The sequence below is a fragment of the Crinia signifera genome, chromosome 1 (assembly GCF_055691185.1).
Source record: "Crinia signifera chromosome 1, ASM5569118v1, whole genome shotgun sequence".
In the NCBI taxonomy this organism is placed as follows: Eukaryota; Metazoa; Chordata; class Amphibia; order Anura; family Myobatrachidae; genus Crinia; species Crinia signifera.
The window spans coordinates 137128307-137197969 of record NC_139217.1 but is presented as its reverse complement, the minus strand read 5'-3'; the positions used below and the strand labels follow the sequence as shown (position 1 = coordinate 137197969).

Below are 69663 nucleotides of genomic sequence, written 5' to 3'. Positions count from 1 at the left end.
TAAAGGCCAGATGGCTGACTATGGGCCTGACTGAGATTCAGGTGGTGTATGTTGGTCCACTATCAGGAAACTGTGCATGGACATGACCACTGCGCATGTGCAGTATGGGTTCTGCGTCCCATCACAGTGAGGCTGCAGATGTCAGATGATAGTCATCATCATAAAAAAAAGCCATTACTTATAGGGCAGGCATGTCCAACCTTCGGCCCTCCAGCTGTTGTGAAACTACACATCCTGGCATGCCTTGCCATAGTTTTAGCATTCCTAATAGCAAAACTGGCAAGGATGATGGGACTTGTAGTTTCACACAGCTGGAGGGCTGCAGGTTGGACATGCCTGATCTGTCAGATCCTGCAGCCATGACTCGTATGCGGTCCTTTTGCATATGATGTATCATATGCGATCCAGATGCCTGGGAGTTGCCTGGGGTAACGCATGCGATACCGCACAATAGTGTATGGGGGCCTTAAGTTTTCTTCTGGAAATTTCCTGGCCTAATTCAAGGGTTACCCAGATGGTGTTGCAGAGTGATTTGATGCTGTGTCCTTGAATGCCTCCTGTTGCACTAGCATGTGTTAGCAGTCATTTTCCCAGCGGCCATACCTTTCTGCAGTCGACGAGTGTACTCAGGCAATGTAAGGGTTGCTTCTATTATAATGCCATGTCTTCAGTATGTGCCCCACATCTTATGCACCTGCCAACTCTAGCTTTGGTGACTCCAGCTTGGTCACTTTTTATTATGTTTTTTTTTCTACTTCATTTTCTTGAAGTAGGCTTATTTAGAATGAAAAGCAGAGTAAAAAGAATTGGCTGGTCACCTAGAAAGAGATACAAAATAATTACTCTTACAATGAAATTATGGGATACGGTCATATTGTCTACAGCATTTAGGTCTACACCACTAGGTCGACCTGCATTAAGGTTGACATGACTTAGGTCGACATGGTCATTAGGTCGACATGGGGAAGGTCGACAGGAAAAAGGTCGACAAGGGGTCATTTGACTGTTTTAGTAGTCGACATGTGCCGACAGGCGGTATTTCATGCCCTACCATCCACTAGGGTGTGGTGGGAGAATAAAATAATGTGCCGAGCGTAGCATGGCGAGCGCACGTGGTGCTATGTTGACTGTGTCAACGCTTGAAAAAACAACAACACCATGTCGACTTTTTCACTGTCGACCTAATGACCCTGTTGACCTAACACATGTCGACCTAATGACCCTGTCGACCTAACCCATGTTGACCTTCAGTCAGGGCGACCTAAATGCAAGTCGATCTATTGGTGTAGACCAAATGCTTGTAGACCTAAATGCAGTCTGACGAATGATCCCATTCCGAAATGATATGAAAAGTAGATGGAAACATAACCAAAAGAGGAATTTTCGAAACTGTGCAATAAGTATCCAAAGACACAGTTTATTCAAAACCAAACTGGTAAATGTAATAAAAAAAGATTGACAATACCATGCTGTGAATAAAGAATGAATCTGTAGTTAAGTGACAGAAGAAAATCATGTGAGGTACAGTAATTCAAAATGATTTTTGAGAATGTGGTGTAAACATCAGTGCCAGAACTGTTAAATGCAGATTTCACTATTTTGGATTCAAATCCAGAATTCCAGTTAAAAAGACACTTTGATCTCTCAAACAAACACAGAATATATTAAAATGGACTATAAGACAAATTAATTTTTTAGAAGAATGCTAAACCGGTAGTTTCACGGCGGCAGGCTACGCTACGTTGTCAGTTGCGCTCGCCACACTTTATAAAATCAACGCCACACCGACATGGATAGTGGGGGTATGAACAGGTCGGGAGGACGTGTAACGCGGGGCACGCTGGGCTTGCCATGCTTCAGGCTGGCATGGATAGTGGGGGTGTTTCAAGAAAAGATTCACACCTGGCATATCATACATCTGAAACAGTAATGACGACATGTTAACTGGTACTGTAACTGGATTTTAGTGAACAATAATAGTGTTCCTTCTAGGAACAGGGGCGGGCAGGGCGCCGCAGCATGGGGGCAGCGTCAAGGGAGCGGACCGGGCCTGCCGACGTCATTGTTCTGGGTGATCCCGGGCCGCCGACGGCACAAAAGGGACATGCCTGGACTGCGCCGTGGCAAAAAGGGGCGGGACGGCCGCCGTCGTCACTGAAGGGGGCGGGCCCGGCCGCACCGAAGGCTCTCCACTGCCGGGGAAGCGCCGGACCTCCCCGGTATCACCATAAGAGGAGGAGGTAGGCTGTTTTAGCTGGGCGCTGCCAGAGGGGCAGGGCGCATTTTGCCCTTAAAAAATCGGGCAGGGCGCAGCGCCCCGCTAAAACAGCCTAGTGGGAACACTAAATAAAGAAGGAAAAAAAGCAATGAACAATGTACAATAATATCAAATAAGTCTTCAAATGCAGCTGATGTTGACGCAGCTGTGTCAGCATTTGGGTTGGATAATTTATCGTCTGTTGGATTCAGAGTTAGCGCATATAAAATGCGCAGGAAAGTGTATTGCGCCAAATAAACTCCTGCAGGTAGGAGTCAAGGTATTAACGCGCAGTGCCCCTGTGTCTCTTGTTCCTCCATTTGCATGACCCCCAGAGCCTTTCAATGTTTTGTGTATGAACCCCAGTGTCTGGGTCCATGAAATTGTAGTGGTGGTTCACGCACGCATGATGGTACCCCGCCTGCTCAAGTTGTTGAGTGTTGTATGCACGCCAACAGTCAGTATATGGTGGTACCCAGTTCAATATGCGTGTTGATGGCGGACATCAGGGTGCTGGCGTCATGGCTGGCCACTGGCGTTTCGAAACATTCACCTGTGTCTCGCGATATGCCTCCAAACAGCCACTGCTGAGGCAGGATGCGTCCAACATAATTTTTTCACTGGACAAATAAACTTTCATCCACCTCCACAATTTTGCCTGGCCTGCCAATCCGGCGTTGGGGTGTGACAACAAATCCTGGGTGCAGGCCTCCCGCTTAAGGTTATTATAAGTCACTGCGTTTTTTTTCTAAATCAAGAGGTGCCGCTTACAAAATTTAATACTTGTTAGCTCCTCCGCCCAAGAAAATATGAAGTGTAGAAGCGTTATAAATGTCAGGTGGCATCCTTGAAACCACTGTGTGTCCCGGAGACTAACCTTCTTGCTGCAGCTTCTTATGTGGCAGCGCCACATCCGCTCCTTGACATTAAGTCTCATTGGATGCCCATTGACACATTTGTCTCTGGCAGCAAGTGGTGGCGTTGTAAAAAATTCACAGACTCCTCCTCCGTCTGCGGCAGGTTAAATATGGTTAACTTGTCAGCAGCCATAACTGACACAATTTAATAAGGTGCTGACAGAACGCTGACTGACTACGCTGGCTGTGGGAACACTATGTAACTGCCACCATGAAATACTGACTACGCTAACTACTTAAGCAGCCGTGGGAACACTACTCTGCTTCTGACCGGAAGGCTGACTACACTGATTCTGAGAGGGACGCTACGCTGACTACGTAACTGCCGCCATGAAACTACACAAGTACCGATTTGTGTGATCAATGGCACTTTCAATAGCAACAAATACATTTGTGATGTATTAGAGTAAAAATGAATACTGCTAGCACTTGACCTTTTCCATCATAAAGATAATTTGATATTTCAGCAGGACTCTGCGTCTTGTCATGTATCTATGCAGTGCAAAAAAACTGGTTTCAGGAAAAAGTTTTTGTATTGCTACAATAGTTACAATTTAGTATATATGTAGCACCCTCCACATTTATTATTACCTCTTACCTAGGTAAGTCTTATTACATTCCCCTATCCCTTTTACTATCACTTCAATTTCACACTAATGTGATGCCATGGGGTGGTTCTGCTGGGCTGGCCTGGGGGGTCCTGTGCCCTGGACCTGTCTCAGAGTAGTGTTAGGGACTTGTCCTATTGAGGTAACCTGGATGTGGTGGACAAGCCGATAATAATGGCCACCATTATGCTAATAACCTCAGAAATGCAATATAGCAATGATATTAAAAGGTCTAGCATTTATATTTAGTATGCACTTGCAAACTCCTCCTCCTGCTTGCTGCACTACAGGTCTCAGCAGGTAGCACCTCATAAATCCAGGGTGTGCAGTTTAGGGCCCCTCCCCCTATGTACTATATATTGTGTATTCATACACACTGGAAGGAACTCCAGACGCCTTCCTCCTTAACTAGCAACTCGACCACCTGTCCCAGATTGTTTTTAATTAGGTTGGAGTCCAACCTTCAAGACTGCACACTTCACCAGGCAGCAGTGCAGAGCAGACGTCACAGGCCCCCCCACAGGACGGGGCCTGTGACGTCCGCTCTGCACTGCTGCCCGGCTCTCTCCCCAACTGCTGTTCCCGTCCAGTCTCCTGACATGCTGCCTCATCTTTGGTGATTCCAGCGGGGGTTCGTGGTCTCCGGCGGTGCCCCGGCGTGGTGGTAGGAGTTATGCCTGGCTTTCAGTACCGAATATACCTTGTGGTACCCAGCCCACAGTGTTGAATTAAGTGGTACGGGTACTTTGTTGCCATAGGCGTGCGCAGCCCATTTTCTTAGGGGGTGCACCATGGGGGGGGGCGTGTCCATCACCCCCTATTGGGCGTGTCCATCACCGCCTATGGGTATCAATGCAAACTAAATAGGTGACTTAGTTATGTATATGCACTTCAGAATACTAAAAACAGGGACAATGCGTGCCGAAGGTGCGCTGCAAAAACACTGTAATGCCCATTACACATAATGCCACACACAGTAATGCCCATTACATATAATGCATTGCACAGTAGAGCCCATTCAACATAATGCCATCCAACAAAATGCTAATTCCACATAATGCCACACACCATAATGCTCATCACACAGTAATGCCCATTCCACATATTGCCACACATCGTAATGCCCATTCCACATGCCAGGGCTTGACAAATTTTTGTAAAATAGGTACCATAGAGACAGTGTGCGCGCCTAAAATTTACACCGTAATGCATATTACACATCACACAGACATTACATAGTATACCACATGCCATAATGCCCATTACATGTTGTGCCTCACACGGTTATGCCCATTACGTCTCAGACTATGATGCCCATTACACATTATGCCACACAGCATGATGCCCATTAAACATTATGCCACACACCGTGATGCCCATTACACATTATTTGACACAAGTGATGCCCATTACATATTATGCCACACACCATAAGGCCCATTACATGTTGCGCCTCACACCGTGATACCCATTACAAGTGCTCCTCACACCGTGATAACCATTAGACATTGTGCCTCACACTGTGATACCCATTACCAGTGCGCCTTGCACCATGATACCCATTAGCCGTTGTGCCTCACACCGTGATGCCCATTACATCTCAGACCGTCATGCCCATTACACATTAAGCCACACACCGTGTTGCCCATTACACATTATTACACATTATTACACATTATTTGACACACGTGATGCCCATTACACATTATGGGGGGGAGGGACATGACAGGGGTGGGCGGGGGAGAGGGGAGTGTAAGGAAGGAAAGAGCAAGGGAGGGATTATATATATGTAGTACAGTATGTGTGTGTGTGTGTATACATACATATATATATATATATAAGGGAACAAACGTAGGCGTCACTCCGGGACTGGTGATGAAAACAACTTTACTGTGTGGCGGTCAACGCCGTTTCGGGTTTCCCCGTCGTCAGGACCAAAATCACAAACAACCAGTGATACAACGTGCAGGTGTTTAAATACAAAAAAACTTACAGTTGGACGCCCCTCTGCGCCGCTCCATCACCCGACCGAGGCTACCGTCGTCACTCCTGGAACCACCCAGGAAGTGATTCGTCAGAACTCCGGGTGGGGAGGTCACAGGCAGCTGAGGGAAAAAGTGCAAAGTGCATATTCAGTACAAAACAGTAATATAAGGCATGATATAACAATATAAAAATAGAAGACATGCATCTGCAATGAAATAATGTGAAAATTAAATTGCTAGTGCAACGGAATAAAGTTAAAAAGGAATGTTCTCAGCTGACATCCTGGCTGGCCACTAGATGGCAATGTGGCCACATCCAGTCGAACCTCTTAGTATAAACATCAATCAAATATATATTGACAATACAATGAGGATAAAAGACAATATTTTAAATGTTATACAAGTTACGCTGGACAATGTCACTATCAACCCCGGAGAACCAGGACCTAATACCATCCATAATGGAAAAAATATGTATTAATTTATATTAATAATGGTAAATATATAGTTGTGGGTGACATTCATGATGCAGGGTCCCTTAATCGATACATGGGCACGAACATATAGAACTGATGAACATATTAAGGAAAAATGTATTACAAAAAAATGTAATAAAACATAAAAAACTGCCCAAATTCAGGGTCTCATTTAGACCGCCAGGTTTTAGGGTACCTAGCCTATGTATCCATCGGCTTGATAGTGACATTGTCCAGCGTAACTTGTATAACATTTAAAATATTGTCTTTTATCCTCATTGTATTGTCAATATATATTTGATTGATGTTTATACTAAGAGGTTCGACTGGATGTGGCCACATTGCCATCTAGTGGCCAGCCAGGATGTCAGCTGAGAACATTCCTTTTTAACTTTATTCCGTTGCACTAGCACTTTAATTTTCACATTATTTCATTGCAGATGCATGTCTTCTATTTTTATATTGTTATATCATGCCTTATATTACTGTTTTGTACTGAATATGCACTTTGCACTTTTTCCCTCAGCTGCCTGTGACCTCCCCGCCCGGAGTTCTGACGAATCACTTCCTGGGTGGTTCCAGGAGTGACGACGGTAGCCTCGGTCGGGTGATGGAGCGGCGCAGAGGGGCGTCCAACTGTAAGTTTTTTTGTATTTAAACACCTGCACGTTGTATCACTGGTTGTTTGTGATTTTGGTCCTGACGACGGGGAAACCCGAAACGGCGTTGACCGCCACACAGTAAAGTTGTTTTCATCACCAGTCCCGGAGTGACGCCTACGTTTGTTCCCTTGTATGCGGTAGAAATCCTCTACCTAGGAAGGCACCCGGGCAATTCCTCTCTGAGTGCGACGAGTGCCGGACAAAACCCTCCCTGACACTATATATATATATATATATATATATATATATATATATATATATAGTGTGTGTGTGTGTATATGTATATATATATATATATATATATATATATATATACACATATGTATACATATATATATATATATATATATATATATAATATGTATATAAACAAACTCATACTGTGCTTGTAAATGTGGAAGTGCTGCCTTACTTTCACTTATGTGGATTCCTGGTGGGGCAGACAGGCTGTGCACAACGTGACTTCTACACAGCACTGCAGGTCCTCCACACCTCCTTCCTTCTCCCGGCAGCCTGCGTGCTCAGCCAGTCACTGAGCTGCAGGCTGCTGTGTCAGATATGATTGGACAGCTGAGCCATCGCTCAGCTGTCCTGTCCTGACTCCTATACGGCGCCGGCACCCTATATGGTGCTGTCAATCAGCGTCAACTAGGTCCCGGGAGCGCAGCGCAGCGCGATTACTTAATTAAACACACAGCCTGTCCCTGGCAGGCATACGTTGGACGTCCACCGTAGACCCCGCTGGCGGGGTCTGCCTGGCTGCAATCGTGCGGGGGGGTGCACAGTCATTAGGAGGTGCCTGTGCACCCCTGGCACCCCCCGTGCGCACGCCTATGTTTGTTGCTCATACTTGGTATTGCTTTTTACCTGTAATAAAAATCATCTTTTACACACTATGGAGCGCCCCTCCTGTTCTTTCTTCCAATAGATACTTTGTTCCTCTTATGAGTCCCGGGAGTTTTGGAGGAAGCTGCAGTCCATTTTGGACTAAAGCAGCCCATACACGCTGCGATGTGGGCTGTGCGTTATGTGCTTTGAAGTGCGCGCTCCCGCGGCACCTTATCACACAGTACAAAAAGTATGTGCTTGCACATACTTTTTGTACTTAGTTTTCATCACATTGCATCGCATTGCATGCACAACGCATGCACAGGCAATGCGATGTGATGCGTGCTAGTTAAGCACCGAACGCACGCCCGTATCGCAGCGTGTATGGCCAGCATTTGTGCTACAAGCTTCAGTGTGGATCCTGTCTAGCCCTTTAGCAGCCCATACACGCTGCGATGTGGGCTGTGCGTTATGTGCTTTGAGGTGCGCGCTCCCGCGGCACCTCATCACACAGTACAAAAAGTATGTGCTTGCACATACTTTTTGTACTTAATTTTTATCACATTGCATCACATTGCATGCACAACGCATGCACAGGCAATGCGATGTGATGCGTGCTAGTTAAGCACCGAACGCACGCCCGTATCGCAGCGTGTATGGCCAGCATTAGTGCTACACGCTTCAGTGTGGATCCTGTCTAGCCCTTTCAGCTGGTGTGGAAACTTTTAATTAGCGCCGCACGTTCATCACCTGCCTTTGGTTTTCCATATATATATATATATATATATACTTGTAGACGGTCCGGCACTCCTGCTAATATTGCAGCTGCTTCCGTGCCTTCTATTGATGTGTAGATACAATCAGGTAGAGGTACAGCGGCACTGGAAGTCTGTTCAAATTTCTTTATTGCTGGTGCAAAAACATACACAATGTCCCGACGTTTCGGGGTTCAACTGTCCCCTTCTTCAAGGTGTGTGAACAAAAAGAAGGGGACAGTTGATCCCCGAAACGTCGGGACATTGTGTATGTTTTTGCACCAGCAATAAAGAAATTTGAACAGACTTCCAGTGCCGCTGTACCTCTACCTGATTGTATATATACAGGCCTTGAAACGTTGACGACCATGTATTGATTAACTTTGCACTATAAACGTGTCTACAAAATCCGGAGAGTGCCACTCATTTTTTCCTAGAGGCTCGCCCCAGGAGAATATTGCCACTATCATCCCTTTGTGTGGAGGCACCACGGTCCGTGACCATACATCAGCCGAGAGTGCCGATCAAACCCTCTTCCATATATATATATATATATATATATATACACACCATGGGTAACAAAACTATATAGTTTTTTCTGTTTATTACTGATATTATGATGATTAACTTAAAGGAAAAAAAAAAGTTGAGAGCCGTCCAAAAGAACCGACTCTTTTCGCGAGTTGCGCCGTCAAGGGTCGCTCACGGAAAAGAGCCGAGTTGCCCATCTCTCACAACACTACTACAGCTGAGCGCGGATACGCCGTACTTCATCGCGCATGCGTCTCCCTCAGCCGCCGGACGCGTTCATGTGAGTGGGCGGGGCCCGTTACGTGCACGGGCTCTAAGTAAATAGACGCTGTTGTGTCCATCTGCATCGTGAACGCGCTAGGAGTATTTAGGGGCACCGAGGGAGATTCGTCAACACATTGACAGTACCCCCTCCTGTATCCTGTCGGTGATGTTTGTGTGTGAGCGGCTGTACTCTCTGTGAGTGTGTGTGTCAGTGCCACTCCTCCCTAGCCTGCCTGTGCTCCTGTAGCAGCTGCTGGTCTCGCCCTGTACACAGCATATCACCCACTAGCCAGCCCTGTGTATAGCAGTCACCCCTGGCAGCCCCGTGACAGTGTGAGACGCCTCTCCCAGACCAAACTCGCTGTAACTTCTCTTGGTATTTGCGCAGCACCTTCCCTGGTGGTCGGGTAACACTTTGGCTCATCCTGCCATAGACGTCCTCCATTTGTGCATGAATCATTACTGCCCAGTATATAGAACATACAGAGGTCTTATAGATGTCCTCAAAGGTGTATAAGCAGCCCCCTGTACCCCCTGCCTGTAAGCAGCTGGAAGAGGGGGGTGCTGATGCCATGGTAGTGCCACGGGAGCAGGGCTGTAAAAAGAAGCATGCCCAGGAGACATCTGCTCAGCCTTCAGCACAATGCATTAATGACCAAAGTAACCCTACTGAAGCCCCAGTTCCAAGCCTGAACCCTTGGACCAAGAAAAACAATTTAACCTCAGTCAACAGTACCCATCCATTTGTTGGTCATGACCATACGGGTAAGAAATGTGTATGTGTGTCAACGCATATTGTTGTTTATCTTTGGTGTAGACCTTGGCAAAAGCAACACTTAAAAGTATGCAGTAGGTATCCAACAGTATAGCTTGTGATTTGGCATACAGAAATGCTATAACACATGGACAGCAGCTGTATTGTCAGTAAACAGCCTATTGATACATAACTGCACAATCTAGCTCCATGTAGGAAATCGGAAGCAAATGACATCTTTCCCCCAATGTTGCCAAAAACGTACATACGTTTATGCATCTTTTATGTTCTTGGTGGGTTTATAATGTAAACCATGTTGTGCTGGCTAAATAATAGGTTGTGCGACCCCCTCATTAGGGCAATGTCCAGTTAGCTGTTGGTTATATAGTATTTAAATGCTCATAGGGAAGTAACCAACTTCCACAGATAAAACTTCCTTTATGAAACCTGTGTATTTCCAGCCACAGAAGCCTTGTTTTACCGCAAAATCAGGGCTGCTTTTGAATGATTTTGCTTTGCATGCCGGAGGCAGGTGAAATGAATTACCTGATAAACAGGTACAGGACTAATTGGATAGCCACTGGCCAATATGACTGGACATCAGCCTAAAGCGCCATAAACACGGGCGATGGGTGCCACGTGCTGAGCGAGCTGCACAAGCACAGATCGCTCCGTACACATTGCTGCACACATGCAATGAACGTGCCACGTGTGCATGAGAGATATGTGCAGAGCAGTATTTATAAGCCTATGCATATATAAAAAAACACTGCAATCCAAGCAGGGTAGACTATCTATCTCTGAGGGCGATGGCGACGCGTGGGACCAATCATCGCCATAGGGTGTACACCTATCTGTGCTTCATTTCTAAGAGATCTAGTCAGATCGCTTAAATGGGGCTTAAATCAGCCCGTGTGTGCCCCAATAGTTATGTTCGAATTCATACACCTTGCTACATGTTTATTCTGCATTAGGGATCAGTCCAGTTAAATGCACACAATTTAGCCTTTTAAACCGGGTAGAGTTGCAGTGTAAAAGCTCCAGGGTGCTTTAACCGTTTAACAAATACCGGTATTTGTTAAACTGTTAAAAAGCAGAGTCCTACACGTTTCAGAGACTTTTTTTGGCAGTGTGAGCAGCTCTATTTCTATGGCTTGAAACGTGTCCCTTGGGGTTTAAACGCGTTGAATGTGTGAATGGTATTAAATGCTTTTTAAAATGGTTTTCACCTGCAATGTGTAAGGTCTTAAGGCTCAGACCCGTTTTTAAAGTCCCGTTTAAGAATACCGGGTCTTTACCCGTTTCTGCAGTGTGAAAGCAGCATTACTATGTGGAGTGAAATAACATACATTGGAACTAATTATAGGAATGTAATTTGATGTGCGCTGTCAGTTGTGAGTGATGTAAATCAGGTCTTATCTGTAGGCAGCAGATGAGCAAAGTTAATTACTGAGTTTTTATTTCTTGGTATAAATGTGCTAAATATAGTAAGTATTAAAGGACGAAAAAATGTATTTATTTGGTTTGCTGTATAAAATGTAGTAATATAGACTGCACTTTTTTTTTTTTTTAATACCTTACATTTTTTTTTAAACTTGTATTGTAAAGATCAATCTATTCTATAAAGTTACACACAATATTATAAGCTGTTTCTTCGTTTTGTCACATGTATAAAGGCTCAAGGACATGTTATGACTAATGCTGAACTGTAAGGAATGTTATGCCTTTGTTAAAGCTGTACACACTGTAAAATGTGGGGTTTTATTTAGCAATTTTGATCTATAAAAATAAATGATCTATTACACAGCCAACAGATGGGGGTGGGATCACACATCACTGCTGCTTCAGAGTAGGGGAAAAGTAGCTGCAGAAACGCTGATCAGTCTGAATGCCCCCACACAGTAGTACAATTTATTGCACGTGGTACCCCGGCAACTGACCTGGCGGCTTGATCGCATGCGATACATCATATGCTATTACTTTACACACAATGTTTCACATCCGATCACTGCTACAGGATACCATAAATCCTTATTGCAGCACTGACCATCTCCAGATCTGATCCGATGCGCACAGGACCGCACATCATATCAGAATTGTAAGAAAATGATATGCGATTTGACACTCTTCACCCGATTTATCTCGTTCCAATGCTTTGAAATTGTGTAGAAAAGGGCAAAATCGTATTACAGTAGCTTATGTCCACCTTGAGTGTGTGTGGAACATTTCTGAGCTTAGGCCTTAGGGAGAGTTATACGGCCTACACACATGCCGATATTAAGGCCAAAACTAAGCAAAATTGCTTAGAAAATACCCTCACATCGGTGTGTGTGTGTGTGTGTGGGGGGGGGCTATATCAACAGCAATGCATGTTCCCGCGCGTCTTTGTCGCTGGCCGAGATTGATGAACAGTGTCCATCAATATCGGCAGGGTTCTCCCACCGGAGAACACTGGCGCTGTCTGCTTGCTTAGCACACAGAGCTGACAGCTCGCTCTGTGTGTGGGCTGTCAGCTCTGTGTGCTGAGCGACTCGGAGCAGAGCGGCCCGACATAGTACAGCTAGGTCACCCTTCACACATCGGCATGTGTGTAGTGCCCATTACCCTTCTCTGGTTACTTGGGGGGGGGGGAGTTCTTAACTTGTTGATAGATTATCTTCTACCCGCCACGAGTGGGCTACCTAATGCTTACCATGTCGGGTAAAGCCCAGCCTGGCATGGTCACATCTGATGCAACTATACCAGGGAAGTGGTTAATAAATACTAAACAGGGCTGCCCTACCAGAAATCAAATGTTGACCTAAAGATCTCCTGAAAATAACACTATCTAGAAAGCCATAAACTCGCCCACATGGTTTTCTATTGTTTTAATAAAATTAGAACTTATTTTCTGTGGGAAATTATTTTTATTATCTTCCTTCTGCCTACACTCAGTTTAAACGTATGTATGTCCCATGTTGCATGTGTGTGCTTGTATGCTGGAGAGAGTAGCTTCCAGAGTTGTCATCTTGCCAGATCTATTACGTGGCAGTCTTTTATTTTTATTGTTACATTTGAAATCAGTTCCTCCTATTAAATGGATTTTACCCAATGACCAGTTCTGCAGCTCTGCGTTTATTTACAGACAGCAGCTGAATCCAACAAGTGACACAACAACAAAAGTTCTACCTAGAAGTCTGTTCTTTTAAATTGACTGAATTTTAATTTATTATGTAACCCTTTTTAAGTTATTTTTCTAATGGGAAAACACTATGAAATATTGAAAAGCTATTTTCTGGTGATTATTACTCTTTATTATTAGTGCTGTATTTTAATGAAGTCAAAACAACTTCCCATTACCCTTCACCCTGTATAACCTAACCCAAACGCAGGTTTACTTGGATCCCATAAAACTTTAACCACCCCCCACCCCCCGCCCCACACTGAACTATTGTAATCTAATAACACCCCCCCCCCCTAACAGTAATCCAAGTAAGGATAGTACTTATATGGACTAATTGAGGCAACTGGTGGCCTTTATCTAAGTCTAGACAACAATTACCAGCATTATTAGAGTATAGTGGTTAAATCTTTGTATCAGGGTAGTGACAATAAATGATAGAGAAGATACATAGATATGCATAGATTTCCTTTCACAAATAATGGGGCAGATGTATTAACCAGCGTTAAGTGCATTTCTGCACTTAACGCTAGTTAACTGGGGAATTACGGTTTTCCTAATGTATGTACAGCGCACCTAACGTGCGTTAGGGATAGCGGCGGGTTGTCCCCTGTTAACCCCCCAGAATTTAGCGTCTGTAATGCCAGCTCAGGGCTAGCATTGTCCTATCCCCACTGCGGGGCCAATTGCAGCCGGCCGGGGCTCTACCTCACTCTAACTCACCATGATTTAAGAAAGTTTGGGGAAACACTGTTTTAAACCAAAGTGGTTCACTTTTACATTTCATTGGAAGGGTCAGAGCTTGTTTTACAAGACATCTTGATTGCTCTCAGGAGCTAATCACACTATTTATATGTTGGGACTTAATAGATTAGTTAATGCCAATCAGTTTTGCATGGAATAGGTTAACAAACATCTGCCAACAAAATCTGGTTTCCTCCCATTCGTAACAGAGACCATTCCTGAGGTTATTTACAGTTCAATGCTGTAACTAGGGCTGTACTAGTGATACTGCTGCACAGGACTCGGGGAATCGCACTATCTCTGCCCTATGGCCCCTGCTTACTAGCAGGGTACCTGTAACACCATAACTTCGTGAGCCAAAACTGCAATGCCGCTCAGAGCATCCAAATGATGTTCCTGGCAGGCTACTTCCTCCTGGTCATGATGCCATAATGTTGCTAGTTAAGAGGGTGGGCTGGCACAGGATGCACTGCCACCCTGTTGCAGTGCCGGTCCAGTTTACTGCCTTATGGACTGGCAACATCTTTAGGAATGACATTGGAGGTGGAATTAACAATCCAGAAAAGATATTAAAAAAAAAAAAAAGATAGTACTCCAATGTGGCACAATCTAGCAGCACTTACTAATGGTGTTCCGTTTTATTAACATTTTTGGCAAAAGTAGATTTAAAAGTGTTCGGATTTATTAATATTTAATTAAAAAATGAGGTTCTGTTAATGTTTAGAAGCCAGACTTTTAAAATGTATAACTAAGCACGTGTGTGTGTGTGTGTGTATGTATGTATGTATGTCTTGATGTAGTCCTGCCCCACAGGACTGGATGGAAGAAGAAGGCTTGTTTTTGCTGTGTCATGAAGACATTAGCATATGAGGGTGCTACTGCGGACCCCATTGCATATCCCTCTTGTTGTAAATATAGGGAACCATCAAATAAAAAATAGTTCCTTGTATGGATTTTTTCCAGTAGTTGAAGAAACAAGGGTATGTCAAATGGGAACTGATCTCCCATGTTCTTGAAAAAGGATTTCATGGCTGGCTGCCAGAACCTGCACGTGGGGTATGGACGTATACAACGTGGTGACATCATTGTACATAAAATGGTGGAATCCTTGATGTTCATGGCGTCTTGTAGTAAATTTAAAAAGCTGGGGTATGTTTTAGATGTGAATGTAGGTGTCCTGTAGTGGGTATCTTACAGCTACAAATAGAGGTATGTGTTGCTCTGTACCCTTGTGTTCCCTGTTTGCATATTGATGGGGGTTTGCACCCTGAAAGGTTGAATTAAACTGACACCCTTTCACCAAGACCTGGAGTGCCTTGTGATGAGTTAACCCCTTGTGGGGCAGGACTACATCAAGACTAATTATCTACACTTATATCTGCACTACCAGGGCACGGAATTATTTATTTGGAGTGCTGGCTCGCTCTATTTATCACGTTATAGCATTTTGTACAGAATCAGGGCTGACGTCGAGCTATACACGAGCTGCGCCGATAGCCGATGTCGGTATTCAACCCTCCCCTCTTGCCATTTCCATTTTGCCTGCTCCCTGAGGTGAGGTGGAAATGGTGAGTGCAGCCATCAAAACGGCAAGGCTCGCCACTATATGCAGCGGGCTCCCTGCATTTGAAGCAAACTTTGCCTTTCCGGTGAATCCTCGCCTCCCTCTGATGGCGCGGATTTCCCCAGAACATAGAATATGGCGAGTGGCCAGTGAGGGGGCTGGATGGCGAGAATGGCTTTTTCTTGCTAAAAAAAACACCCTCACCATACAAACCCCCTCTCCCCCCCCCCCCCCCCCCCCCCCCCCACCCCTGCATTGAATACTGCCCATAGTGTTTGGCACATCAGGTAAAGATGCATCAATGTATAGCGGTACGGAAATGTGTGACATTTTTGAATGTTCTCTACTACAATAGGAGTAATTGTGCATGTGTTATCCTGCATCGACAATCTACAATTAAATTGTAAATGCCATCAGAAACATGCTTTTCTGCATCCCAAATTTGGGTTATCAAGAAACGCCAGAAGCGCTCTCTCCTCGGGAAAACAACTTAAATTGAAGACCCTAGCGTGCCTCTAAACTTAATGGCCTAATATTGAATATAGGGCCTGATTTCAGAGCCAATCGCAGTTCCCTGAAAATCTCAGATCGGAGTTGGAGTACAACTTTTGCAAAATTTAGCAAAAGTACAACTGGGTCTGAATCAGGCCCATAGCCTTGGTTCCATTTCCTCTCCTGTCTGGGTTTATTTACTAAGGGGCAATTCTCCCGGTGATGCAAAGGACTGTTACACACATTCAAATGACAGACTTCTCCAAAATACCCAGATTTAGTGGGTATTCAGTTATAGGTTAAGGCATTGCTACTAAGCAATTACGTTTTTCATATAACAATTTATCAGACAAGTTTTAAAAGGGGAAAAAAAAACTTAAAAGCCTGTGATGCACCCGACTCAGTAAATATTTTCTACCTTAACAGAATGTAATAAATCTGTGAAGTAGAAAAGGGTATATACTTGTAAAATGCATTTTCTATTTAAATATACTTCAGAGATTGCTTTGGGATAAAACTGAAGTAAATATTTTAACAACTGTATAATTGTGAGAATTTTAGAACCCAGATTTCAGGTTGAGATCTGGAAATATCAGATATTTGGTCGCCCCACATAATGGGCTAAAAGTACACCTGCACACTAAATGTATAATATTTCTTTCCCCTTTTAAGGTCTTGGGAGACATATAAGGAGGACCCCAGATTTCAATCATGCTATTTTTGGGGGTGCTGTTCCCAACAGTCATAGGTTGAACATATTTGTGTAGAAGAAGAAAAGGGACTGTTCTTTGGGACGCACACTTTAACAATATAAAACTTAACTTTTAATGCAGTTTATTCAAATTCCTTATTAATATATTCAGGGAAATAACAGTGAAATAAAGAAGTTAAAATCACAGACAAAAACAAAACATAGACACATTGGGCAGTATTCAATGAGAAAAATTCTCCGTGTTTTATGGCGAGTTTGTGCTTTTCTCGCGTTGGACGGAGACTTTTGCTCTCAAAAAGCGAGCAACCCTATTCAACGTGCACTTCTCGCCGTCTTTCTAAGTGATTTTCATGCTTATAGCACATGAATATATATTTTATATATATATATATATATATATATATATATATATATATATATATATATATATATATATATATATATATATATATACACACACACACACACAGGTTGAGTATCCCGTATCCAAAATGCTCGGGACCAGGAGAATTTTGGATAACGGATTATTCCGTATTTTGGAATATTTTAATATATCAATTATGTATTTTGAAGTATCTTGCATGTATGCTGTATAAACACATAAAATACACACAAATATATTTTATTACCACATAAAATACACACAAATATATTTTATTTGTTCAAAAAACAAGGTTTCAAAACATGAAACAAAATTTGTGTACTATCTCAGATATTGAATTTGAATGCCAAGCAATCATTTTCTTGCACATATATAGTGCCAGTTACATATCATGTCACCAGTAGTGCTGTTACAAATGTCCCCAGTGAGTTTTTAGCAAAAACAATATTTTTTTTTTCACTTTCTGGAATGTATGGTTTTCGGAATACTTCGGATAACGGATACTCAACCTGTACATATATATATATATATATATATATATATATATATATATATATATATATATATATATATATATATATATATATATATATATATATATATATATATATATATATATATACACACACACAACTTGGTGTGGAGGCACTCCAGATAAATAACACACCACACAGCGTGGACGGTAACGTTTCGAGGTTTATTACCTCTTCATCAGTAATAAACCTCGAAACGTTACCGTCCACGCTGTGTGGTGTGTTATTTATCTGGAGTGCCTCCACACCAAGTTGTATGTTGCGATCCTGACGTATTGGGATCCCTGGATGGCACCCTTGAAGTTTTACCATTATTGCCGGTAGTGCTGCTCCCACTGGAGATTATATATATATATATATATATATATATATATATATATATATATTTTTTTTTTAAAGAGCAGGGAGCCGAGCCGCTCATTAGATATTCAACTATTCACTGCACCCGATCATTACATATGCGCGATCGGGTGCAGTGAATACCCGGCCCCCTGTTGGCTCTCCCGGGGGGGGCAGCCTGTGCTGCCTGGCTCCCGGGGAGCCCACCTCCCCCCCACATACGTTCTGGGGCAGGCAGGGAGACTTCCATCTCCCTGCCTGCCACCGTCTTTGGGCTCCCTGTGGCGTCTCCTCATACGCTGGATTGGCTGATACTCGCCACGAGGGGCGGCGAGTATCAGTCACATTGAATAGTGTATAAAGTGCCGTCACAGAGAGTGTCCAAACATGGAGAATCTCCGCAAAAACACGGGGAGTGCATGGCGAGCGAAAAAAAATGCTCGCCATGCACGGAGAATAATCACATTGAATGCTGCCCACTGTGCTCGAATTTTATAAAGAAGTGAATTAAAACCACAATGATGTACTGTTGAAAAAATATTGTGTAAATTTTCGCATAACCTTTGTAAGCAGGCAGTTGTAGCAATGTCACTTATTAAGGGGATAATGGGGGTAATATATTGTTAGTCCAAATCTCTAAATATATTTCACAGTTATAAGTAGATTCTGATATGTGTATATGTGTAATCGATTAGGCTCTCTTCTGATATGTTCATATTAATTCATTTGATTTATATTCATTTTTATATGTATTTGATTGTTACACTTTATATGTTGCTTTCAGGTTTCTCTGCAAAGATTGTACGAGCTGGAAAACCTACGTCTAAAAAGGTAATTGTCTTTTTACTTTTGTGGTCTATATAGAATATATTTAAAAAAAAAAAAGTATAAGTGCATGGATTGAAAATACCATAAGACATTGGCGGTTTGTATTAACTGGAAATTAAATACTTAGAAAAGTAACAACAAATAGTTGCAAGTACAATCTCCATATTAATAGTGAATTACTGTAAACAGAAACTGGTTTCCTCTTGTGTACACGTTTTTTGGACTGCATGCTATTTATATGCTAACATTTGGGTAGCTATTTTGGGGTTTGTACACATGGTACTTGTCTGCATGTACGGTGAACAAATCTGAAGTGGTCTGGTTCTAGAGATCAACGATACTCTGGTGCCATTTAGCAGTTATGTCAATTTGTGAACATTGAATAAATAAGTTTAACCTTTTGCATTATTGTGTGCTAGTCATTTTAATCTAGACTAAAAGACAATGTTTTTAGTTTTAAAGCTGCACTCCCAAACAGACATGCAAATAATTTCTTCTTACTACTTTAAACTGATAGCACAGGAATGTGTGAGCATGAGCTGCAATAAGAAACCACAATGTCTGACAGTAGCAGAGCCCTGTACTTATTTACTGTATGGGCATCCCTGTCCGTGGCAAGGGTTGGTGGGGGCTAGACCTTCCCCTCTCATCTAGTTCCTCCTCTGCTGTTGCCAGCCACCGCTGTGCACTGGGCAGATGTGAATGTGTGTGACATCCTGTTTGGTCCCATGATCCGACCCAGCATGTAAAGCAGACTATAGTAGTTGGAGATGAGCCTGTCGCCCTGCCTCACGCTGTCAGAGTAGTAGTGAGTATCTACTGGGGAGTGGGCGGCACAGATGTGGAATGGGAAAGGAAAAGGAGGCATTAGACTATTGTAGCAGATGGAGAGGAAGGAAGCACAATGGAGGAAAGTGATCTCAATGTGGGATGGGATAAGCATAACATGATGTGCAGGGAGGGCACAATGTGGAACATAGAGGCATATGGGACAGATTTAATGTATTTTGTGATGGTAATAGTAATATTAGTATTATGTATGTATGTAAACCTCAAAATATTTCGGTACTTATGTAATATCTGGGCTCCCGGTTTTCTTATGAGACCGTGTCCCCTCGCGGGGCTCGCCACGCTTCGGGCACGGTGGCTCGCTGCGCTCGCCACACTATATAAAATCAACTCCATGCGTAGTTGGATAGTAGAGGTTTGAAAAAATGGGGTGCATTTAACATGGGAGTAATACATAAGTACCAATATTTCTAAAGACGATGAATGGGGACCAGCACTGGATTAAGGCTTTAGGAGGCGCTACAGGTAAAACATAGAAACATAGAATTTGACGGCAGATAAGAACCTTTTGGCCCATCTAGTCTGCCCCTTTATTTTACCCTTCAGGTAATCTAAACCCTTTTTAATCCTTATTTCTGTGTAAGGATATTCATATGCCTATCCCAAGCATGTTTAAATTGTTCTACTGTCTTAGCCTCTACCACCTCTGAAGGGAGGCTATTCCACTTATCCACTACCCTTTCTGTGTGTATGCAGAGCGATGATGAAGAAAATCGCTCAGTGCATACACCTACATACTGAGCGATTTTTGTCTGTCTTATCCGTTTTTTTCTTGGGGGTGGATGACACTATAGAAAGCCATCCACCCCGTTGCTTTCTGCTGGTAATACCAGTAGATGACCGGCTGTGGCCGATGATGATGCGGGAGCTCGCATTAACGCTCGCTGTTGATCGCCGGGCCATACACACACGGTCAGGGCACTAAAAGAATGGAGCTCTCTTCCAGAAAGAGTGTTGTTGGCAGACAGGATAAAACATCCAGGGGTGCATCAATTAACATAATTTAGCCCAAAGTGGAATCGAAAAGAAAATTCAAAAGGGATTTAAAATCTAGACAACACCCTCTAAGGCAGTGGTTCTCAACCTCAGTCCTCAAGACCCCCACACAGTTCATGTTTTCTAGTTAACCCAGCAGGTGCACATGTGCACCTACTACTCACTGACACATTTAAAAAAAATGTACAGGTGGAGCCAATTATTTCACTTGTGATTCTGTGTGGAGACATGGAAAACATGCACTATTGGAGGGTCCTGAGGACCAAGGTTAAGAACCACTGTTTTTAAGGGTCCTGTAAAAGGTTGAACTTTGATGGATGTAATTTTAAAGTAAATTAAGTGCTGCGCTCTGCCCCTTGGTGTCAGGTGTAAAATACATACAAATTTAATGTGGACAATAGTAATAAAGACAAGGGTTGCACGTCAGGTATGTGTCCTGCGTGATAGGGTGCTGGGGCGGGGGGGGAGGTATGTGGTCGGGTTTGCTGGTTAGGGGATTCCAAAGGCAGGGTAAGCTGGGTATGGGGTCCAGATTAGGAGTTGTAAGTCACCGGTGGGTACAGGTGCGGCGTCCCGCTTGCCTGTATTGAGGAACAGTCCTGTGGTGGCGTTCAGGGTCCGGATTGCGGCCTGGATGATGATAAGCGTTGGTTGGTGCGTCCTGGCCGGCGGTCTTTGGGTGCTGGACGGAGGTGGGCGGTGTGCTGGTGTGTGTAGAATAAGGCATCAGAACCCCAAACAGGCTTATCTGCTAGTTTTCCATATGTGGGAGTGCAGCTTTAATGTCCTGATTTTTTTTTTTGGTGCTTTTATCTGTTTAGAACTATTGTAGAGTACAACTATTTTGTTTCATGACATCCCACAGCTCACTTATACTTGTTTTGACTACACTATCCACTATTATTGATCACACATTTATTATTTTTTCAGCAAATTGAAAAGTTTCAAGCTGTTAAGTTATGAAGTTTACATGTACTGGTCACAGTAACGTTTATACCTCATTGTGTCCCTACGTGTTTGATGGTTGAACAGAGAAGCATATTCTGCAACAGGTTATGGGCCCAGGCATGTCCTAACAGAAGAATCTTCCAGTGAAATCTGCAGAGTGTATGTGAGTAAATCAACCCTGTATTTCAAAGGGAGTAAAGAAAGCAAGAAAATAATAACCACTTGTTGGATAAGAATGACAGGCATATACAGCCATACATGTGTTCCTTAAAGATCAAGCTAATTCCATAATGTATGATACTATCGCAAAGATCCTATACAATATATTACACAAGCTAAATGAAAGTTCCTATTCCGTAAACTTTTCCTACTGAGGAAACTATCCAAAAGTGGAAGTTATATGCAGTGTACCTTACACATATATGGTATATGGATTAGCACCCTGGAAAAAATGCATGAAAACCAGAGTTACAGAATACAGGGTTGAAATGAACTCCTACCTACCTACCTACCTAACAACAACATGGAAAGTGATTGGAGTGGCCCTTAAAGCTGCGTGTGTAATGTTGCATTATACGGTAATGAGAGAAACAAGGACAAATGAAGATTGCTCAGTATTCAAAGCACACAATTTTTTTTTTACGTTAAAACTGCACTCACTTACACACCAATGGAAGATCATATATCACAATACTGCTGGATATGTGAGTGCAACAAGTCCCGTGTTGAGTCACAGAACTACTTTACAAAACGACTTGCATCACCAAAAAAGGAATTAGTAACTAACTCAGAAGGTGGGTGCATGTCTGTAGGGCACATGACCGCTTAAGGACTTTAAGTGTACTATGATGAATGGAAGAAATATCAGATGAACACCTATTGTCTCAACACAGCGAAAAAACAAGAAAAAAACAAAGAGCACACATACACCATCATTCACCTGTGGCACGGGACAAGTATCTTATACTATCAGATTGCTCAGCAATTATGCAGTGTGATTGCTGCATAAGTTGCAAGTTCTGCAACAATTCCTACTGCAAACAATGAAGACCGCCTGATGTTTAACACTGTGATATTCATGCTATGAAATTGCACCAGGAGGCAAAGGATACAGTTTACAGATAAATTATATCACGAAGAGCAAAGATTACGTTTTGGACAAATGTAACATTTCATCATAGATGAAAAATTGGGTAATAGTGCACACTGCACAAGTGCAGCAGCAAAAGCAAACTGGACATGGTCATGCATTAAAAGGGGAATGGATTCAAGGGATGCCAATGTGATAGTGCCTCTTTACATGGCATTGGTGAAACCACACTTGGAATACTGTGTTCAGTTCTGGGCGTTCATGTCCTTTAAAAAGGACATGAATGAATTGGAACTGGTACAGAGAAGGCGACTAAGCTAGTAAAAGGACTCAAATTACTAGAATACAAAGCTAGACTGAATATGTTTTCACTGGAGAAACGGAGGTTGAGCGGTTATATGATTAATATGTTCAAATACAGGGTTTGGAATCATATGGAACTATAAGATGATTTGTTCACTAACAGGCCTATACTTCGGACACGCGGGCATGTACTGAGGCTTGAGGAAAATAAATTCTGTACTGAATTAAGAAGAGGATTCTTCACCATTAGAGCAGTAAAATTCTGGAACTCATTGCCGGTGGGGGTGATTGCAGCAACTACTGTTAATGAATTTAAATCAAAGCTGGATACTTTTTTGGCCACTAAGGGAATCCTATAGATATGACGTACTCAAGTCAGATAGGTTGAACTTGATGGACTAACCTCTTTTTTCAGCCTTAATTACTATGTTACTATGTATGTAACATTGAAAAGAATCATGTCCACGAAATATATTCTCCTAGTAATGAAGGTGAATTTATAGAACAACCATGACCTAGAACATCAAAAGTCCGTTCCACCAGAGCAAAATGGGGTAGCTGAAGGAGGAACCAATCCCTGAAGAAAATAATCAGATGCATGTTAACAAGCTCCAGATTATCTAAGTAATGACTGCTACTTGGTTACAAAGCTGAATATTCTTCATATGAATTTTGGCATGGCAAGAAATAAACTGTAAAATATATATAAAGACTTTGGAAGCAAAGCATTTGCTTTATATTCTTTAAAAGTAACAAAAGCGAGCAGTAAAGGGGTGATTCCTGTTGGTTACAGGAGTTCTAAAGAACACAGAATCATAGACCCAGGAACTGAAAATGTATCTGCCCACAACAGTGTTTCTGTTGTATACCAGTGTTTCTATAGTTACTGAAGCGGTTCTCATTAGCTGCTTTTCAATGAAGAATTGGATACCACTAATGATAGGACACGCAAATGAAGGCATCCACAAGGGTAAACGGCCTGTATGCCTCAAACAATGCAAATACAATCAGATTGCATGAAACCATATCCTGGAAAGACCTATATCCTTTTATAGAAGGGGAAACCAACAAATAGGGAAAAAGGCTGAAGTCATTGACTTGCATGTAAAAACCAAGGCTTCAAATGGAATATCGCCTACGGAAAGTCTACTCAAGCTATAAAGAACAAAGCAGATAGATTAAGTATTAGCTATTATTGAGAAGTGTTGGACTATTGCAAAATATTTAGTTTTCTCTATAGAAAAGTACTAGAAGATGTTTAGTTGGCTGTTTTGTTTTAAGTTGTCACTATTGTACACGCCTATGCTGGGTACCCACTAGACTGGTGGTTCCCAAACTGTGTGCCGTGGCACCAGGGATTACTCGGGACCCTTGCAGGGGTGCCTCGGGTTGGTGGGACCAATTTAAATTAATTATAATCAATGTATTGGTGTTGGCTGCCAATCCATAAAATATGTGGACAAACCAGAGTAAATGTTGTCCCTCACTACATCATTAAACCTAAAGATGACATGAACACAATTTATTTAATATATATTTTCTTAATTTCTCAATAAGAAACTTTTTGGCCTGGGGTTGCCGTGGCTAAAATTCTAATAGGGTGCCTTGATTCAGAAAAGTTTGGGAACCACTGTACTAGACGATTACAGATCGTGACCAACTGAAAGTTGGCCCTTTGCAATAAATGATTTTACTGCACAGCGATACAATATCATTCAGTGGCCACATCCAGGAGCATTGTGTCCCTGACTATGGGGCTGGTTCAGAGTTGATCGCTATTGCGTGAGTTCACAATCTTATCGAATGACTGTGCATGCTACCTGTTGTAGCACGCATCCGCGAGGCCAAATTACAACAAAAGTAGCCAATACCTAATTGCAATCCCTTCTCAATATGATGGATGGGAAGTTGCACTTTGGGGGGGGGGGTGGACACCTGTCAATTTCTTGGAGGGTAAGAAAAACAAAAGTAAGGCGTTTTCCAGAGAGGGTGTGTCGGCTTCTATCAGTCTGTGTCTGTTGCAGAGTTGTGGAAGGGTCAGACTTGCCCACATTTGCACAGACTTGGAAAATCATTAGATGGCGAGTGTTGCGTATGGATGTGCAACAAAATAGCAGATTGCAAATTATTCGTAATTCTACAATGTTTGTTTAAAAGGTTGCACTTGGGAAAGTAATATTAGCCCAAATCCCATATTCTTACATTAGAGTTAAATCTTTGTTAAAGGGACATAATTGCCAAAATAAGTGGTGATCAGCTCACTAATAAATATTGCTTTCATACATCTGTGTTGGACTGTTTGCATACATTTTTATTTAATTGATGTAATGCTGTGGTTCCCAAAAGTGGTCCTCAAGGCACCCCAACAGTCCAGGTTTCAAGGCTATCCATGCATAGGCACAGCTGACATGAGTACCTTAGTCAGTCTGATTATACCATCTGTGCTCAAGCAGAGCTATCCCTAAAACTTGGTCTGTTAGTGTTCCTTAAGGACCTTGTTTGGGAACCACTGATGTACTGTAACCATTGTAGAGATTTACATGTTAAAGGTGCGTGAGAGGCATAATCTATATCAATTGTGGCAATAAGAAATTAACAATGGCACCAAAAGGAGCCCATCCACACTATTTTTCCACTTCTTTATTGGGGACCTGCAAAGCATGTGCGGCCTGCTGACCATGCTTATGCAGAGCTCATTGCTGGGAAGGGTTCCGGGGGGACCTTTCTCTTGGTCATTTTTGCAGAGTACAGCCCATAGCCTACATCTGCTAACACCATCATTTCGTTCTAATGTTTTGTAAATCTGACCACTTTGCAACCCCCATAGAAAGAGATTTGATTGTACTGTTAGCAAAGACAAATCACTTTTGACAGCAGTTTGCCTCTATTTTAAATACATTAATACATGCACATGGTTAAAAACCCTAGTTTCTTGCCTTGCCCAAAATTCATATAGTGTTGGGTGCTTCATATTTGGAGTCCTGAGAAGGCTCTGCGGCTAATGTCCGTGACATTGACCTTCTCTAGATGATCCTCTACACATCTTTATAAGTTCCAAAATGTCATTCAGGTGGTAATGACAACAATTTGTGACTTATACGGGTGATTACGTGTAGCTAATAGTTTATTCTTATTTTGCAAGAGGGAGGGAGAGACTATAATAGTACATTTTTAGATTCTATCTTGGATCAATAGAAATCCTGACCCACCAGGTTATCTTGAACCAACTTAAAGCGGTGTGGTACTTGGGTAAATTCCATTTTCACACTGGAGATAGACCAGTCCATGATGGAAATTGTATCACAAGTCCAGGATCCAGAAGTGTATCTAGAATTGTTGCAGGGCAGAAAGAAGCGTGCCTACACTGTACACCCCACACAGTTTGGATAGACTTACATTACGTCCACTCACGCTACGTCTCTAAAAATATTTTGTATTTGCAGTAGACCCCAGCCCGGTGCCAGTGTCTTCAGTGCATGTGGTAGTGCAATTTCTGCCAAGGCAGACAGGGCGAACAAACATTGCACACATTCCCCATCCTGTGTCAAAATGAAACTGCAATTACCAGTAGAGTCCATAAAATTGCCCATGTGCCAGTATACTTACGTATGTAGGCTATGTGTGCATTATTATAATTTTTTTCTTTTCTGTATGTAATTTTAATGATGATCATAAACTTGTATTGTGTATTCTCTCTAGGCTAGTGACCTCACAAACTGGCCAACACCGAGTGAAACTGCCAACCATGCTGTAAGTTTGCCATCACAAGTCTCCCATCATTTTTAAATGAGGTTTATACTAAAATGACTTCAGGTTTATTCAGTCTGTAAAATCCACTGCATTCTCCTCTTTTATGTCCAAATATATAAACCCTGTAGAGCAGTGTTTTTCCACCACTGTGCTGTGGCACACTAGTGTGCCATGAGCAGTTCTCAAGTGTGCCACCAGAGCTGGAGATGCATTTCTAACTCAACACCCTGGGGCTCTCCACATTGAAAACAATTGACATTAGTGTAAGGTCTCTGCTGTGTTCTCCAAGCAGATAAGCCTGGCACAGACTCTGTAATGTACTTAACTGTGTTCATAGGGGGCCAGTGTGTTTTATTTTTGGGTTCTATGGGGGGCAGTGTGACTAAATAATTTTGTGTTTTTGTTTTTTTCCTGTTGGGGCCAGTGTCTGTGTGGGTTTTTGTTTTGTTTTTCCTGCGGGGGACATGTTGTGCCTTGACAATTGTAAAAACTTGGTGCCACGAGTTGCAAAAGGTTAAAAATCACTGCTGTAAAAGAACCTTTCTAAATTATCCTTTAAAATGGACTTCAACACCAGTTTAAATTATAAGGAAATAATTGTGGGACGTCTCGAGATTTTAGGTGGGAAATGATGAGCATTATGTGAACCATGTATTGTGTACAGGCACACTTGGCAAAGATTAATAACTCCAACCCAATGTAGGGTCTTGTAAGTCACATAAATACTTCATACCCCGTCAATACCTGCTTCCCCTAGTTATACATAGAACTGTAATGGTAATTCTTTGTGCAGCTACAGTGACCTGTGCTTATGTTTAAATGATTACTTAAAGTTTAGTTTATTGAGCAGTTCCTACCCTTTATTCTTATAAACCATGTGCAACATGAATAATAAATCACACATTTGAAAACAAAGAATCCTAGAATTTGACGTCCGATAAGAACCTCTAGTCCCATCTAGTTTGTCGTTATGCTGAATTACAGGAAGATACGCAAACTAGTTATATAGGACTACTCCTGACATTAACTGAGGCAACTATAAAGTATATTTTTAGAATTTGAATATTATAATGTTAAAACCTTTATTCTTACATATTATAGTGCCAACAGATATTATCCAATCTTCCACTTAAAACCTCACCAGCTATAAAGGAGAAAAGTAATGATAAGTCTGTCTGGAAAAATGACCAAGAAAGCAAAGAGAATCGTGAGGTGGATGTTCTTCCTGCTGCTGCAAAGAAAAGAGGTATATCGTATGGATCCTGGGTCACTCCTTTTTGTAAGATGCTTCCATGCACAAACCTAATCTATTACATATTACATTTGTAGTGTGTCAGTATTTAATACTGGGATTGTAGCTATTTAGGTAATAGTCAACTTTCTTTGAGGTGTTTATATTGTGGCTGTTTTGGGACTTTTTTGTTATACATTGACTGACTGTCTTCAGGTTTGCTACAGATTGGTCCAGTGATTACATTTTGTCTTTGCTTTACTAACCCTTAAGACGACCATGGATGGCTGCTAATTCCACACTACATTTGATGCTTTACATTTAGTCAGGTTAAAATGAGGAGTTAATGACAATAACACATACACTATAAATAACTGGTTTGCTATTTATTTTGTAGTTGCCAAACAAAAATGGGTTCCCCTCCACTTGGAGGACAAGAAAGCAGATACAACGGAAAATACCAGTTCTCCTATGGAATTGCAGGCGCCTGAAAGTAATACGTCTAATAACAGCAAACGAGGACGTTCTATGCATAGTGAGTACTGTACATTATTGTTAAAGTAGTGAGTAACCAAACTCATTAGGGGTATCCAGTTAGGGGCAAAAAAATGCCCAAAACTTTGTGAGAAGATCCATTTTCACTGACTAAAACACACAGGTTCATTAAAATTGGATAACCCTGGTGGAACCATTGAAAGGTTTTTGCAGTCTGTGCAAATGTCAGTAGCTCTAATCCTTCCACTGATCTGTGACTGAGACAGGCTAATCAAGGCCAGCGCTTATGTCACAGACTCTTTAAAACTCTTGGGCACGCCTACATTTTTTTTTTTTGAGCGCATCTGGAAAACTTCTGGTTACCATCCCCAACACCAGGTTACTTCCTGTCAGTCAACCTTTGGCCACTTTGGATTTTCTTTCGCTAATCACCCTTTGTTCATGGCCAATGCATACCGTACACATGCACAGTCATTCCATAATCGCTCAATTTGCTAATGTTTTGATAAGCGATGAACTCTGGATTGGGCCTTACCCTGCTATCTATAAATTTTATACAGTATAGTTGTGGCAATAACCAATTTGCATATGGTGATTACTTCAGCCTTCTACGATCTACCCGACCGTGACCGATATACTGTCCGTACGATATTGCCATTAACAATATTGAGTGTACAACAATAAAATATAAATGTATATGAAAAAATGTCTTGGAAAATTGGTAGCCATGTTTGTCGGCAAATTTCCATAATGGCAAATCACATATGATATGTAACTTTCCTCTAACCTCTAATTGCATGGATGGAAGAATTGTTTATACAAAACATATAAACATTTCATATTTTTGGGGAAGTTTGTCTGAAACGTGCACACTAGCCATACATTGAATCACTTGATTTTGCCAATGTGCACAATATTCAGTGATAAAACGCTGACCATTAAACTGATCAGCCATTCTTAGGCTAGATAACCACTGGCAAATGTACATCATAACCTAGGGGTGCCATGGTTTTGGGGGGCCCTAAGCACAAGATGAGTGCTTTAATGTCACTTTAGTGTTTTTATTCCTCCATATAGAGAAGCGGCTATAAATGTGCAGAATCTGCCAATTACCAGCATTGCCCATGGAAACCAATCACTTACTTGAACAGTCGCACTAGGTGCAGGCAGCCATAGGGGTAAATTGGCATCATGTATAAACACTGAAGGAAACCATTTGGTTTGCAGAGCAAGCAAGGGTTAGGTGCCGTTGTAGGGAGCATGAAGTAGATGATAGGGAAAGGGCTCGTGAGCAAGACAGACAGGGTTGACATTAATCAGTTGCTTGTTTAAAGTGTTTTTTATATGAAAAAGGTGGAGGTTAACGGTTCACTATGTATTCTGGTTTAAAACTCCAATGAACGCATAGTTTTTATGTTTGTGTTTTTTTAGCTTTTAGTCTCATGTTTTGAATAGGTTGGCGACAAGATGGCGATAGGGATGAAGTCTCAAGCACAAGAAGTGAGGCCACCGGTATAAGGGATTTCTCTAGAGGCCAATCCAGGGGCCGGGGCAGAGGAAGAGGAAGAGGACACTCTCACAGTATGATTATTTATCAAATAGCTTTTTGCAGAGCACTGCTATTACCTTTTTGCAGGTGGTTCCATTTGATCAACAGTGTCTGGATAGACAGTCAATAGGTCAACATGGTCGAAAAAGGTCAACACATGAAAAGGTTGGGATGAGTTTTTCACAATTTATTTGGACTTTTTCACACTTTACCTTCCACGTGAACTACAATTGAGAACAGTAAAGTGTGTCAAGCGAATCATGGTACATGAAACAGTAATTGGTGGTCCATGTCGACATTGACACCATAAATTGTAAAAACAAAACTCATGGCGACCTTTTGACTGTTGGCCTATTGCATGTCGTCATTTTGGTGTCGACCTATTGACTGTCTGTTTAGACATGGCCTATCTAATAATCCACACCCCTTGGAGACTTGCCAGTCTTTGAAGCAAATATAGGTGGTGATGGGAGAATTTAAGTTGGCCCTTAACATTGTCACAGCTCATACGTCGTTCTACAGTTCAAGTTAATTATTTCCATTTCATTGAACGAAATCTTAGGAAAATGCATTATCTGCAAATGCTCCAGCTCATGTGCTTGCGGACCCCTTTGGCTCTCTTATTTAGTAAGTGCTGAGCGCACCATGGTATAATGGGGTTCATCCAATAGGCTGGTGCATGTGTTCTGCCAAGGGAAACTATGAAATCTGAGGTTTTAGGGTTTATTTTCTTTCCCCTCATAAAATTTATAACTTCTCTTTTTTTTTTCTTTTATAAAAGATCAGTATGGTATTCGTGACTACAATACAAGCACTAAATCCTTCCAGGCTAAGCTTGCAGAAAGTAGTACCAATATGATGTATTATTATGACAATGGCACTGGGATGCAGGTGTATCCTGTGGAAGAGAAGCTACTGAAGGAATACCTTAAACGTCAGATGTAAGTACCTGTATGATCTGGCAATGTGAGCTACGTTATGGATTCTACAGCTGTGGCCTGCATACTATTTAGTATGCAGCCACTTAGTCTGTAGAGTATGTACAATGTAAAACCTCATTAGTCATATATTTCATTATTCTGTTGTAGTGAATATTACTTCAGCTTGGAAAATCTGGAAAGAGATTTCTTTCTCAGAAGGAAGATGGACGTGCATGGGTTTTTACCCCTTTCTCTGATCGCCAGCTTCCATCGAGTGCAGTCTCTGACTACCGATATCAGTCTGATTTGTGAGGTACTGGCTACAGGTCACTGATGTACACTACACTGATACTGTACACTATTCTTTATTTAGGATACTGTGTCGCACCAAAACAACAAACTCTTACTAATTAAGTGATGCATTGAGCGGTAATTAACCCTTCGGGTGCCAAAATCTGAGAGATGTTCAAATTATCCGCTAAAAATGCCAGTCACTCATGTTTGTTATATAAATTCAAATAATTTTTTTGTGTAAAAAAATAATTCTTTTTTTCTCCATAAGGTAAAAATAACAGGACATTTTGATGAATACAAATGTTTGCTTGCCATTTTTTGACAAATTCACTTGCCACTCAAAGGGGTAAAAAGTTGTAAGTGCCAGCTGACTTTAAAGGTACATACGCACTGGACGATATCGCTCATTGTGGCCCTTCTGAGCAATATCATTCATAAGATCACCCAGTTTGCATCGAACAACATACAATCCATGCTCTTGTGGGTTGTTTACTACCCCCTCCATCATCTGTGGGAGCACATCATTAACTCAGCATGGCTCCCCGCTCCACCCCCCACCGACTGGGTCCCCATGTGTATGCATTGGCCAGTGGCTGTACAAGGCATAAGACCTTTCTTGAGGGATGGAATACAGATTGTAACAAAAAAAAGTGTGGATATTGGTCATACAAATAAATCACGACGATCAAGAACACATTATACAGTATCTAGAAGACTAGGAATAAGGGGGCAGATGTATCAACTGGCATTAAGAGCATTACTCGGCGGGGCTGTCCCCTGCAATCCCACCACAGCAATAAGTGGCCGGGGCGATGTATTAACAGCCTTCAAGGCGTTAAATCGCCCTGGCCGCTTTGCCAGCCCAGGGCTATCGTTGTCCTATCCCCACTGCAGGGACAATGACAGCCCTGCTGCTGGCTACGGGCTGCGCTGGAGATCTCGCGATTATAGTGAGAACTCCCGTATGCTCAGAGAGCCGGGGTGGGGAGAAGGGTTATTTTGTGCATGCGCTGGGCCGCCGATAAGGAGAGCTGCTGAGACAGGAAATAACGACTCTCCTTATCGGCTGTCCCCTGCATAATACATTGCGTTGATACGGGTGCCTGCATCTCCACGTTATGCAGGAGAAGCAGAACCCATTATTTTTAAAACACAAAGGGATTTTAATACATCTGTCCCATGATCACTGAAATATGTACAGTATCTGAGAGTAAGGAAATTTTTACTATTATTTCCTTGTCGTGCATTGCTTATGCTTAGAAGAGATAGAGTGGGGGGAGTTTTCCACAAAAGAACGCCCATGGGAGCAGAAATCCCATAAATATAGCTTGTTGAGGGCCGGTCCGATACCTATGAGCCTTGAAAAAGCCTGGAGGGCGAAATGCGCATCGGCATTCTCTCCCTGTTAATCCGTTACTAATTGTAGCCCATGTGTTAAAATAAGTGTACTGTATTGCAAATTGTATCTATGTTCTATGTCCACTATAGCTCAATAAGTATATAAAGCCAACCGCACATTGATGCGCCGGCACACGCTGCCTGAAAGCAAACAGTTCCCTGACAGCGTGCTACTAGATCGGAGAGCAGAGTCCCCGTACTTGGCAGAGACCTGATTAAAAGACTATCGGATATATATGCTAACTAAAAGCAAAAGATTCCTAATCTAAGGATATCGATCATTGTATCTGCACTTGTGACCGGAGACCCTCAAGCTGAGGCTCAGGTCTTGAAACCTGAATATCACGCGCAAACAATTGCCCTGTGTGTATGCAGACAATAAGGGATCCAACCCTGTCAGCATAAAGTCTAAAGCGCTTACTCTAAGTGATATACCTGTACTTGTGATCGGAGATCCTTTGGTTGACAGCTCCGGATAACGTAACCCAAATGCTACACAAAAATTGCCCCATGTGTATGCAACCAATAAGGGATTTAATCCTACTAGCATAACGGTTACACGTACTAAATAAACTGCTGTTTCAAATAATTGCCCTGTGTGTATGTAGCTAATGAGGGATACAATCTGATTAGTATGAATTCCAAAGCGCCGATATAATATCCATAGGTATACCTGTACTTGCGACCGGAGACCCTGAGGCTGAGGCTCCGGTGTAAATAAATTGAATGTCACGGAGATAAATTGCCCCATGTGTATGCAGCCAATAGGGGACTCGATCCTGTCAGCATAAACTCTTTCTTTGTCCGCACATTTTATTTCCACTGTATCAAATATCGTGTACTGTGCATACAAATGAGTAGGAGAATGGTTACTCCAAGTTATTAAAATGCTACTGCACCAATACATTATGTGGTGTGTTTGAATATTCCTATAGGCACAGGATCCAATATAAGAGACTTTGGTAATTTAATATTATCACCTCAAAAAACCCCACGATTTTTCCCTAATAGAGCATTGAGGATACATGCTATTCACTGCGTGCCTATAAATAGCTAAGTGGGCACACGTCTACAAAATTGCCTAGTGTGCACTGAACTATTAATACATACTGTGAACCTATAAGGACCAGGCACAGAGGGGAGCGCGCCAGGCTTTGTGGCAAGCGCAGCGTCCGTCTGTGTTCTATACATCCCATGCTGATACTAACATTATTCATACCCAACTGATGCAGTCTGGATGCGATCTATGATCAACAACTCCTGAGATCAGATCTCAAAGGATATACACCAGTAATATTTGAAATAAATCAAGCGTTTAGGAATAGCATGCATACTCCTCTCATATGTTGGACACAGAAGCAGAACTACACATTTATTAAACCAAGTAGGGCACGAATTAGCCAATAAACTTTAATATAAGTGCGGACCAAGAAGTGCACGGCAAAGATATATGTGCATGATTCAGGATTGTATCCCTTGCATGCACGAGAAACCACAACACAGAGACAAGTGCAAATAACCATATGATACACCAACTATCAAAATAGATACAGATATGCAATAACTACAATGTATCCCTGCTGAGTATCTACACAGCGATACATATGTTGCAACTATTTAATACATACACGTGTATATAAAAAGCAATCTTTATTTAAAAGACACTGCGATAGCAGGACCAGGAATCATTACAAGACCTGGGAATTGATGGATGTATAATCCTTCTGTGACACATTAAGTGCTCAATAAAAGAGCAACCACATTGGCACCAATAATTTGATAGTGCATCACAAAAGCTTTATATAACATTAACTTAAATCACTAACGGATTACAGAGGACAATTTTAATCTTTCAATTTTCTTTTTCTCTATACCTTTTCTTTTTTTGGTACTTATGTATTATCTGGGCTCCCATGTTAAATGCACCCCATTTTTTCATACCCCTACTATCCAACTACGCATGGAGTTGATTTTATATAGTGTGGCGAGCGCAGCGAGCCACCGTGCCCGAAGCGTGGCGAGCGCACGCGGTCTTATAAGAAAAACGGGAGCCCAGATATTACAGTACCTTTTTTTTTTTTTTTTTTTTTAACAATTTGCCATTTCAATCCCTGTCACAGGGGACTAGATTACCGGGTCATATACAATTAATAAAATTATTCATTACTAAATAAAGTGATGGCCGGCCGGCTTTTAAATTGAATTAACACAAATAAAATATACACCATTATTGGTATTGTACACTGTTTTTTATAAATAAGGTGTGGAAGTCTAGGTACACACACGCCATTTTGTGATAGTATGGCCGCCATTTTGGTTCGCAGAGTTGCGCAAATAAAGTTTCCATACCCGAGTATGTGTGACAATGTGGACCAGAAGAGTAGACATACTATCACACATAAATTCATAATAACACACTTACACGAAAGGAAATATAGTTAAAAGGTTTAGAACGCCACACATAGCTTAGTTAGCCCTGCACACATCTGTCTGTATCGTGTTTAGTATCGTTCCGCTCAGCTCATCATGCAAAGTATTCCGGTCATTGCGAATATTTCGCAATGTACACTGTCCGATAGTTATGGACAAAAATCCATATTCCAGAGACAGTTTCTGTTGTAAGTAGTTAACAAAGGAAACTAGCTCAAACCGGTTCTTATCCTTGCTGAAGCCGAAACCACCAAACAAAGGACTCTTAAAGTTCCCTCCCCTGCACCTGGTCAGACCAGGTACAGCGTCTAACCTCCAATCACAGTGGACCGGACATATGATCTCTGGCCAATGAGAATGGCCTTTTGACCTCCCCCTTCTGACCCTATAAGATATGCGACCCAGAGCAGCCAGGGTCTCTTCGGCACAACTACTTTCCCTGGACCTTCCTACCGGACTATCGCTCATTCCTGAACGATAGTGAGCTCTGACCGGACTGCTTTTCACATACTAGATGACCACGGTAAACGGTTGCATTTTCACGGTATTTATTCTTAAAGTATTGTTGGCTGATTGTGTTTTGTATTTGTATTCTTTCCCCTTAGCAGAGTTTGTTTAGTATTCATTGTTATTGTATTGTATCACTTGTTATACCTGTTTATTCTTATGTCTGTAACCCCCTTTTGTCCATTAGGGACTTTAATACAATCTTTTTACGGAGTTCTAACCTCCTTACTTCTATTCAGTGGTCGTGTCTAGTTATTCGCATAATAGCGATAAGGTACATTAAGGACTCTGTCCTTACATTGCGGACTCTGTCCTTTAAGGTATATTCGCACAATTGGAGACAAAGTCCTGCGAAAGGATCTCTTATTAAGGTATCGGTTCTTGGTGTATAACATACAATAGACTGTACGCTGCGCTGCGCTACGTTTTGTTCGCACGCAGTTAGGTATAAAGGGTACGTTGGTTGCGGACTTATTACGTAACCAACGCTTTTCACTTATCGTCACTCTGGTTATATTTTAATCACCATTAACAATTGGGGTGCTCGCCCGGTCGTTTCACAGTCCGGAACTCAGTACCAGGCGTGCGACTCGACCTATACCAGCAAAAGGGTGGAAGTATTTATTTGTTTCCATTGCTGGATAGGCCGAGTCCGCGGCGGTGCGGGGTTCGGGAAGTGCTAGCACAATAAGTGAAAGCCACATGTTTTAAAGCATATCATACCTAAGTGTTTAGTAAACTGTACTTCTGCCTGCCACAAGTAGTTTAACGGGGTATAGTGTCTTGGGCTGCTTGTTTATTATAGTATATGTACCACGTGCGATAAGGTTCGCACACGTGGAATCTGTGTTTATTATAGTACATAGAGGATCCCCTCTGTGCAAAACTATAATTGTTTATTGTTAGCTACCGCAAAAACAGGGACTCCGCCACGTGGCGACAAGTCCTGGGCCTTTTGCAGTAACGTAAAGCGTCTATTGTGTATTACGCAAGGTGCGCGCGCACGTGCCCACATCGGGAAAGTTTCGCATCTTTGTACGTGGTTTACGGATTAAGTGCGGGATTTATTTCGCATCTTGATACGTAACTCTCGGACAGAGTTAAGGGATTTATTCCACATTTAGGCGCAATTACTGCGTATAGCGAAACCCGAGCGCAACCTTGCAAATACACTATAGAACACGTGGGTGGCCGATTCATCGGCGGCCTGTGAACAAGCGCACGTACACACGTGGCTGTTCATTGGTACTGCACACGCAGCACACATAGGAAGAAGTGAACAGTATTTAAACCACTAGCTTTATTTAAACAGTATAGTAATATACTGCGAATGAAGCGGTGATTTAAGAAAAGAAAATAAGGTTTTCTTTTTGTTCATTTTCTCATAAGCAAGCAACTCAAGCATTATTTTAATAGATTCCTATAGCTTATTATAAGGGATTTATACCTGCATAAGAATCTAGTGAAAAGCTACCGGCCTGGGAAAAATTTTCTGTACAGAAATATTTCAAAAATAAGCATAAGACCTAGGTGTAAATAGCGCCCAGTGTGAAAAAGAACTGAGGCGGACGGGTGTGGGACGGACACAACCCAAGCGCAGTGTAATAGGACAGGTCCAGTTAGGACAGGGTGTACGTGCCGACGTACACATAGGAACTGCCCCTTCAGTGGAATTAATTCCGCTAGGAGGGTACAAGAAGATATATCGGAACGCACTTGTTTCCGATTAGCTACTTTAGAAATCCGATTTTTGGGGGTATAGGAAAACAAGTTTGTTATACCCTGGAAAAATTGTGCCGCATCAAGCAAGTTGGCTAGAAGTTCGCTGCTAGTTGAGAGCTTGGTGATTGAGTATAATACCTCGTATCCTTCGCACCTGCTTGACTGTGGGATGTTCTAGGAAGCTGTAGAAGTGAGTGTTTGGGGAGCTCTCAGATAAGTAATAACCCACCGATATCTATTAAGCTGTGAACGGTTATTCCTGTAACTATGGGTAATAACGGGTCACGCTGTGATAACGTGCAAGATAGGGAGGAAGCAAGCCGGCCAAGAGGATCGGCTGCTTTTATTATGTGCAGGAAGCACGGTGAACTCGCAGTTGTTTACCAAAATAAATGGAGAAAAATGACACAAGGCAGCAAGTTAGAATTTCCCAGTGTTGGTAGCTTCGATCCAGAAATCTTATCGGCAGTAAAAGATGAAATATGCCTACTCTCCAGTCGTAAGGAGAGAGTGAAGCATATAAATATTCTTAAATTGTGGCAGAAGGAAGGACAGGAACAATGGGGAGCCAGAGGTCTGGCAATACCTGATGCAATCAGCCACAATAAAAATGCAAATGCAACCGCTGCCACACTAGAATCAGCTCCCCCACCCCCATATGTGCCGAAGGGGTTAATGTCTCATAAGAAAGACCTAAGTAATAATGTACCTGTTACTAACTTGTACCCTGTTTTATCCCCTTACAAGGAAACCCGAGAGGAAAACGAGCAGCTGTTGGCACTGGCCGTCTCTCATGCAATTAATATGATTGAGGGAAAAGCTCAACCCGCTGTTGAGGCCCCAGCACAGGAGGAGGAGACGGCTGATGCCAACAGCATAGTATTGGACTCAGGTAATGATGCACCACACAGCACAGACACAAATGACTCCCAAGCAGGTCCCAGTAATGCGAATGTGGTACAAACATACCCTGTACGCACACTGGAGGTTCCCTATGGTAAGGCAGACAGAGAGGGTGTGATACCTACCAGAAAGATGACCATGCTAAACCCATGGACACGGTTAGAGCTGCGGTCCATCATTACAGATTTCCCTGATCCTAGGAAAGATCTGGCAGTGTGCCGGAAATTTGTAAGGGATCTAGGAAACTCTGATGAGCCCACCAACAAGGATTGGAGAATCATGTTGAGGGCCTGTCTCCCCACTCACATTGACATCCCGAAATTCATTCAGGATAGTGGATTGAAAGTGGACAAGGAGATAAATGATGAGATCAACCAAGAGAATATACGCCTGATTAACTTACAGTTGGGAGTATATTTTCCTGCGGCAGTAGAATATAGCAAGATTTTCACCATCAAACAGAAAGATGGCGAAACTGCTGCTGATTATTTTACAAAAGCCTTACTGGAGGTATCAAAGTACACTGGTGTCTCCGAGCCTAAGGACGACCCCCACCTGAGGGAGATGATTGTCTCTGTGCTGGTGGAAGGGCTTAGGGAAAACCTGAGAGCCAGAGTCCAAACCTCTTTCCCAAATTGGCGTGGAATGACAGTGGATGCCCTACGGGAATCTGCTGTGGACCACGACCGCAACATTAAGAAGCACAGGGAACTGCAAACTGACAAACTGATGATGGTTAGCATCCAAGCCCTTACTAATGCCCCAAACAAAGCTGCATACCAACAACGAAACACCAGGGAAACAGGTAGAAAGCCAATTATCTGTTACAACTGCAATAAGGAGGGACACATTGCAGCTCAGTGTAGGTTCGGAAACCACAGGAGTTATCAGACACATAAGCGAGAATGGGAATCTCACAAAGGTGAGACACGGAGATACCCAGCACCTAGACAATGGGAGGAGACAGACAGGTCACGCAACATGCCTCCTCCCCATCTGATGGCTGACACTGTGCTAAGGGCAACCCAGGTCAGACCATAGGAAACAGGTCATACCTGTATCCTACAGCCAGTTAGACTAACACAACACCTTGGAGAGGAACCTCAGGTGAAGGTTGATATAGCTGGAGTAAGACAAACCTTTTTGGTTGATACAGGGGCGGCCAGATCTGTTCTCAACACTCCTCTTCACTTGGGTTTCACTAACCAATCAGTAGCGGCAATTGGGGTAACAGGAAAAATACAACATTACCCACTGACAAAACCAGCGGAGGTTACAATCGGGCCTCTGCATACCAAACACTCTTTTCTGTTGGCTGCAGCGGCCCCGACTAACCTCCTGGGTAGAGATTTACTATGCAAAATGGGATGTGTCATCTATTGCACCCCCGATGGGGTATTTCTGGACACTCCTAGAAATCTTACACAAGAAGTGCAAGATATGTTGGATAGTCCTCAGAGGCTAATGTTGTGTTCCACTGTTGTAGAATCAAATCCATCTAGGGTAGCTGAAATTACAGCACAAATACCGAGTTCCCTTTGGACTAAAGATGGACAGGATGCTGGGCTGATGGCAAATGTAGCTCCAGTAGAAATCCGCTTAAAAGAAGGCAGGATAGCCCCAAAAATACCGCAATACCCTTTAAAACCTGAAGTTGAGCTAGGAATATTTCCAGTGATCCAACGATTGCTCCAACAGGAAATCCTAGTTAGAACTTCCAGCACGGCCAATAGTCCCATCTTTCCTGTGAAAAAGAGCGGGGGGAGGGGCTACAGACTAGTGCAGGATTTGAGAGGGGTAAACAAGGTAGTCGAGAGCCAATTCCCCGTAGTGCCAAACCCAGCTGTCATCCTCATGCAAATCCCACCCCACTGTACACATTTCACAGTCATTGATTTGTGTTCAGCATTCTTCTCCGTCCCTTTGCATCCTGACAGCCAGTATCTGTTCGCCTTTACTTACAGAGGAGTACAGTATACCTGGACAAGACTCCCCCAGGGGTTCATAGACAGCCCCAGCATCTTCTCCCAGGCCTTGCATGATTGTTTGCAATCCTTTCAACCCATGAGGGGTTCGATACTGATACAATATGTGGATGACTTATTGTTGTGTTCTGAATCACTGGAGTCATCAGTGGATGACACTAGACAGCTACTGATGCATCTCTCAGAAACAGGACATAAAGTATCAAAGGATAAGCTGCAATTATGCCAGACCAGGGTTAAATATCTGGGCCACTGTCTTACCCAAGGGCTGAGACACCTCACCAACGACAGAATCCAAGCGATTCAGAACATGGTACTGCCACAGACCCAACATCAGATCCGTACGTTCCTAGGCATGTGTGGATACTGTCGCAATTGGATCCCAGGATTCTCTATTCTGGCATTACCACTGCAAGAGATGGTTTCCTCAACTAAGCCTGATCGGGTCTCTCATACTGAGGAATCTGAGCTGGCTTTCGAGGAACTAAAGGTGAGCCTAACCAAGGCCCCAGCACTAGGAATGCCAGATTATGGGAAACCCTTTGAACTGTACGGAACTGAATCAGGTGGGTGTGCGGCAGGAGTGCTTGTACAAAAACATGGTGATGCCAACCGACCAATAGCGTACTACAGTGGCCAGCTGGACACAGTAGCACGCTCACTCCCAACTTGCTTACGAAGTGTGGCTGCAATAGCACAACTAGTAAGTAAGAGTGAGGACGTAGTGCTGGGACACGATTTAACTGTTCATGCTCCCCATGCTGTCTCTGCTCTCCTAAATTCTGCCCAAACACGTCATGTGTCCTCAGCACGGTTCACTAAGTGGGAACTGGCGCTGATGGCCCCAGTAAATATTACCATCAAAAGATGCAACACATTAAACCCAGCCACATTTCTTCCTCATGTGCCCTCCAAGGCACAAAGGGTGGAGGGTGATGGAAATGTTGCTGAATATGGTAAAGCAGAGTTTAGTGAGAGTGAGGACAAACATGATTGCATGACCTACCTGAATCAGACCTTCACAGCACGTCCTGACATAAGCGACAGCCCATTAAGTGAGGTAGACATAACCTTATTCACAGATGGTAGCTGTCATAGACAGACGGAGACGGGAGAGCTTTGCACAGGCTACGCGGTAGTAGATGGAGAAGGTATTGTGGAAGCTGAACCCTTAGGACCACCTCACTCAGCGCAAGTAGCGGAACTGGTGGCACTGACCAGAGCATGTGAACTGGCTAAAGGGAAATCAGTGAACATATATACCGACTCCAGATATGCTTTCGGAGTAGTCCATGATTTTGGAGCCCTATGGCGCCTCCGAAATTTCATGACGGCGGCTGGCACACCAGTGGCGCATGCGACGTACATTAGGAGACTTCTGGGAGCTATCCAGCTTCCAGACAGAGTGGCTGTTATCAAGTGCAAAGCTCACACATCAGAGAAAGACCCGGTGTCACTTGGTAACAGCCGCGCTGATGAGGCAGCGAAAAGGGCCGCATGCCCTGTAAATATTTTTACCCATCCCACCAACCTTTGTACACTGAACATGGTATCCACATCCAAACTGATAGACATGCAGAATTTGTGTTCCCCACAGGAAAGAGCAGTATGGAAGTCGAAGGGATGTGGCCAAGAGTCCACCGGACTTTGGAGAGATGGACACGGGAAACCAGTGGCCCCCAGAGCATACCTTCCTAGTCTAGCCGAGGCGGCCCATGGGCTGACACATCTTGGGAAGGAAGGTATGTGCAAGCTGGTAAAGGCCTACTGGTGTGCACCAGGGTTCGCTTCTCAAGCAGGTAGAGTGGCAATGTCATGCCTCACCTGTTTGAGGAAGAACGTTGGAAAAGCCATCCCAACAGAGCCATCCCACATCCCTCCTACAGAAGGCCCTTTCCAGGTAATACAAATCGACTTCATACAGTTACCACCCTGTAGAAATTTGAAATATGTATTGGTTTGTGTTGACATGTTTTCCAGCTGGGTGGAGGCTTTCCCCGCTGCCTCCAACACTGCTACCTTTACAGCAAAGAAAATATGTCAGGAGTTTGTCTGTAGATATGGTATCCCAAAGGTCATTGAGAGTGACAGAGGCACTCATTTCACAGGAGAGGTCTTCCAAATCATGTGTAAACTCCTGGGGATTAATAGTAAACTTCATACTCCATATCGTCCCCAGGCGAGCGCCAAAGTTGAGAGAATGAATGGTACTATTAAGAACAAATTGGGTAAAGTTATGGCTGAAACAGGGTTGTTATGGCCAGAGGCACTGCCTATTGTGTTGTATAGCATTAGGACCACTCCCAGGACTCCGCTCAACCTGTCCCCCTTCGAAATACTGTTTGGTCGGCAGCCACACATCATGATAGACCCACAGGATGATCTAAAATGTAATAATGAGCTAACTGTACAGTATACCCTAAAGCTAAACAAACAGCTAAGGAAGCAACAAAAGCAGCTGAATTTACTGAACCCTGATATGCCTACCGAGAATTGTCATAATCTTAAACCAGGAGACTTTGTTATGATCCGAAATTTCTTACGCTCAGGTTGTTTGATAGACCGTTGGGAAGGACCGTACCAAGTTTTGTTGACCAGCACTACATCAATTAAAGTCGCAGAGAGAGAGACTTGGATACATTCGTCCCACTGCAAGAAAGCCAGTAACCCAGAATCCCAGTGTGCAGAGAGCGAGAGAGAAGAAGTGTCGCTAGAAGCATTGTTTCGGGAACACTGAGAAGCAGCCAAGGTCGAGCAACCTGAGCGAACAAAGGTCTAAGAAGCAGAGCAAAATACAAGTCCCCTGGTAGAGATGATGGAAGGACTCCAAGCAAAAGGTTCACAGTTATGCACATATGTCTTTGTTTTCTTTCTGTGTTCTTCTCTTCATCCTAAAATACTCGGTGGCTGCCACATTCTAGAGCGATCGGAGCGGAATCCTGACAGTGTAATAATGGACCCAGATATGGGTGAGGTAGAATCCCTAAACCAGCTTGACACTTTACCCATGACAGGAGAAGGTAAAAGGTATGAGGAAAACGTAGTTCAAGGGCTATGTGATGATTTATTGTCTGGTGAGTACTGTGTCTGTAGATATTGTCAACCTAAAATGGAAGAAGAATGCATCCAGCGATGTCAGTCGACCAGTAAGGCAACTACCGGCCAACATCCTTTGAGTGATTACCACTCATTAGTGGGTAAGGTTTTAAACCAAACAGAATGCTGGGTGTGTTCTCAAGTATTACATAAAAGGAGTAGTGTAGGCCTAGTCCCATACCCGCTTAGTATTTCAGAGATAAGCGTATTAAATAAGGGGAGGCCATTGGATAAGAGATACCTGTATACCAGGTCCCCTAGTCTTAGATTACACCCATACCAAGTGGATAAATCCCTGGTATGTATGAACTTCTCAAGTTCCAGAACAATTGGTACTTGGGAAGTGACATGGCAAAACCAGACAATAACTTACTCCCAGCGTCCAGATGGAGAGCCCATAGATAAAGAATTATTATTAAAAATCCGAACCAGTGGAAGACACTATAAATATGTTTACACGGTGAAGAAAAGTAAAATGATGGCCGGCAGAGTATCAGCCGGCTACTGTAATATGACCCTACAGCCAGAAACATGTGAGGAACGAGTCAGGGAGCAGGGGACGGGGATGTTCTTATGGATAATGTGTGACAAGATAATGAAATACTCTGTCCCTTATTTTCTCCCTGACGATGTTTATTATATTTGTGGTAGAAGGGCGTACAAATGGCTCTCCATGAACTACGTTGGTATTTGTTATCTAGGCAGAGTGTTACCGGAAGTGATGACCCTCACACACGATGAGATGATGAACGTACACAGAGGTATTTCTCCTCCTTACACTCATACCCATTATGACCAAATCCATAAAAGGGATTTAACAATAAGAAAAGACCCCCTAGCTTCTGAAATGATACACGAGTCGTTCGGTATCCAATTCCTCATTGCATTAGATATCACCCATACCGCCCGAGGAGTTATCAATTTTAAATACATACAAGCATTAGCCAGCTTGGTAGATAACATCACTGAGATTTATGATGACACCTTTAGATACACTGGGAAGGAGTTGCAAGCGTATAAAAGAGAGCTAGTCCAACATCGAATGGTGTTGAACTATCTGACAGCCATGACAGGAGGATATTGTGTCACCCTCTCTACACAGTTTGGGGTGAAATGCTGTACATATATCACCAACAATACTGAAGACCCAGAAGAAATCATCGATCACCGGATGGATGAGATTCTTCAGCTTAAATGGGAATTTAGAAGGGAACATAATATCAGCCTGGCAGAAATAGGTAACAAAGTTAGCGAATGGACCTCCTGGTTGAATCCAATGCACTGGTTCTCTGGTTTAGGAGAATGGGCGCAGGGGATCATAGCTAGCATAGGAAAACTCCTTCTCTGCATCGGTGGTGCCATCATAGTCTTTGTGCTATTGTTCAAATGTTTAAAGGTGGTGACCCGGGGAAAGGCAAAACGTACCGAAATCATGAGTGTAAGAACGAGGGATACAGAGGAAGACCAGGGTTTGGTATATGACCCAAAAATCGAAACCACCTCCCTTTAAAGAAACCATATTTGTGAACGTGTATATGTTGTAACCACCCCTGTTTTTATTTTTATCCCAAAATTGTACATTATCCTTCGTGACCCTGAGTAGATTGTTCGATAAATGCGGCCCATCGTTTATCCATGATCCTGGATCGGCCGAGAGCAGATGGTTTACTCCCCTTATATGTTTATTTCATGGATCCCAATTTCTTTGTTAGGATTATGAATTTCTGTTTTGTCGTGTGAAATATTTTGTAATGTAACAGTTTTATATTTACTGTTAAAGGGTGGACTGTGGAAGTCTAGGTACACACACGCCATTTTGTGATAGTATGGCCGCCATTTTGGTTCGCAGAGTTGCGCAAATAAAGTTTCCATACCCGAGTATGTGTGACAATGTGGACCAGAAGAGTAGACATACTATCACACATAAATTCATAATAACACACTTACACGAAAGGAAATATAGTTAAAAGGTTTAGAACGCCACACATAGCTTAGTTAGCCCTGCACACATCTGTCTGTATCGTGTTTAGTATCGTTCCGCTCAGCTCATCATGCAAAGTATTCCGGTCATTGCGAATATTTCGCAATGTACACTGTCCGATAGTTATGGACAAAAATCCATATTCCAGAGACAGTTTCTGTTGTAAGTAGTTAACAAAGGAAACTAGCTCAAACCGGTTCTTATCCTTGCTGACGCCGAAACCACCAAACAAAGGACTCTTAAAGTTCCCTCCCCTGCACCTGGTCAGACCAGGTACAGCGTCTAACCTCCAATCACAGTGGACCGGACATATGATCTCTGGCCAATGAGAATGGCCTTTTGACCTCCCCCTTCTGACCCTATAAGATATGCGACCCAGAGCAGCCAGGGTCTCTTCGGCACAACTACTTTCCCTGGACCTTCCTACCGGACTATCGCTCATTCCTGAACGATAGTGAGCTCTGACCGGACTGCTTTTCACATACTAGATGACCACGGTAAACGGTTGCATTTTCACGGTATTTATTCTTAAAGTATTGTTGGCTGATTGTGTTTTGTATTTGTATTCTTTCCCCTTAGCAGAGTTTGTTTAGTATTCATTGTTATTGTATTGTATCACTTGTTATACCTGTTTATTCTTATGTCTGTAACCCCCTTTTGTCCATTAGGGACTTTAATACAATCTTTTTACGGAGTTCTAACCTCCTTACTTCTATTCAGTGGTCGTGTCTAGTTATTCGCATAATAGCGATAAGGTACATTAAGGACTCTGTCCTTACATTGCGGACTCTGTCCTTTAAGGTATATTCGCACAATTGGAGACAAAGTCCTGCGAAAGGATCTCTTATTAAGGTATCGGTTCTTGGTGTATAACATACAATAGACTGTACGCTGCGCTGCGCTACGTTTTGTTCGCACGCAGTTAGGTATAAAGGGTACGTTGGTTGCGGACTTATTACGTAACCAACGCTTTTCACTTATCGTCACTCTGGTTATATTTTAATCACCATTAACAAAGGTCATTTAAGACTGTGTGGATGAGGAGTGCGTCATAATAAAACTGATTTCTTTTTTCTCCTTTTGCATTGCTTATGCTTCACTAAATTATATTTTCCTGTATTTTCAGGCTTTGAAGGACAGTACAGAAGTAGAACTAGTAGATCAAAAAATAAGAAGAAAAATTGATCCAGAAATATGGCCCATTGCCGCTGCCCCAGCTCAGGAGCTGAAGCGCACAGACTTTACTAGACTGATCAACTGTCCAGAATTCGTACCTGGGAAACTGAATGTGTATCACACTGGTACTGTGTTTTATATTTGGCTTTTCCCAGCATTCATGCATCTTTGGGATGCTTATTATGAATCCAGTCCAGTAACTGGAGATGACTATTATGTTGAAGATAATTTGTATAAATTAATGCTTGTGTTCATTGAAGAATAAAAGGGGTGACTATATAGTTATTGTGCAAGCCTAAACATCATTTGGTTCCATATATTTTTCTGTAATTTGTAATCTCTACATTCTTAGGGTCTGCTCCAAATTCTCCAAGGAAAGGAAGTTCTCTGTTTGAGGATGGTAGTAATGAGCCAAGCAATTTACAAACCATGTCCAGAGGCTTATCCGCAAGTTTACCGGCACTGGATTCTGAGCCATGGATAGAAGTTAAAAGAAGGCACAGAGCATCCCCTGTAAAACCAAAGGTAAATGAATTGCTATTGAGTGTTCTGCCATAGTTTGTTAAATTGTTGATTAGGGTCCAGTAATAAAAGTATACCGTAGTTTAACAATCGCATAGCAGGATCCCAGCCTCCGCAGGACGTCTCACATCTTTTTGAATGTTGTCCATGTGAGAAAAGGGCTTGATGCAGAGATAATAAAATGAATCCCTTGTATGGTGGCCTCAAGAAGGCGGTCTACCTTTTGGAAGAGGAATGAAACGCTGTCATACACTCTTACTTTCATTTATATTGTCATGACCTGTCCCATAAAATGCATTGTATGGTAGCACATGGTAATGGAGAAAGTCACTGGAAGAGACCGTATTGGAAAACTTCATCACAGTGCAGCAGACGTGAATGTGCTATGACTGATAAGGGAGCTGTAGATGTCAGTAGTCTCAGAGATTTTAGGTAAAGCAATTGGATTATTGCTAGTGGAGGAGTGCAGATCACATTCCTCCCAAAAGCTTGGGAGAAAGAACACCTTTAATGTAAAACAGTTGCACTCAAACTATCTGTAGGGATTCTAGGTAATTCTTTAAAGCAGTCAGTGTATGAACATCACCTACTGATTACATTTGAAGAGGGGCTACTTTCTGGTTCCAGGCACTTGATTCAATTACAGGTGCAGTGCTCCTACCTGGCTGTGGGCAGTTGGTGGGTACTGGTACGGGTCTAGTTCCAAGCTTCAGATAGTTACAGGTGATGCCCTAATTACTGGTACCAGTCAGTTGGTGATTACATGCACTCTGCTAGTTTCTGTGCTACATGAACGTCAGGCTGTTGGTGGGTCCTCGGTTGGAAAAGTCATTAGGATTATGTTCTTAAACTACTCCGATGAATTTTAAAATATTCCACTGACTAATGTTGTCAAACTTATTAACCTTTGCCAAGTGAATTTGTCAAGATAGGGGTGAAAATTGGCAAGCAAATCTTTTGTATTCATCATAATGACCTGTAATGTTTACCTTTTATATAGGAAATATGTTTTTTTTGGTACTTGTGTATTATCACGGCGCCCAGTTTTGCTACGTACGGCACTGTAGGGAAATCGCATTGCATGGGCCATTTAAGGGTCATGCGATTTTTTTTTTTTTTTTTTCTGTAATTTATTCACTGCTCTCTCAGCCCCGGGGCATCGCATTGCATCACATCGCATGTCCCGCAAAATTGCATGCAACTCGCATGCGATTTTATAGGGTGTGCGATGCCATGACATCAGCTGAACCATAATACAGGTTGAGTATCCCGTATCCGAGTATCCGTTATCCGAATTATTCCGAAAACCATACATTCCAGAAAGTGACAAAAAATTTTTTTTTTTTGCTAAAAACTCACTGGGGACATTTGTAACAGCACTACTGGTGACATGATATGTAACTGGCACTATATATGTGCAAGAAAATGATTGCTTGGCATTCAAATTCAATATCTGAGATAGTACACAAATTTTGTTTCATGTTTTGAAACCTTGTTTTTTGAACAAATAAAATATATTTGTGTGTATTTTATGTGGTAATAAAATATATTTGTGTTTATTTTATGTGTTTATACAGCATACATGCAAGATACTTCAAAATACATAATTGAAATATTAAAATATTCCGAAATACGGAATAATCCGTTATCCAAAATTCTCCTGGTCCCGAGCATTTTGGATACGGGATACTCAACCTGTATCATTTGTATGACATACAATGATGTTTTAGGGCCACCCTCCACTATCAACGCCACCCCGAAGCGTGGCGAGCAGCAGCGTAACGCGTCCTCCGACCTTTTCATTCCCCCACTATCCACGTCGGCATGGAGTTGTTTTTAAATAGTGTGTAGAGCCACCGAGCCCCGTGAGGGGACGCGGATTACTTTACATGTATTCCGCGTACCCTCGCTGCACTCGCCACACTATATATAATCAACTTCATTTCGCCGCCCCTCGCTGTGCTCGCCACGCTAGTGGGGGGGGCCCTAAAACATCATTGTATGTCATACAATCATTTTATGGTATAGCTAATGTCATGCCATCACACACCCTATAAAATCGCTTGCAATTTAAAATCGCATGCGATTGCGTGCGATTTTGCGGGAGGTGTGATGTGATCCCCCTGGGGCTGAGAGAGCAGTGAATAAATAACATAGGAAAATCGCATCGCTGCGCATATCGCATGGCACTAAAATGGCCCATGCGATGCGATGTGATTTTGCAACGCAGGATAGCCCACTAAGCAAATTGCTTAGTGGGCGACGTGATCATACACAAGTACCGTTTTTTTTTTTTTTAATTAAAATGTGAGAACAAATGTGAGCGTTGCTTGCATTTTTAGACAATATTTTTGCATATCTCATAGAGCTGTTGGTGCTCGTATTTTGTGCATATTTGAGGGATATGTTGGCATTTTTAGCCGATGTTTTTGTGCATCTCACAGATGTTGGCACTCAAAGGGTTAACATTACCTAGGAGTTTGCTTTCTGAGGACAATAAAACTTTTTAACATGTTTATAACAAATTTCTAATTTATAGTTAATGGAGCAATATTGAGATATATAAACTGCTATTAAAGTTCCTACGCCAGTGGTTCCTGAACTGTGTGCCGTGGCACGCTGGGGTGCCCTGGATTTTTGGTCCATGTCCATGGAAAAATTATTTATGAACAATGTAATAGGCAAAATATGGACAAACCGAAATAAATCCTCTCCCTTACACCTAACTGACACTGAGGGTGAGATAAACACAATTTACTTTATTTGATATTTTCTTCTGATTTTATCAATGAAACTTTTGCCCTAAGGGTGCCTTGAAAAAGTGTGATACTCGGGGGTGCCGTGATTCCAAAAAGCTTGGGAACCACTGACCTACGCCCTAGATGATTATTTTTTTATTTTTTATTGTTGTGGCCAATGATGATTATATCCTTGGGTCTTTTTGCAATATTGCACAGTGTGTACATGGTATATTGTGTATCCGGTAGTTCAAGGGGAATCATTGATTATATTGCATTGTTTGCCTTTCAACTAATGTATACCTAGCCCAATTGTCAAAAGGAAAGCTGGTACAAATTCCCAACACTAAACTAGATCATATTAATAATAATTAACAATACTAATAATGCTGTATGGATGTAAACAGTTAACTGACACCTTCTAAAGGTAAGCGAAAGAGAACTGCTGCAAGCCCCAAAGCAAACCCTGTGTATTGTTTGCAAATAACAAACCTGAGAACAAAACCAACAATAGGCAGTGCTGCTCAAATCCTTCTTCCTGTTCTAATTATAAACCAGTCAGGTGTGCTAAAAAGTAACCACTTTATACAAGACAGTGAAACAAAGAAGTTGTACAATGTAACAATGCACGGTATAAATGCTAGACAATGTCTAGGTCGACACTCACTAGGTTATCCACTAATGGTCAACTGTGACTAGGTCCACACCTTGAAATGGTTGACACACTCGACATTGACACAAACTTATGGTACAGATAGATCTTGTCTCTTGTCAAGATTAATTTTTCATTATTTTTTTGGTGTACCGCATCCCCTCGCTGTGCTCACCATGCTTCGGGCACTCTATACTCACTTGGATAGTAAAGTATGAAAAACCAACTCTTCTTTTTTTTTTTTTTTTTTTTAAACTCATATCAACCTTATTCATGTCGACCATTTCAAGGTGTCAACCTAGTAACTGTTGACCTAGACATTGTCTATCCAGTGATTTCATACCACTAAAAAAAACACTGATACAATATAGACACATACATACAGTAGCAATAGTTAAAATCTGACCAGCAGGAAAAACCTAATCAACCTCAACTTTGTCCAATTGGCACATTTAAAACTTGGCTAATTGCACTTAATACAGGTTTGTACATTTTTAATGCTTGTCCATTTACACACACACACACACACACACACACACACACACACACACTCTCTTTTATTTCTGTGTCAGGCCCTCATACACTACTGCAACTTCTCCGAGGGGAGGAGTCTCAGCCGTTCACCCTTAAACCGCCCAGCAGCTTTCTGGGTGGCAGGATCACATACGATCCTGCAAGTGTTGTCGGATCCTGCTGAATTAATTAGAACTATAGCACAGAACTTGTGATCTAGGGACTCCGATTCGATGCACATTGGACTGTGCAACGAATCTGATCTAAAATACATACCATTTGCCAATTATCTCTCAATTTCTTTGCCCGAAACAGCGGAATAAGGTGAAACCGGGCAAAATCGCATAAGTGCATGGCCAGTTTTCCAATGGTTTAGCAGAATGGTTATTCATGAACAAAATTTAGATATTTAGAGACAGTGATGTGTACCTACTAGGTGCTGGTGATGGGATATGGAAAGACCACATTTAACCAGCTTTCCCCCCCCATGTTTTGTGATCTTTATTTATTTATTTTAAATTGCCTTCAATTCTACACCTGCTTATAATGTATGAGTAATTGTCATTGAGGTGCTGATGTGTGTGTTATGAGATATACATCTGTACCACAAAATCAGTTCTGAAAAATGTCCTGGATGGTTGATGTTACTAAACAACTCTCAGCTTTTGCTCATGTTATTTGACACAATTAGAGTACATGACAACTGCAAACCTATTGACTTCTTGAAGAATCCAATACAGAATAATATATTTTTCTTGCAGGAAGTGGAACTTACTCCAGTTACAGCCAAGCCTGAAGCGGCACAAGAAGTTGAGCAAGAAGAGCTAGACTTCATGTTTGATGAAGAGATTCAGCATCTACAGGGCCGCAAAAACAACTTCACGGACTGGTCTGAGGATGACTCTGATTATGAAATAGATGATCAAGATCTTAACAAAATTCTTATTGTAATGCAGACCCCTCCTCAGCTGAAAAAACATCCTGGAGGTGACCGCACAGGAAATCATGAGTCTCGAGCCAAAATTACTTCTGAACTAGCCAAAGCCATCAATGATGGCTTATATTATTATGAGCAGGACCTCTGGATGGAAGAAGGTGAACCAGATCATATCATAACGAAGGTATGGAACGCTTATTTACTGTAAGAAGTGATGCAGATGATCTATAGTAATGGTCTAGTCGGAGCATCTCGCATTACACTGTATAGCTCACAATAAAAAGAAGTGTTTTTCACTTAAAAAGAAAAAAAGAACCTGCTCCCATTATGTAATATATTGCAGTTTATGCCTCCTGTGTACAGTTTTTTTTTCTAGAATACATAGTTTCATCGGTACTTATGTATTAGCTGGGCGCCCGGCTACGCTACGCTGACAACGTAGCTTTGTCGCGGGGCTCGCTGCGCTTGCCACACTTTCTAAAATTAACTCCACGCCCACGTGGAAACTGGGGGTATGACATGGATAGTGGGGATGTGACCCTTTATGTATTAGCACAGCTCCTTATGTAATTTGCGTAAGTTACGAAGCCAGCATAGTGATGTATTGGTATTTTCAATACACCACTACGTAAGGGGCGCCCATATAATACATAAGTACCGTTGCATCTCTAATTGATAGCACATTGCTCTGCCAAACATTGTAGGTAGGAGGGTGGCGAAATACATTTTAAACTATGGGTTGTGGATACTGCTGCTAGAAGCTGGGCATATTAAACTAAACCCTACCCTTTATATCTGATGAGCTGCCAATTTAATTCCTGGGTTGGCTTCTGCATTTCTGGCGTGAAATGGGCATTAGTCACTTAAGAATATCCTCACTAGGATGTGTCTGGTGCCTAATCACAGAATATTACGTACAAACGTGTTGCATTTTTCATTCTACTGCAAATAACAGGTAGATAGTTTACAATTTATTAGGTGATTGGGTACTTATGTATTATCTGGGCTCCCATGTTAAATGCATCCCATTTTTTTCATGACCCTACTATCCAACTACGCATGGAGTTGATTTTATATAGTGTGGCGAGCGCAGCGAGCCATCGTGCCCGAAGCGTGGCGAGGGGACACGGTCTCATAAGAAAACCGGGAGCCCAGATATTACATAAGTACCGGTGATTGTTCTTTAATCCTTAAGCTTAATGAAGACTGATTTTAGTGATACAGGCAATGTCCCAAAGTGAGACATAAGCTTAATATTTCTTATTTAAAGAATAGACCAAAACACAGGATTGGCAGTTTTCTATATACAGGTAGACCACCAATAATCCAACACCGTTTGTTCCATCACTGTGCCATAATAATCCATTTTGGGCGGATTGTCGGTGGTACTTACAGCAGCATCCTGACGGCTTATCCTCCCAATAAACCCCCCCCCCCCCCCCACCCTGATTACTTGATTTAATAATCCAAGTCTCTCACTTGTTTATTATCCTTGCTATCTATAAGAGGATTATTGTTTGAATTAGCATTATATGGGGTGCAGAGTGTAATTGTACATACAAATATGGTAACATTTGTGCCCCTTGAATTCAGCAAGAAATAGAAAACTTCAGGAAGCTGAATTTCATCAGTAAGGAAGAGTTTGACAACCTTGCACCAATGGAACCAAACCTTGGACAGTCCCCGCCAAATATCCCCAGTTTTCCTCAAGGTAATGAACCATTTATTCAGAGCGGTACACGGAATACTACTTGCTTGTATACTTATTTGTGTTTTACAGCTTGTGTGTTCTCCCATGGCCACTGTACTGTATTTCTAATAACTGTATGTGGTATTAAATAGAAAATTGGGGTTGGAAATTTATATACTGGCTAAAAATGTAATACTGTTACCTGTTGTAGGTTTGTAAAGTAAGTACTTAAATACATATAAAATGGTTATTTGGGAAGTTGGTTGACATTTTGTAGGTAATGGTCAGTATTACATTCATAGATGGACAAAACAATCATTAGATATCCATTCTTTGTCACCCTTTCGTGTCTACTAATAGAACTTATTATGAATGCTTTTTAATAATACCCACCGGGAGCTGAGAGTTTTTAGCCCCAACCTATAGCGTGCCAGAACACAACATTTGCTCAGGTTATAAACCTTGTATTAAGAGTGTGTTTTTTTTTTTTTTTATTGTTGTTTTTGGGGTATTTATCTTTTATGCAGTACTTTTACAAACCCTGATATCTAAATACAACTTCTTACTTACAGATGTTCCTGAGTCTCCAGTCTCCTGCCGTACTAGAATACCAAAAACGCCACGTACACCACGAATGCAAAATCCCAACAAAACGCCAAGGTTTTACCCTGTAGTGAAAGAAGCCCAATCTATTGATGCTCAGGTGAGTGTATGAGCACTGTTCATTTAATGTTACAATAGTATTTTGTACACAATATTACTCATTGCACTTTTACTTTACCTCATGATGTAAAGGATGATAATCAACCAAGACAAGTTTGTGTGATTTATTATTATCCGGGTTTGTCTAACTAAAGTGGCACATTGGGACATACCCCACGGCTAATTACTGGTATCTGAGGAATCCAATTAGCATTGAATACCACACTTGCAAGTGTTTGTGGAAAGACTAAACAAGCTGCGAGTTAAAGTCTGCATAAAGCCCCACAAAAATCAGGTTCGCGTGTAGGGAAAAAACATTGATTCTGCAGATTCCACAAAATCAGTGGGTTTCTGCAACTGAAGCTTGAAGAAATTAAATTTAATAGCCTTTCCCCATGTTGTGGACATTTTTTGCTGGTAATTAGTTGTTGGATAACCCTGCGGCTAATTGTATACCCCCCATGTGACTGTAATATATTGTATTGTATTGTAGACACCAAGAAAGAAAAAAACTCGGCACAGCACAAATCCACCTCTGGAATATCATGTTGGTTGGGTAATGGATTCTAGGGAGCACAGGCCGCGGACCTCCTCTGTTAGGTAAAATGTTACAACCATGACTGATATGTAGATTACCTATCTAAAAATATACGCTGAACGTAGTCCATTAGCTATTTTACTGGTTGAAATAGAGGAAGAGCGAGAAAAGCAGAAACACATTAGGAAAAAAGGGACGAAAACAAAAGAGAAAACATCACTAAAAGAATATTGACGCATACAGTCTATGAGGTAAAATTATAGAATGAAATATAGGAATTAACATGATAAAATAAACTAAAGTACGAAAGTCTCAGAGACTGTGAATCTGATAAAACCAATATCTAAATATAAAAGATCAAATAGATTCAGGGTCACTTTCGATTCAATTTGGACAGCATTCGATGCAGATTCAATCTCGATGCGCGGGCCCGTGGCATCGGGATCAAGAGCAGAAATAGACTGTGCAGGCAAGTCTATTTATGCTTCAGTCTGCTAGATCAAAATCTGCAATAGTAGATCTTCTATCCGATTATAAAATCAGAATCCGTTTTTGCTGTACTTCTAATAAGAGGGAGACAAGTGACTAGTCTAATGCATGAGAATCACCGTTTTTGCATCTGTAATAACAACCACTAATAGACGGATTAGAAGTTTCTTTTCTGGGCCTAAATCCCAATTTTTTAAATTCCTACATAAACATGCCAATGGGTCAGGGAGCAAACAAATGGAGAACATACAGTTAATAAATTGAATACATTTATGCCAACATCTTTTTAGATTTTCCACATTACCATACATAGTGTCTTCAAGCCATATTTAATAAGCACTTCATAAAGTATTCTTATAATGACAATGAAATTGCATGGCCTCTCTAGCTGGGATTGATTATAAACAGGGATATTTAATTCTCTATGTTCAGGAGGGTGGCACCACCTACCTGGATCCGGGTTCTATTTTAATATGTTTGTGTATTATTTTTGCACTGTTTTTTATAAGGTGTGTATGTTTGTGTCTGCTTCTTTCTTCTATACACTGCCAGGTCAGGTCATTTTGTATAGTAAAAAAACATTGAGCGTATGTAACGGAATAACGATATTCCTAAAACAATGCGCAGAATATTAAAAACTCACTGACATGTCGTAGGGTTATGTAATGTGGTTGCTTCTATTTCAGCAGTTCGAACGCTTCTCCTTCGGATGGTACCCCACTTGTAGGGAGCTCTGGATGTACCCCTCATTCTTTACCTAAATTTCAGCACCCTTCTCATGAGTTGTTAAAAGAAAATGGATTCACTCAGCAAGTGTACCATAAATATCGTCGAAGGTGCTTAAATGGTGAGTCCATAACACGACTTGGGCAGAGCATGGCCTATTAAAATAGTCTCTCTTTAATATAGACCTGAGAAATGATGATATGATCTGTTACTAAATAGTTCCACATTTCTCCCTAATTCAAAGATAAAAGTTGGAATCCTTTAAAGCTGCACTATCGCCTTTGGAAATATTTTACTAACTTTCCTCCTAGCTGTACCTCCAGGGACTATTACGTGAAGCCATATTTCTGTTTGCAATGTGTGTCTAGACCTAGGACAGGTGGTTCCCAACCCTGGTCCTCAAGTACCCCCAACAGTGCATGTTTTCCAGTCCACCCGGCAGGTGCACTCATTATTCAGACACCTTTTAAAAGATCCACAGGTGGAGCTAATTTTGTCACTTGTGTTTCTGTGTGGAGAAATGGAAAACGTGCACTGTTGGGGGTACTTGAGGACCAGGGTTGGGAACCACTGACCTAGGAGATAAGATTCTTTGTTGGGGCACTCTGGGAGTTATTTAACATCTGCCCCACCATGTGCACTGCAGGTGGGGCAGATGTTACTTGTGCAGAGAGAGTTAGATTTCGGTGGGGATATTTTCCCTACACAGAAACAAAATAAGTCACCCAAATCTAATTCTATCTGCACATTTTGCATCTGCCCTCCTGCAGTGCACATGGTTTTGTCCATCTAAGAAGGAATTTGTCAGAGAGTGAACCAAAATAACCCACTCTATTTCTTCATCTCTCATGTAGATGAAATCTAAAATATAACTTTTATTCAATTACTGTAGTTTAAAAATGTATATATTCGTATGCATCAGTGCATATACTTACCTGCTAATAACAATGTTACTCTGCCTGTCTCTGGTGAGTGTGGATAATATGGGTATACATGTAGATTGCCAAATTTTCTTTCTGTATTTTCTTTTGTCTGATGGATCCTAATATAACTTTTTTATTCCATTTGTTTAAAAATGTTTATATTTTATCTACATGATAAGACTCTTTGCTGGGTAATCTTTTGTGATTAAATCAATATTCTTTCTTCTATATCTAGCATTGTACATTACTGGCTCTGTGTTCACCACTAATGATATTGTTGACTATTCCCAGATTGGGACTCCACCATAAATAATTGGTGGTGTATTTTGCAATACTCTAAAGGCCCATACACATTGGACGATTTTGAGCTGAAAGCAGATCAGTTTTGTCATATGATCTGCTTTCAGCTCAAAGCCGCCCAGTGTGTACGGGCCGCTGGTGACCAGTGTGTATGGCCCAGTGGTGAGTGTTGATGTGCCGTCCCGCATCATCGCCAGCCACCACCGCTCATCTGCTGGTATTAGAAGCAGGTAAGCAACAGGGTGGATGGCTTCCCATAATGTCTTGATATGCACCTTTTTACATTTTGTGACATTTAGGATTGTATCGTTTGTGTGAATGCATCCTTTTGTGGAATCACCCCTCTTGTCTTTGGTAGGGTATGGATCATTTGGTCTACAACAGGTTGTTAGACAAGCATTCGGTCGACACGAGTTACGGTCGAGATGGGTTAGGTCAACAGGGGGACATAAGGGGTTTTTGACAGTGAAAAAGTCTACATGATTTTGTTTTTTTTATGTCGATACAGTCAACATAATTGCTAAAAGGTACCACCGTGTCCCCTCGCCATACTTCGGGCATGGTGCCTCGCTACGCTCGGCACACTATTTTATTCTCCCACCACACCCTAGTGGATGGTTGGGCATGAAATACCGCCTGTCGGCTCAAAAACCAGTAAAAAAAACCATGCTACATGTCGACCTAACCTCATGTCCACATATCTGCATGTCGCCCTAGTGGTGTCGACCTCCTTGGTGGTGACCTGATGACCGTATCCCCTTTGATACGTTATGAGTCTTCCAGATTTGGTTCACAGGCTGTCATTCCCAACTTAGGTTCTCAAGGCACACTAATAGTGAAGGCTTTCAGTACAGGTGGCCTAATTAGTACCGCAGTTATTTTGATGTAAATATCTGTGCTGCACTAACGCCTTGTGACCGAGGTAGGGAATGCCTGAGGTAGAGGAGCAGTTTATCAAATTAAAATTTTTTTTTTTTTTAATAATCACCCTTGTTGAAACGTAATAATTGTACATCCACCACTGACTAACTCAATTTACTGGTTGAGGAAGAAAATAGAAATACGGGTATATGGTATATTTGATTATGGGTAGATTGTACTTGGCACTATAATAATTCCTGTCATCCATCTGGACTATGCTGTGCCATTACTCTAGATTAAAGTGGGGCTATAGATAATCCTCCACTATTGAAGCACACCTAAACACCGCACTTGGAGAAAGGAAAGCACAAAAAATCAACTAAAATAAGGAACGTACAACACCTTTATGCGACGGTCAGCTGTATCATGATAATAGTTTTTGTGCCTTGATTGTGTAATACTCAAATAGGTTTTTTTATATATATTTTGGGGAAAAAAAATGTGGTGACCTTTTTAGGAGTAATTCACTTTCTCAGGCAGCAGTGCTCCACCTAGTTTCAAAAAACCGAAAAAGTCTTCCCTTCCCCAAACTCTGGCTTCCTGTCAGTCAAAATCCGGCCGCATTTTCTGTTGCTATTTCACCTTGCGCCTGTGCAATGCATACGGTATGCATGCGCAGTCATTCGATAATCACTCAATTGCGAATTTGCTAATTCTCTATGCAAAGAGCCCCCTAAACCATTACTTAATTTTACTGCACATTGATTTAGACAGAAGTTTCATTCTATCATTATAAGGAAAGATGCACTGCAGCATCACAGAGTTCTTTGTCTTATCTTATGTATACAAAGTAACACTATAAACCTTTTATATATTCTGTCATATTAGTTAATGAATCACATTTTATCAATTTGTTTATTTGGATGATAGAACTCTAGGAAGTATTGGACCTGATTGATCAAGCTTTTGATGAAGCCATTTATCTTGTGAGTTTAGTATCACTCATTGGCTATGGCGTACACATTGTTGGTTTTTGAGTTTTTTTGTTTTCATTGTTTGAGTTTTTAATCTGTGTTTAACACCAACATCCTCATACTGTAGGAGAGTTCTACCGGGTTACAGAGGCTGATGCAGAGGTAAATGGAACTAGAGCTGCTGCAGCTTTTTAACCCATCTATTGGCTTTTCCATCTTTATGTAAAGTCTATATTACATTCATAAGGTTTAGATAATTCAGCAATGGCGTATACAAATCCTTTATTGGCTTGTTAAAGGAGTCGTCAAAAACAGCTGGTGAAATATTGGAGTAGAAATTAGTATTTTTGGGGGCAGTTATGGAAATACAAAATAGTGGTGTCTGTAAATATAGCTGTAAAATACTACTTTTTTAATATTTTAAGGTGCAGATTTAGCAAGCGGAGTTCTTTTATCACTAATCTTAAAGGTGCTCAGACCAATCAGCACCTAATTGTTGTGTTTGAAAAATGACCATAAAGAGCTGTGCATCCTTAGATATTTATTACACATGATTAATACAATATCTTTTGGTTGTACTAGCGCAGAGCGGAAGCTGTGACAACAAAATATATCCGTGTTCATTCATTTATTGTTCAAAAGATATAATTTTTAGGTCTAGTGGTCCCAAACATATGAAAAGCCAAGAGGTGAGAGATAAACGCTTCCAAATTTGCTCTATGCCTGTCCTGAGAGGATATATATGGGTCCATGGGTGTAACTACAAAGGTGCAGGGAGTGCCATTGCTATGAGGCCCAGGCACTTAGGGAGCCTGACTCAACTGTACTTGGGTCAAAGTTTTCTACCAGGTTCCTGGAAATGCCCGCTAAGCACTATGTGGCATAATGTGAACCCAGGTGAACACTACAGCATGTAAAATGTTGTGTATTGTTGACTTGGTGCACTAAAATGTGACATATTCTAATTAGGGGGCACTGTGTGGTATAAGGTAAATAAGTGCATTACTATGGGACATATGGTTAACTAGGGCAATGCTAGAATTTATATAATAAATTAGGACTACTATGGGACATAAAATAAACAACTGCCATAGAGAGGTATTTATCTAGATCATCACAATGTTGCTATGCGGCCCACAAAGGTTCATGCTATGTTTCTGCTTCAGGTCTATTGCTGTCTGAACATAGTAAAGCCAATGTTAATGTTAAAGTGCATTTCACTAATTACTCTGTTTAGTTTAACAAATACACTTATAAGTAGCTGTAATGCTGCAGAGGGGTCAACTGCGCAATTGAATAAGCAGCTTTCTGCAGCATTTTATTAGTTCCCTGATGACCTTCTCCTCCTCCTCCCATAGCTAAAGTGTATGTGACTGAATTATTATTACAACCAAAGACCTGGTACTTTGTCTCCCTCTAGTGGTCTGATGAAGGAGTTTCACTGAGTGCCATAAATTATTTTCTGACTGAACAACTAAATCATCTAGACCAGTGGTTCCCAAACTTTTTTGAATCAGGGCACCCTTTAGTATCAGAATTTTTTTCATGGCACCCTTAGTGAGAAAAAGAAAAACTTAAATTGAGTTTATATGTCATCCTTAGGTTTATTATGTAGAGAGGACAGGAATCACTTCTGTTCGTTCACACTCGATTGGCAGCTACCAGCACTGCAATGACCATAAATAATTTGCATTGGTCCTGGACCACCAACCTGAGGGACCACTAAGTCCCAAGGCACACAGTTTGGAAACGACTGATCTAGACTACAGTTTCTGGATTGATAGATTTTGGTTACTTGTGACATCTTTGTACCGAGTTATTTGCATTGGAAGCTACATATTAAACTATGGAATTATTCCCCAGAAATTAAAATATAATACAAGGTTATACATTTACCGTCTCACATTGTAGATACTGTAAGCAAGAAAATCTGTGTACACATGTGCTGGAGCCAATAGTAGCAATACGATTACAGATACAATTTTGTATTACCATTTAGAAATTTGAAGCGTCCTGCTAATAATTTATGTCCCTTGCTGCATTGCACAATGTTATCAAATAAATCCAATAATCTACAGATACAATTAGTGTTTAAGTCTCAATTATTAGTCTGTGTGAAGTTGTTTTTTTTTTTTTGTATAATGGTTCTAGTGTGTAAACGAGGTAATAGTAGAAGAAGTATGTGTGTATACAATTTCATCTGCTGAAAGGTTTTTCTTATATCTGCTTACCAGCTGCAAATAGGAGTAGGGCATCCTCCCACGGTATCCTTGCCCTGTTCTATTCCTGCCGGGCTCGTACTGGTATATCTGAAGAGAATCCACATGAACCGTTGCACACCGCTCTTTGCTAATTGTCAGCAACACTTCTTTATAAAGCTGGGTACACATATATACAATCCCTGTTTCTTGCAACCGTTCGGCCGACCGTACTCCCGTCGGACCGTCCACAAACAACAGCCGATCACGCGCGTACACACCTGTACAATTTTACTTGCGACGTCCGATGTACTCCCATCCAAACAGTTCCAAGAAAAAGATTGTACCACTGTACACACTCTCTCGATTTGGGCTTTTGACACGATATATATGAACAAAATAATCATAATGGGCTGGGTTAAGGGCATACCAAAACAAAGAGGTGTGAGTACAGAACCTAACAAAAGTGACGGGGTACGCGTCTAAATATTAGTCAGCCTGCAAAGTGACTAAACTTCTATATAGAAATGCCGGTCTGGTCCCGCAGTTAAAGTATAGACGCTGACTAGTCACCTCCACACATGATTTATTCAAGTGTGCGTTCTGAATGCAATGTACTTATTATACTACACTGCAGCAACTAGTGTAGTTTATTATTTGTGACTCACCCCAGTCTATTACTATATACTTACATATAGACTAGGGTAAGTAACTAATAATGAACTACACTATAATAAGTACAGTGCATTCAGAACGCACACTTGAATAAATCATGTGTGGAGGTGACAGGGTTAATGTAGTTCACGGAGCCGCGGCTCCGCTGCTCATGATATATAAGAGCAGGCTGTCACAACATAAAGGAATTTGAGAGGCACAAGCAGACAGACAATAGCCCTTTAAATGGCTAAGGATAATACAAGGCACAGTTGCTAATATTTCAATGGGATGCGGTCATCTATTAGAATGAACTTAGGTCTACAGTCATTAGGTCGACCCCACTAGGTCGACTGGCAGGAAGGTCGACCTGACTTAAGGTCGACATGGGCCAAGGTCGACATGACTTAAGGTCGAATTTGCATAAAGGTCGACATGAGGAAGGTCGACTGGTCATAAGGTCGACATGAGTTTTTCACTGTTTTTTGAGCCGACGTGCCGACAGGCGGTATTTCATGCCCTACCATCCACTAGGGCGTGGTGGGAGAATAAAATAGTGTGCCGAGCGCAGCGAGGCACCGTGCCCGAAGCATTGCGAGTGATGCGAGGGTCTGATTCTCATTGCCAACTGTGTCCATGTCGACTGTGTCGACATTCGGATCAAAAAACAGTGAAAAACCAATGTCGACCTTATGACCAGTCGACCTTCCTCATGTCGACCTTTATGCAAATTCGACCTTAAGTCATGTCGACCTTTGCCCATGTCGACCTTAAGTCAGGTCGACCTTCCTGCCAGTCGACCTAGTGGGGTCGACCTAATGACTGTAGACCTAAATGCAGTCTGACGAATGATCCCATTCCATTTCAATATGCATTACATAATGTGACACACACGGAGCACCAAACTTCTATAAAGCCAGGTATGTGACTAGTCAGTTTGCGGTAGTCACCCTGCCAAACTGCTATAAAGCCGGGTATGCGAGTATAGTCAGTTTGCGGTAGTCACCCTGTAGTCGCATACCCGGCTTTATAGCAGTTTGGTGCCTCTCCCTGACATCACTGGGAAACCACTAATAGCATTATTTCACAGGTATGTCAGAAAAATGTTCTAGCTGTGCCAGGTCCTATGAAGCCTTGCCCTTGCAATCAAAACAGTTCATATGGAAAGCATTAACCCTGTCACCTCCACACATGATTTATTGACGTGTGCGTTCTGAACTTATTATAGTGTAACTATATCTGTAGGAGAGATCATGTAGCTATGGAACGCCCACATGGGCGTTCCAGCTTTGGCAGTATAGTCGCAAGGACGGCAGCATATCGATCGAACGTGCGTACACACTACTTTTATTCTGATATGAGGCCGTCCTGTTGGATGAAAATTAAACAGCAAAGAACCGTCAACCGACCGAGTATGGACGGTCAAGACAGTTTTTTGTCGTTTATCGCTCGTACGGGACAGCGTACACACCTATACAATTGAACGGCCGTCCGACCCAGAACGGAAGAACGGCACGACAATTGTATATATGTGTACCCAGCTTAAGTTCTGGTCTTTTGGGAATTCTCTTGAAGTCTCCTAGTCTGTCCTACTATAAGCAAGCACAAGGTGCAGCAGTACTTACAGTAGTTGTACCCACTGGTGTATTAGGGTGAGGTACAAACTCTGTCTGTGACCTATCTTAATGTAGCTGCTTATGCCTATATGTCACATTAATTATAATAGTGTCCCAATATCAATTGCATAAGCAGAACCTAAGTGAAAGAAATCTGTAACTTGTACACACAGGAATCACATCAGGAAATGTGGGCTTGTGGTTGTGCATTATATTGAGTTTTTGTTTTTATTTGTTTGTTTTGTTAGAGAGAAAACGATTGGGAATTGGTCAGTCCCCGGAGATGAACACACTCTTCCGTTTCTGGTCCTTTTTCCTCAGAGATCATTTCAACAAGAAAATGTATGAGGAGTTTAAACAGCTCGCTGTTGAAGAGGCCAAAGAAAACTGCAGGTACCCAATGCTGTAATCACAGGAGATGGCCTAAATGTATACCAGTCTGATGGTCTACAAGCTCTACCGTGTCCTATTTACAAAAAGAAACTTGTGTAGTAGGTCGGGTGCAAGCAGAATATAACCATAATAGTGCACTTGGTAGCTCAGTGATTGTAAAGAAGAAAATCTCTTCAATAAAAAAAGTCTACTAGCTCAATAGTATGTAACATGCAAAAAATAAATAAAAACCCTATGATACACACCACTACAGTAGCTTCCTATGAGGTTTGACAGACTTATGCAACTGCACTGCGGAACCCTTGTTGCGCCATATAAATAAACTATAATAATAATAACTGCTGATTGAAGTGTTCTTTCTCCATAAGGCCATGTACATGCTGGTGTTTAAATTCACCTAGAAACACATAGTTGTGTTTATTCAGAGATTTGGTATGTTATTAAATGTGATTATAGTATCTGTGTTCAAACAGGAAGTTATTTTATTCATAGCCGAATACAAATGTAAACTTTGTTAATCCTCTCACTGTACTTGTGGTGCATATACTGTTCCTTTTTTATCTGTATTGATTTGTTTTATGATAATTCAAGTTAAATACATTTAAAATAAAATATGTACAGGTTTGGGGGGTATTCAGTTAGCCTCATAAAATGACCACAGGTTAATTGACCCATTAGGCTACCCAGTTAGCCCTTAATGCAGCCCGCAGACAGGTCTTATCTGGGATTTTAGCAGTTTTTAATACAATATAATGCTAGTGGTTATGTAGAGGATCATTTGCTCCACTGCTGCTGAGTATCTGTATATCCTGTATGTACTATGTTTTTTCCCGCATGTATTTTGAACCAACAGATACGGGCTGGAGTGCTTATTCAGGTTTTACAGCTATGGATTGGAAAGGAAATTCCGGCCAGACATATTCAAGGATTTTCAAGAAGAAACTCTGAAAGATTTTCAAACTGGTGATAATTTAACACATATGACATATGAAATTGATCTATCGACTTTGAGGTTATGTTCCTAAACCTGTTGTCTTTTATAGGTCAGCTATATGGACTGGAGAAATTTTGGGCCTATCTCAAATATTCGCAAGTCAAAAGTATGACTGTAGACCCCATGTTACAGGACCACCTGAGCAAATTCAAGAGACTGGAAGACTTCAGAGTTGATGTAAGCTAATCCTGTAACTGCATTTAGTAAGGGCGAGTTTAGCTCATTTTCTAAGCAATCTATCTAGAAATTAAGCACAGATTGCTGTGTGTTTCCCGCACGTCGCCAACGCCCGCTCAGACGTTGAGCACATGCATCAAGGTCTAGTTAGATTGCGCTGCATGTGCACCCAGAAACTGAACCTAGCACAGATGGCTCAGCACACATTGCTCTATATCATGGGTCTTCAAACTGCGGCCCTCCAGATGTTGTGAAACTACAAATCCCAGCATGCATTGCCACAGTTTTTAACACTCCCTTATAGCAAAACTGTGTCAAGGCATGCTGGGATTTGTAGTTTCACAACATCTGGAGGACCGCAGTTTGAAGACCCATGCTCTATATACAGTGTTTGTGTGTGTATAGGGCGATGGGTGCTAAGGGATCTGTGCTAACTACATCACTTAGCACATACCTGCACATCGACCCATGGGTACGGTGATAAAAGCTGGCTAAGTACACACCATTGCAACTAATTGTCCTGATATCATACAGTCTGTGGCACCTAAAAAAAAAAAAACCCTGTCCTATTCAATAGGCCATGGGTCTTCAAACTGCGGCCCTCCAGATGTTGTGAAACTACAAATCCCAGCATGCCTTTCTACAGTTTTAACACTCCCTTATAGCAAAACTGTGGCAAGGCATGCTGGGATTTGTAGTTTCACAACATCTGGAGGGCCGCAGTTTGAAGACCCATGCTCTATATACAGTGTGTGTGTATAGGGCGATGGGTGCTAAGGGATCTGAGCTAACTTCATCACTTAGCACATGTGGCAATGCATGTTGGAACATGTAATTTCACAACATCTGGAGGGCCGCAGTTTGAAGACCCATGCAATAGGCAATAATGATGAAGTCATTATGATGATGAACACCTAAGTAGACAATGCTATAGAAAAAAGATGTGGGTGAATATAGATAATATTTAGAACATCAACAAAACATATATCAACACTATATCTAAATGCTTTAAAGTTAGGTGGTAGGATTGGAGCTATTGTGGAACTAGAACTCCGGGTCTGCTTTATGTTCCTCTGCCACTGCGCCCACTCTGCATGCTGGGGCCAGGTCATAGTGTGTTTTATTTAAGCCAGGTGAGCTTAATACTGTATATGTTCATAAGGAAAACAAAACTTCCATATAAGTGTGAGGGCATGCTTTATAACCGTGTTCCAGTAGCCTTATAACCTGGACTATTTGTGTGTCTTGAGGACCATGGTTTGGAACCTATTCTTTATAATAACGGCCATTGCATCATTTTCTTTAAAAAAAAAAGAAGCTATTTGGTCATTTAACCCAAATGTTCTTATGCCCTGCCTATTGTAAAACATCATCACACATCTTACTTTCAGCAAGGATTGTGAGAACAGGGAAACGGTAGTTTCACAAGGAGGAGATATAATACTCTACTTGAGACACTTTAGCTGAATTATATGATGGGTGTGTAATAGTGGGTACACCCGGTTAGATGTGGATTTCGATTTGATATGACGTCCAATTCTATTTCTACTATATAGTGTTGCCTGGCAAGACTATTTTTCTTTTTGATTTCCAGTAAACGTGAAAGCGCATTGGGTTTTATAAGCAATATCGTATAAGAAAATAGTGGAAATCTCACCATGTGTACCCACTATAAGAGTGCATCATAAAGTGTAATCCTTTTATAGATTACACTGCATTTGCTTCTGTGATTTGAACTAGGTTTCTAGGTCATTTGACTTTGGTCGTGTTTCTACAGTGCTTTTATATAGAACGTTCACCACTATTCTAAATTGACCTGCTGCGTAATTTCTGTGCGATGCCTCATGTATCGGATCTGCTTGTATTACAGCCTCCTATAGGTGAGGAATGCGGGCGGCGCAGACATCCATCAAATTCTGCTGATGAAGATACTGGCCATCGAAGACCCCGCTCTGGCTACTCCAAGACCAGTCTTACAAATAAACAAATGGCTGCTCATGGCCACACTAAAGGAAACACTCAGTAGCTTGGATAATGCCATCTACAGTGATTATGGGCAGGTCTTTGGAGATACGCCTAGGCTCACAGATAAAGTTGCAATGCATTATTTCTTTTATCGCATTAAGGTTTTAAAACCTATTTCTGGTCAGATGTATTGATTTTATTTGAAAGACAAGTAAGTGATTTTTAATATGAAGATGGTTTTCAGAATGTGCAAGTAACGTGGGAATGGGATCATTGGGTCGACCAAAGGATGGTTGTCAGGTGTCTAGGTCGGCATGGGACAAGGTCAACAGGTGTTTAGGTCGACACGAGCAATAGGTCAACATGGGTTAGGTCGACAGTCAAAAGGTCAACATGGGGTTTTTCACTTTTTTTTTTTTACCCGAAAGTCAACATGGAAACAGTTTTAAGTGCACTACGTGTGCTCACCATGCTTCGGGCACAGTGCCTCGCTATGCTCAGCACACTATTTTATTCTCCCACCAGGCCCTAGTGGATGGTAGGCCATGAAATACCGGCTGTCGGCTCAAAAAACAGTGAAAACCCCCATGTCGACCTTTTGACTGTCAGCCTAACCCATGTCAACCTAATGCTTGTGTTGACCTAGACACCTGTCGACCTTCCAGTATGTCGACCATCTTTAGGTAACCATAACGTGTATGCCTTATCTTTATACCAGCAATATAAGTAAGTTTGGTACTTATGTAGTAACTGGGCTGCCGATTTTGAAATCGGGTCCATCGCATCGCATCGCACCCGACCATATCGCATGCGATGCGATGCGATGCGATGGACCCGATTTTTCCATAGGATTCAATGTTAAAATGGACTCTGTCCATTTTAACATAGAATTCAATGGGAAAAGGGGTCCTTTTCATACCCCTACTATCCAAGTGGGCATGGAGTTGGATATAAACCTGTGGCGAGCGTAGCGAGCCACCGAGCCCGAAGCGTGGCGAGCGGACACAGAATACCGTCCCCTCGCGGGGCTCGCTTCGCTCGCCACGCTTCGGGCTCGGTGGCTCGCTACGCTCGCCACAGGTTTATATCCAACTCCATGCCCACTTGGATAGTAGGGGTATGAAAAGGACCCCTTTTTCCCATTGAATTCCATGTTAAAATGGACTCAGTCCATTTTAACATTGAATCCTATGGAAAAATCGGGTCATCGCATCGCATCGCATGGTCGTATGCGATGCGATGCGATATCGCATCGCATCGCATCTGATTGTATGCCTTAACTTAAGGCATACAATCAAAAAATCGGCAGCCCAGATACTACATAAGTACCGTAAGTTTTCATCTATATCAAATACCAGCTTGTGTGTGTATCATTGTAAAAATTACAAATAAAAAAAAAATGCATATGACATTTTGCTATCTTAACAAAGGCTTTGGGTAATAGAGGTGATCTTTCATCCTGACATTTCAATATGTAGATAGATGTTGGAGTTGTGATTTCCATTCTGTTGCTGGATCTCTGCAGACTTAGAAAAGCATCCCTTATGGATCCTTGTTTTATTAAATAACTGTTTCGCTGAGACCAATTTCATTCTCATTTAATGGTCTTCTACATTATCCTTATTCCATATTACGTTTGCTCTTGCTTTGCCATCTGAACTATTTGCGCATATGTATTTTGGCTATTAAGAGTGGTTTACTCTCCTTTTCATAGAAGCTATTTGTCCTCATAGATATCATGCATGCAGCAGATTTCTAAAATGTGTTCATTATTGGTAAGAAAAGCATTTTACTAATAGTGAGACAAGTATTCCCATTACCATGCAAATTGTGATTGTTAAACTTTTGGCCAACGATCAAGAAGTGTTTATTTTTTATTTTGGTACTTGTTTCCTAGCACGGCGCCCGTCTGGTCCCATCGCATACCTTAACTTAAGGTATGCGATGGGACCCGACTGACCCGATTTCAGGCTTTTTGACAGCTTTCCCGACCAATGTAAAAATCGGGTCCATCGCATGCCATTATAATGGCATGCGATGGGACCAATGTGATGGACCCGATTTTACATAGGAACCAATGTTAAATGGCGCCCCCATACCCAATTTTTCATTGTATAGCCACCCAGATGGGTAATTTGTATGTCATATGCCCCCCCATTGTTAACACCACCCCACGATGAACGCCAACCTGAAGCGTGGCGAGCGGTGGCGGTACGCATCCTCTGACCTTTTCATACCCCCACTTTCCACGTCGGCGTGGAGTTGATTTTATATAGTGTGGCGAGCGCACCCGTAATACGTCTGAAATAATGCGCGTGCGCTCGCCACACTATATAAAATCAACTCCACGCCGATGTGGATAGTGGGGGTATGAAAAGGTCGGAGGACGCGTACCGCTGCACTTGCCACGCTTCGTGTTCACGTTGATCGTGGCGTTAACAATGGGGGGGCATACAATGAAAAATGGGGTCTGGGGGGCATTTAACATTGGGGCCAATGTAAAATCGGGTCTCAGTGACCATATAACATTGGTTCCAATGTAAAAAATCAGGTTGGTCGGGTCAATCGCATTGCATGCAATTTGGTTGCATGCTATGCGATTGACCCGATTTTTGCAACCCGATTGCATACAATTAAAATCGGTGGCACCGTGCTAGGAAAAGAGTACCTTTATTTTTATACAATAT

At 41.9% G+C, this 69663-nt stretch overlaps 1 protein-coding gene across 2 annotated transcripts; it reads left to right on the top strand.

Annotated features, from left to right (window-relative positions):
• Nucleotides 1-9311: 9311 nt before the first annotated feature.
• LARP1B (La ribonucleoprotein 1B) lies at nt 9312-67775 on the top strand. Of its 2 annotated transcripts, none has more exons than XM_083174034.1 (19): nt 9312-10048; nt 18748-18794; nt 26677-26727; nt 27829-27973; nt 28356-28493; nt 29909-30034; nt 30784-30943; nt 31091-31235; nt 46365-46539; nt 46767-46939; nt 51601-51960; nt 53370-53487; nt 54039-54169; nt 54662-54768; nt 55885-56042; nt 63696-63840; nt 64694-64803; nt 64884-65011; nt 66882-67775. In XM_083174034.1, exons 1-19 carry the CDS (start codon nt 9781-9783, stop codon nt 67035-67037), a joined length of 2841 nt encoding a protein of 946 aa, XP_083030160.1. In that variant the 5' UTR covers nt 9312-9780; the 3' UTR covers nt 67038-67775. The 2 variants fall into 2 exon arrangements, with proteins under 2 accessions (XP_083030160.1, XP_083030150.1); XM_083174024.1 differs by having other exon boundaries at nt 55882-56042; nt 66882-67774.
• The last annotated feature ends 1888 nt before the right edge of the window (nt 67776-69663 follow it).

Bases quoted from the DNA above. Each gene is read 5' to 3' on its own strand.
- LARP1B (XM_083174024.1), top strand. From the start codon at position 9,781: ATGTCCTCAAAGGTGTATAAGCAGCCCCCTGTACCCCCTGCCTGTAAG. The intron at 46,540-46,766 runs GTACTGTGTTTT...CTACATTCTTAG, and splicing joins ACTGAATGTGTATCACACTG to GGTCTGCTCCAAATTCTCCA. The intron at 53,488-54,038 runs GTAATGAACCAT...TCTTACTTACAG, and splicing joins TATCCCCAGTTTTCCTCAAG to ATGTTCCTGAGTCTCCAGTC.